At 36.9% G+C, this 72,089-nt stretch overlaps 1 non-coding gene across 1 annotated transcript; it reads left to right on the top strand.

Moving 5' to 3' along the window:
* Positions 1-46,960: 46,960 nt before the first annotated feature.
* LOC127089617 (small nucleolar RNA R71) lies at positions 46,961-47,067 on the top strand. Its single transcript, XR_007791189.1, has one exon. It is a non-coding gene; the product is annotated as a small nucleolar RNA R71 (small nucleolar RNA).
* Positions 47,068-72,089: the final 25,022 nt, after the last annotated feature.

Raw genomic sequence — 72,089 nt, 5'->3', positions numbered from 1 at the left:
AAACCCAACAGCCAGGCGGCTAGGGTTTATTTTTGATTCCTCCATCGTTTAATTAGTAGTCCAACAGACCATCTTATTTTAATCTTTTTTTTAATTTTGGTTTTAACTATTCTGGTTTACATATTCAAATTATTATTAAGATAACAAATGCCCATAAGTGGCCTAGTGGAGAGAGAGCAATTTCACTTGCTTTAGTGGGATGGATTCGATACTTGGGAGTAGCATATCTCCATATTTGTTTTTAGTGCTTACTATTTAATTTAATTTTTTCATATCTTTTTGCTATTTATTTTATCTTTATATTTTTATCAGTTTAATTTGATTGTTATTTAGTTGTTTGTATTTTTAAATGTTTACCTTTTAGATTTAATTAATGGTTGAATTTCCGATATTGTTTTTTTTATTCGATTAGTCGATTTTTGTGTGTTAATTAATTTAGTTAGATTATTAGTACCCATATCCATACTTTTACACATGTAAATAATCATCATTCAAATTCACTAAATTTTCGGTTTAATTTTCACTAACTTTCCATAGTTTCAACATTCAATTTCATTTCCTCATCACCTTCAAATACAATTTCAAGCCTTTCTTCCACACTTCAATATTCAAATCTTTTTCCAAATAAAACGTGAAGAAAAAGATTATCCTGGATCGAATATCCAGTTATAATCTCGAATATTAGGCTCAAGCTGTAAGAGCTTGCAAGCCGTAAATATTCGTCTTCTCTTTAACACTCTAATATTCAAATCTTTTTCTAAATAAAACGTGAAGAAAAAGATTATCCTGGATGAAATATCCAGTTATAATCCCGAATATTAGGCTCAAGCTGTAAGAGCTTGCAAGCCGTAAATATTTGTCTTCTCTTCCACACTTCAATATTCAAATCTTTTTCTAAGTAAAATGTGAAGAAAAAGATTATCCTGGATGGAATATCCAATCATAATCCCGAATATTAGGCTCAAGTTGTAAGAGCTTACAAGCCATAGATATTCGTCTTCCCTCCAAAACATCCGTAAATGTTCGAATCATTTTCTTAATAAAATGGGAAAGAAACAGACTGCCTGGGTGGAATGTCCAGACGTAGTCCCGAGTATTAGACCCAAGCTGTAAGAGCTTGCAAGTCACAAGTATTCGTCTTTCAAACTCTAAAATACTTAATTCCGATCTTAACCTCTTTCAATAAAGGTGGAAATGGAACATGGTGTATACCTTGCACTCCTGAGAATAAGATTCGAGGCGGATGCCTCGCCTATCTTAACTCTCGCCATCGTCTAAAATTGTCAATGCGGTTTCTTCAAACCCCTTTCTCAATCAAACCTAAAAATACTTAATCTCTATTAAACACTTTTGCCAATAAAGATGGAAATGGAACATGGTGTATATCGTGCACTCCTGAGACTAGGATTCGAGATGGATATCCCGCTCATCCAAGTTCTCGCCATCACTCAAAATACATCTAACCAATCAAACTCTTTCTCGTCGTCGTGCGACCAATCAAAAAACCTTTTTTCATAAATGGAAGACATATTGCCTTAAGGTGATGCAAAATAATGTTTCGGCCACGATTGTTGAGTCGAGATAAGTGACGCTTTTCCGAATGTAGATTTATAAATCCGTTCGATGTGTGGTATGCGTCTACTCCTCATCTGTTTTGGGTAAAACAATGTTTTTGTCGATTAATATAATATAGCTTTCACTAAAATCGACCAACAAACAAACATTTTAAAACCTAGAACTACGTAAGCCTTGATTTCTCTTTTGAGATACGTAGGAGCAGGATTTTTAAATCTTGTAAGGCACACTAATAAAAAAAACTTAGGTTTAGTCCTTCGTCAAAAATCCAAAAACATTCTCTTCTCATCCTTTCTTTCTTTCCCACCTAATAATTCGAAAAGCCTAATATTTCAACTAACACTAACGCACACAACTAACCTAATGGTTCCCGTTGAGTACAACGGACGTGAGGGGTGCTAATATCTTCCCCTTGCATAATCGACTCCCGAACCCTGATATTGGTTGCGATGACCATATCTTATCCTTTCTTTTAGGGTTTTTATAGATATTTTCCCTTTCCCATTTTTGGGAATAAATAAAGTTTGGTGGCGACTCTGTTCAGTCCATCATTGCGAGCGTGTGATCGCGCTTCGCTTTAAAGTCGTATCCCCATTTTTCGAGGTGCGACAGATGGCGACTCTGCTGGGGACATGATAGTTTCCCTAAGTGAGTAAAGCCTAGTTAGGTTGTTTGTGTGCCTTTGTTTGTTTACTTGTGTGGCTTTTCTTTATTGATTTTGTTATCTTTATTGTCATATTGATATAATCTGTTATATTGGTTCGCTATGCTTTGGTACTTGGAGATACTCTGATTGCGAACCTTATGGGAAAGACTTTTTACCCGAGTCTCGAGTAAAAACATAAGATACGACAAGGTTGAGTAGTGAGGGTCCACGAGATGTATTTCTCGTTGGTCGGTACGAGAACCTTACTTAGAGTAGATTCTTGAGAGGATGTTGTCGCTCGGCAAGTAAGTTGCCGTAAGCTTCGATATTTTCATAAGGATCCATGACTCTAAGGACCATTTGTAGAACCTTAATCATGTCTCCAATTAGGAAAGATGGTTGCGTAATGTGGGTCCGCGAGATGGATTTCTCGTTGGATCGATGCCAGAACCTCACTTAGAGTAGATTCTTTGGATGGAGTTGATGTCCGGCAAGTAAGTTGCCGCAGGTAGCAAACAGTCTAATGGATCCATGACTCTAGGAACCTTTGTAACCCTAGACCATACCCGGTGAGAACCTATTCTTGGAGAGCAATCTGATTCATCAGTACCTCAGACTTTTGAACCCGTGTATTGAGAAAAAAACAAATATGCATGGCTTGCATTGCATTCATTCACATTCCCTTGCATCTGCATCTCATCATAATGCATGACATTTTCCAGACAAAATACAAAAAAAAACTCATCCATCCTTTGTCCATGATAAGCAAAGTGATTCCTGACACGCGTTTAGAACAAAGAACCATGTCTCAAGAGATGATGGACGAGCTAAGGAAAAGTCAAGAAGCATTGAAGGAGGAACTCAAGATTTTGAAGAGCCAAATGGGATGGGTCGTGGAAACCCTGCAAGCCTTATTGAGGAAAGAGGGTTATCCTATACCCATTGCTACAACAGAGGGAACTACTACCCCACATCCATCTGGTGTTACCCCAAGTCAAGGGAAATTCTATATGGAAGCTCCTTATCTACCAGCATATGGCCCTCCCCCAAGACGTCATCATCAACATCCTTTGGCTATTCCTCCTCAAAATCACCGAAGTTAGGTTCAGAACAAAAATCAGAATCAGAATAAGAGGAACAAAAATCACAATGATCCAGTTCCGGTGCCATATAGCAAGCTCTACCCACAACTGATCCAGAATGCTTTGGTGACCCCTCGAGCTCTCATACCTGTGTCACCATACCTGCCATGGTATAATCCAAATGCAACATGTGAATTCCATAAAGAGGCAGTGGGACATGACCTAGATTCTTGCTTAGTGCTGAAAGCCTTGGTACGAGAGCTGATTAACAAAAAGAGCTTAGTCTTTGAAGAAGATCACCCGAAGATCAAGTGCCAATACCATACTAGAACAATGAGGCACTCCATCGAGGAATGCAAGAGTTTTAAGTTCAAGCTGCAAAGATTGATTGACATAAGGTCACCAACACTCAAGGAGGAAGGCTCAGGTACATATATCTTGATTTCTGGGCCAAGTAATGAGAAAGGGAAAGGACCCTTGAAACCCTCAAGGTTTTGTACCACAAGGAAGATGTCAGGGATGTGGCTAATGAGCTATCATTGTTTCCTGGTAAGAGCATTGAGATACCGCCTTGGATTTCCAATGTCACGACCCATACCAATGAAAGAAAAGGAGAAGTGAGTAGTGGATCCAAGAAGGTTGCGTTCAACGATGAGATTGAAGGAAAAGAATTTGAAGATCATCATGCCAATGTCAAAAAGCTTGTTGATCCCAACCTTCAAGTTTGAAGAAGTCAATTCCCTAAAGCTGGCAATCATTTGGCTGTCTCAGCATTTCTTTTGTAGTTTCCTTGCATGTTGATTGTTAATTGCTTTTAAGCATTGTTGTTTTATTTGAATTGGTAAGATTAATGAAATGTTTATGGATCTTTTGAATTAATCCATTCGTATTCACTCGTTTTTCATTTATGTTAAAAACAAAAATACTCCTCTCATTCACTTTTGTTTATTAAACCGTTGTGTTAACCAAGATTGGAAGGAGGATGATGAAAACGAAACACCTGAAATTGTTGTGGTATGCTTTTGAGTAAAACCTTGTCAATGATGTAAGGCATTGTTTCAAATCCCCAAACACTGAAGAAATAAGGAGTTAATCCCTAGTCAACCACTTTGAGCCTAGAAGTTGGTGTTTATTTCGGATCTAAAACCCTTAATCTTAACCTGGGGCAGGATAGTTATGTTCAGATAGTTTGATCATGCATTCGATCTTTCAAAAAAATCGTCCATATGTACACCCTCCAATTAGGATCAACCACAGGTTATCCTTCGCGCACATGTTGAAGTGTTGAGGAAGTTGAGAAAAGCTAAAATTAGTGTTGGTTGATCCTCATCCACCAATATTGTGGCAGTCAACACGTTTTAAAAAAAAAAACAAAAAAGGTTTGCTAAGTCAAATACCACAAAATGACTTAGGCGAAAGTCAGGGCATCCCTATGGACCGAAAGCTTCAAAGAAGCGGTCCAGGCAAAATTAGGGATAAAGGAAATCAATCAAAAGAGGTCATTAAATCCTCAACAAAAACAAAATAAGGTGACTGCCATTTCAAGAAAATTCGTCTTGAATCCTCATCACACCTTCGAACCCTCTTGGAAGTCGAATGCGTGTATCGAATTAACTGAACGTAGGATCTGGAGATCATCAAGAAGAAGGGGTGGGTAAAAAATAAATTTCGAGCCTTATATCCTTTTATTTCAAAAAACTGTGAACCAGACCACGTTACAACCCTCAAAAGACCTAATTGAGGCATGGTTTATTTTGAAAGCATACTATGACAAGGTTGTGTTAACTTGACTCCAAACGATTTTTGTTAATCATTTGATGGCACCAACTTGCATACTGTGAATGACTTGATCACCATTGTGTTCTTATCAACGACTCGTTCATTGTATTTCACCCATTCATATCAATAAACTTTGAGTTCAAATTTTTGCATAAACATTGCATTAAAATTACCATTTTTTGAATGCACAATCTTATTTGCGAGTCAACACTTAGCATCAAAGAAATTCCAAATACAGTTGAGGAACTTGATAAAGTGAAAGAAGTCTAGTCAGGGAAAAATCACTTTGAGCATCAGTTAATTCGAGCTAATCACCCTAAGGGTCATCTCGCCAAAAGTAATTTGTTTCAAGACTCAGACCGGGGCAAGCCACCTCAGAGCTCAATGAGTCCAACTATCCAAGGAAAGTCAATCAAGAGTCTACCATTCCAACATTTGGTTAGTCAAGTTCAGACCATTGCAAGTTTCAAACACTTGGGGCAAGCCATCTCGAGGTAGTCTCATGGCAAGTTGTTTTTAAACTCACTTTCAAGGTGAACATTTCCAAAGTCCCAACAGGCTGGGGCAAGATGAGCCACAAAGGGTCAGACCCTCTTCATGCTTACAAATTAATCAAACAAGTTCTGCCATATGTCAACAACTATTGGTTTTGAGACGAGTTCCCAAAAAAAAACTATGCTAGCATGATTCATTAATCTTCCAAAAGGATCCCATTGGCTAAGTTATAGTGTCAAGCTTGATAGAATTCTCCTTTGATAACATCTACCACAAAATATTTGGTTGAGTTCTCGGTGTTAAGGAATCATGAGCTTCCATAAAAAGGCTTTACAAACTCCCAACCTGCCAAGTGTCAGAATTCTCATCATCATGATCATTCATATATCATGCATTCAAATCATGCATAACCGAAATGTACTTCGTGCTCATTTTGCATTGACCCAGGTTTTGTTGTTGATCCTATACCCTTTGACCTCTAATTTCAGTTTGTATTTGGTGCCCTTGAACCAACATCCGGTTTTCGCAGTCATTTTCAAGTCCAGTTGTTGTTGGCAAAATCCGTTAAAAAGTTGGTTATAATCCATCACTTACGATTAAGAGTCCAATTGTTGTTGAACTTTATTGCATTATCAGGTCATATATGAACCTGTTGTTCAGTGCTATTCAGGTCATATATGAACCTGTTGTTGAACTTTATTCCATTGCCAGGTCATATATGAACCTGTTGTTCAGTGCTATTCAGGTCATATATGAACCTGTTGTTGAACTTTATTCCATTATCAGGTCATATATGAACCTTTTGTTCAGTGCTATTCAGGTCATATATGAACCTGTTGTTGAACTTTATTCCATTATCAGGTCATATATGAACCTGTTGTTCAGTTCTATTCAGGTCATATATGAACCTGTTGTTGAACTTTATTCCATTATCAGGTCATATATGAACCTGTTGTTCAGTGCTATTCAGGTCATATATGAACCTGTTGTTGAACTTTATTCCGTTATCAGGTCATATATGAACCTGTTGTTCAGTGCTATTCAGGTCATATATGAACCTGTTATTGAACTTTATTCCATTATCAGGTCATATATGAACCTGTTGTTCAGTGCTATTCAGGTCATATATGAACCTGTTGTTGAACTTTATTCCATTATCAGGTCATATATGAACCTGTTGTTCAGTGCTATTCAGGTCATATATGAACCTGTTGTTGAACTTTATTCCATTGTCAGGTCATATATGAACCTGTTGTTGAGCTTTATTCAGGTCATATATGAACCTGTTGTTGAGCTTTATTCCAGTGTCAGGTCAGATATGAACCTGTTCTGAAGAGTCTTTCTCTATGATTGTTTCCGTGTTGTCAGGTCATATATGAACCCGCTGTTGAGATTTCATTCCAGTATTACCAGGTCATATATGAACATGTTGAGACACTCTTCTTGAATTTTTCTGAGTTTGTTAGGTCATATCTAAACCTGCTGTCAGAACTTCTTGATATTCCCCAGCATTGTCAGGTCATATATGAACCTGTTGTTGTGTTTTATTCCAGTATTGCCAGGTCATATATGAACCTGTTGTAGCATTTTTTTCCTTATTCGGGTTTAGTAAGTCATATGTGAACTTACTACCGAAATCTCTTGTATTCTAAGTATCGTTTATCAAATTTCACTTTGAGTACTCCCCAGTGTGTGTCTGATTCTCCAGCAGGATTTGTTTTCCCCAGCAAGTTTGTTTTTACCATTTGTTTGTCTCCCTGTGGACCATCCGCATTCCCCACAGATTTAGTCTGCCTAGTAGCATCTCCTGTTAAGGGTTCACCATATCCCTAGCAGATAAAAATTTCAAAAAAAAAAAAGAAAATCTTACATCGGCGCATATCATATCATATCATGTCATAGGAATTCAGGATTAAAATCCCGGTCTTAGTATTTAACTATCTCCTACTAGGATCATATGAAGAGTGTCCTGCTTCATATTCTCTAGTTGAAGATACTTAAATAGGGGCAACTGTCATACCCCGATTTTAGATCCATCTGCATTCATCCACTATGCATCATGCGTTCATTTTAGTATAAACACTAATTCACGTCTGAGGTCAATCGTTGACTTTTTGGTCAATTGGTTGACCAAAGTCAACCGTCCATTCCCAAATCCATATTGTTTCGATTTTGATAAACATTGGTCATTATCTAGGTTTTTTGATCATGGTGCTTTTGATTATAAAATGGATTCTAATTATTTGACTTTTGATTTTAATTTCAAATTAAGTCTAATTCCAAATTTCAATTTAATCTTAATTGTGTTTTTACTAATGATTCAAACTCTAATTGATTTTAATTTTCAAATAAATGTTAGAATTGATATCAAAGTAATTTTAACAAATTATAGATTAATTTGATTTTAATTGGTTTTATTGGTTTTTTTTTTATTTTAAATTGACATTTAGATTAGTCTTGGATTATTTCTAAAAATCCATATCCATTTTTATAACCAAACATCGATTTCATAAACCAAGGTCTCGCCATTCTTATTACATTTTTACAAACACTCAACCAAGTTCAAATTACAATCACGAATTCATTATATTTCAAAATTACATACCATTTAACCAAATTCAAATCAAATCAAGTTTCAACCAAATTTTCATTCATTCATTAATACCATACATTCAAAATCATATTCAACCATACATTCATATCTAGGCCATTACATAACCATGAACTAAATTGCAACATACATATCTACATAAACCATACATTAAACCATTGCAACATAAGCAAAATTCCACATGTGACCTACAAGCTTCAATTCCAAGTCAGCACCAATATCCAATTCTATGAGCTCGAGGCAAACTCCAAGACAACCATTGAATTTGAATCCCACAAGCACTCGAGTCAAAGAATCCATCATACACTCTAACAAACCATATCCAAGCCAAGCAACCAATGGAAAGAACTTCAAGCATACCTGCAAATAATGAGCAATTCATAACCAATATGAGAACTTAGTTCAAAAACCTAACTAATTCCATTTCCGTACTCTAAATAACAGAACTTTCCAATTCCACTCAACTTCAATCTTCAATCCACCGCACCTCACTCTAACTCAATTCAACACTTCTAATTTCTAACCAAATTTTAAACTAATTAACTTCATGACAACTCACAACAATATCATAACAACTTTGGCTAACTTCCTAACTTCCAACACAATTTCGTAACAAATTTCTAACTACCATAACTTCCATCCCAAAACAGAACTAACTGACCTAACAAACTGATAATCATTCATCCGAGCCCCTTTCCCGGAGGCCTTTTATCTTCACCACAGTTAGCGCTTGTCGATTTGTCCTATAACAGGTTGCAAGGGCCTGTACCTGTAAATATTTCACACAGTTTAGTCAAGTTAAGTTCAGGTGGAAATTCCTTTGATAGGAGAAGTTCCTTCGAGTACCTGTATTGAAGCCGGACATAATTTGACATACATCAAGCTGGATAACAATCAGTTGACAGATTTGATTATCTCCGGGATCAGGTGCTGGAAAGAAATTGGCCTTGATGAATTTGGTTGAGAACCAATCGACTGGTGCGGTGCCAACAAAGTAGATCAAAACGAGAATTCTCAAAGGAAAGCCAATCATTACGCTCACACCTCGTAACGCATTTCCTGCAGCAAAACAACATCGAATCGTGAGAGAGAATTCCATTCTTGACGGAAGTGATTTGCACAGCCCAAAGTTACCCGGTCAAGGAAATCAAAGACCTTGTTTCAGTTCACTCAACCCAAAATCACGATTCAAAAAATCCATGTGATAACTGAAGTTGTAACTTCCTCCAAATTTCACTGCAGTAAAACCAAGTAATTAGCAAGGCAGTTAAAATTCAAAAAGATGCCCAAAAGAGAATTGAGACAAAGTAGAAGAAGAAAGTTAACTTTGCATTACCGTTCCAGGACAAGCATCAAACGGGGCAATCTAAACTGAGCACACCGAAAGGGTTTCGCAGAGATACCTGTTTCGATCTCCATAAGCCAACCTAAAACCCTAATTGCTGAATATAAAAGGGAAGGTGAGAAGGAAAAACGAAGGAGGACGAAAAAAAATCAGAGAGACCACGAAACCCTAATCCCAAAAAACGGCAGAAAAAACCTAGATTGAAGAGGCGAAGAGGGAAGATTCAAGCTTCGCCGCTGCCATCGTCACCGCCGAAGGTGAGCTTTTTACTTGAGTCTCTTTGGAAACCATGGATTTGTGCATTTGTGGGTGAGAGTAGTATCGTGAGGTTGAGGGCGAGCGAGTTTGGGAGATGATGAGAGTTGAGGGCGAAAGAGTTGAGGATGAGCGCGAGAGACGGAGAGATGGCGAGCGAGAAAGAGAGGTGAGCGATTGAGAGGAGAGATGACGAGATTGAAGAGTGAGGACGATGGGGGATTTCTTGTTCTGTTACTGTTCCTCTCATTTTTCTCGTTTTATTTATTTAAAAAAAAAACAAACAGTTAAACCATTTAAAAAACTTAACACTTTTAGTCTTCCTTTGTTTTTTTATTAAATAGTGTATATTAATGTATTATTTTTTGGTGTTCCTAATCCATAATCCTTTGGAAACCCAACAGCCAGGCGGCTAGGGTTTATTTTTGATTCCTCCATCGTTTAATTAGTAGTCCAACAGACCATCTTATTTTAATCTTTTTTTTTAATTTTGGTTTTAACCTATTCTGGTTTACATATTCAAATTATTATTAAGATAACAAACGATCCTAAGTGGCCTAGTGGAGAGAGAGCAGTTTCACTTGCTTTAGTGGGATGGGTTCGATATTTGGGAGTATCATATCTCCATATTTACTTTTAGTGCTTACTATTTAATTTAATTTTTTCATATCTTTTTGCTATTTATTTTATCTTTATATTTTTATCATTTTAATTTGATCGTTATTTAGTTGTTTGTATTTTTAAATGTTTACCTTTTAGATTTAATTAATGGTTGAATTTCCGATATTGTTTTTTTATTCGATTAGTCGATTTTTGTGTGTTAATTAATTTAGTTAGGTTATTAGTACCCATATCCATACTTTTACACATGTAAATAATAATCATTCAAATTAACTAAATTTTCGGTTTAATTTTCACTAACTTTCCATAGTTTCAACATTCAATTTCATTTCCTCATCACCTTCAAATACAATTTCAAGCCTTTCTTCCACACTTCAATATTCAAATCTTTTTCTAAATAAAACGTGAAGAAAAAGATTATCCTGGATCGAATATCCAGTTATAATCCCGAATATTAGGCTCAAGCTGTAAGCGCTTGCAAGCCGTAAATATTCGTCTTCTCTTTAACACTCTAATATTCAAATCTTTTTCTAAATAAAACGTGAAGAAAAAGATTATCCTGGATGGAATATCCAGTTATAATCCCGAATATTAGGCTCAAGCTGTAAGAGCTTGCAAGCCGTAAATATTTGTCTTCTCTTCCACACTTCAATATTCAAATCTTTTTCTAAGTAAAATGTGAAGAAAAAGATTATCCTGGATGGAATATCCAATCATAATCCCGAATATTAGGCTCAAGCTGTAAGAGCTTACAAGCCATAGCTATTCGTCTTCCCTCCAAAACATCCGTAAATGTTCGAATCATTTTCTTAATAAAATGGGAAAGAAACAGACTGCCTGGGTGGAATGTCCAGACGTAGTCCCGAGTATTAGACCCAAGCTGTAAGAGCTTGCAAGTCACAAGTATTCATCTTTCAAACTCCAAAATACTTAATTCTGATCTTAACCTCTTTCAATAAAGGTGGAAATGGAACATGGTGTATACCGTGCACTCCTGAGAATAAGATTCGAGGCGGATGCCTCGCCTATCTTAACTCTCGCCATCGTCTAAAATTGTCAATGCGGTTTCTTCAAACCCCTTTCTCAATCAAACCTAAAAATACTTAATCTCTATTAAACACTTTTGCCAATAAAGATGGAAATGGAACATGGTGTATACCGTGCACTCCTGAGACTAGGATTCGAGATGGATATCCCGCTCATCCAAGTTCTCGCCATCACTCAAAATACATCTAACCAATCAAACTCTTTCTCGCCGTCGTGCGACCAATCAAAAAACCTTTTTTCATAAATGGAAGACATATTGCCTTAAGGTGATGCAAAACAATGTTTCGGCCATGATTGTTGAGTCGAGATAAGTGACGCTTTTCCGAATGTAGATTTATAAATCCGTTCGATGTGTGGTATGCGTCTACTCCTCATCTGTTTTGGGTAAAACAATGTTTTTGTCGATTAATACAATATAGCTTTCACTAAAATCGATCAACAAACAAACATTTTTCAACCTAGAACTACGTAAGCCTTGATTTCTCTTTTGAGATACGTAGGAGCAGGATTTTTAAATCTTGTCAGGCACACTATTAAAAAAAACTTAGGTTTAGTCCTTCGTCAAAAATCCAAAAACATTCTCTTCTCATCCTTTCTTTCTTTCCCACCTAATAATTCGAAAAGCCTAATATTTCAACTAACACTAACGCACACAACTGACCTAATGGTTCCCGTTGAGTACAACGGACGTGAGGGGTGCTAATACCTCCCCCTTGCGTAATCGACTCCCGAACCCTGATATTGGTTGCGATGACCATATCTTATCCTTTCTTTTAGGGGTTTTATCGATATTTTCCCTTTCCCATTTTTGGGAATAAATAAAGTTCGGTGGCGACTCTGTTCAGTCCATCATTGCGAGCGTGCGATCGCGCTTCGCTTTAAAGTCGTATCCCCATTTTTCGAGGTGCGACACCTTTTCATTATTTTGGTGCCCAAAAATATTTGTTTCTCAACCAATCATACATGCATGCAAGTCTAAATTATGTCAGACCAACAATATAAATTAATCAGGGAATTCTTCTCAGAAGTCAAGTACTATGGCACAAATCTATACGTTGGACTCATGTCCTACTCCGGGGGACCTAGGGTGTTTAGGTACTACCTAAGTTTTCAAACTTTCACAATGTCCCTAGCCCTAGTCTTTCTCCCCTCAAACTCTATATACTTTCCCATTTTCTCCACAACGAGAGCTTGTCATAATTTTTTTTGCATGGTCTTAGTTTTGGGAAAAGCTACGAAAAAGGTGGTCTTATTGCAACAAACAAACTTGAAATAGCTAAAAACAAGAAATAAATATGAACATAAAAATGCAAGAAAAAAAAGTGCAAGAAAAATAAAGAAGTACCTCCCCAAACTTGAACCAAACATTGCCCTCAATGTTTTAGCTCAAGAAAGAGGGAGTAAACTCACAAGAGCCTCACTCGAGAGGTGGGAACCACAACATGAGTTATTTCATCATTGCTTGGATTTCATATGAGACCACTCCTTGCCTATTTTTTTCCACCTTCATCCCTTGGAACTCTGATTGTACCCATTCCCACCTATCTTGGTTTGCATTCAAAGCGTCCGCTTCATATTGGGTGGGAAATATGGGTGGAGGAACAACTTCCTCCTCCATGGAGGTACCTGCGAGATGGTTAGAATTATTCGGTTCACCCACATCCTCGGATGTGCTATCCGGAGAGGAGACACCTGCTTGATAAAGCTAATTATTTGGAACATCAATTCTCACCTTTCTTGGACAAGGCAAGTCATTTTATAGGTGTTTCCATCCACATAAATCATACCTTGATGGAAAATGGTTTCCATATCAATCTTACTATTTCCCTAAATAACATGTCCCTCAACCAAATTGAACTCAAAACCAAGGAACTCGGCGATTTGGGTAATTATACACCCCACCGAAATGTCTCTGGTGACTGTATGAGAAACCTTACCCAAATAATTTGCAGTAAAGGCGGCGACATTAAGAATACCATTAGTGGCCATGCAATGCAAGAAAAAGATCTACCTTAGGGTAGCCACTCCGGTGCTATCACCTTGTACAAACAAGGTGCGGGCAAATGCCTTTAACGCATACCAGAAGCATGGGTTTTGGATAGTGGATGCCTTAGACCCCGCAACGATGTAAAAGTGATCGCATCAGATACCTTACCCAAATGATTTGCAATAAAGGCGACGACATTAAGAATACCATTAGTGCCCATGAAATGCAAGAAAAAGAGCTACCTTAGGGTAGCCACTCCGGTTCTATCACCTTGTACGAACAAGGTGTAGGCAAGTGCCTTTAACGCATACCAGAAGCATGGGTTTTGGATAGTGGAAGCCTTAGACACCGCAACGATGTAAAAGTGATCGCCAAAATAGAACAAAAAAACTCTTAGCATAAAAATCTTTCGGGATGTCTCCGAGTCCATAGATGGGCAATTGGAGGATATGCCCAAATCCCCAATACCGTAGTAGTATTGTGTTCCACCGATATACGTCTTTTGAAACTTAAAGTCTAAGGTGCTAAGAAACTAAAGGGTAATGTGCTCAAAGGTAAGAGTTTTCCTTTGCATGAAATCAAGTAAACCAATCGAATGGAACATCCTATCTATTTCGGCTTTAAAACCAAAAGTAATAAGGGTGTTTTCGTAAATGTACCTTAATAGAATGATTTTTCTCTTGACGAGCGTGTAGTACCACTTAGCTTGTGAGTCATCTTCAAAGATGATGTTGTGAGGGTTTAATGAACGGAATCTTCCTTTCTTGTGAGGCCTTAATGACTTCATCACCTATTTTCCCTTGTCGGGCCTCTTAGGTCTCGTTGATGGATGAAGCTTTGACAAATTTAGGGTTTTAGGGTTGGGCCTGCTACAGCCTGTAGTCGATCGATGCTACGTGCGCCCATAGTAGGCCTCTATATTTTCTACGGGGGATTTTGTTTTCTTGGGTTTTTAGGGTTTTCTTTCGGACATGATTCCATGAGTAATTTTTCTCATCTTCTTCCAACAACTTGGTACGTATCTGACTTCATTCTTGCGAGCTTTTTATTAACTAAAAAAGGAACAATAAAAAAGAAACAAATTAGTGCAAAAATCATGGGTTTCCTCCCACAAAGCGCTTTTTTTAAGGTTTAGCTCGACCACCTACACCCTTAACTCAAGAGGGTGCTTCCTTCAAAATGGAATCATTAGCATGTCTGTTAGCCATAGTCAGGAACCAATTAACTCTAGACATCCATGCCATGCTATAACGGTAAATTCATGATCATCAAGCTATGGATAAACTTAACGTCAATAAAACCAGAGTCGCCACCACACTCATATTGTTTCCAAAGGAAAAGGGAAAAGTACGAACAAAACCCAAAGATAAGAAGTTTTCAAATCAAAACTAATAAAATGCCAGAGATTACAGGTAAGGAGGTTGGTTACACAAAGGGAGGGTGTTAGCACCCAAAGTGTCCTAGGTACTCCTAGGGAGCCCTTTTTTATGTGTGTATGTGTTTTGGTATAAAAGATGTTTGAGAAAACTAGAGTGTGGGGATGAGAAAAGAATTCATTGATTATATTTTTCTGTGTGACAAGACCTTCGGACTTGTGCCTACGTACCAACATAAAATGAGGGATCAAAACCTCGTAGTTCGTGGTATCAATTTCAAAATGAATGGATTGATTTTAATCAAAAGTTAAGTTAAAAGAGGCACAAAGGGCCCAAAAGTTTGAATGAGTGTTAGTTCTTTTTGTCTTTTAAAATTTTAAGTCAATATGGTTAGATTTATTTACAAATTTGATTTAAGAAAAGAGTTTAAAAATGCAATGGCATAAGGCCAAAGTTTATAATTTGAAATAAGGTCTAAGTTTTAAAATTCACAAGGAAAAAAGGTTTTTTAAAAGGGGGGGGGGGGAGATTTTGAAATTTAAGTGGGAGGAGATGAAGAGACTAATCCTAAGCATAAAATTAAAATTTAAGAGTTGAAAAGATCTGACCAATGGGATGCAATCCAATAGACAAGAATGTCATATAGGAAACCCATTTTCCCTTTGGACTTTGAATCAAGCAATTATCAACAAGCAATTAGCAATATCAGACATCATGAAGGTCAAAACATCAAATAAAGATGGTCACATACAAGCAAGCAAATCCCATAGCTAGTGGTCTTCTTTGTCTTCTCATGTATCAGATGAAATATTCCTTGATTAACTCAGAATAAGGCATTAGACAACATATCAAAATAACAGTTGCATCAAGACCATGTAGCAGAGGAATTCAAGTGGATCCCCATACTTGCATCAGATGAAAACTCAAATTACAATAACTTGGTCTCAGAAATGTTGGCATTGGCCAAGTCCTTTTGCATATGGAATGTTGCTTAATTCTAAGTCCAAAAGTTCAGATCAAGGTCAACAGTCCACACAAACATTTTTTAGGGTTTTTTGTTGTTTATTAAGTATTTTAAGGTCCTAAGACCACAAACACAAACAAAATACACAAACAAATATATACAATCACAATTATGGCTCAAATGAGCAATGTGAAAATAGCATAAACATAAACAACTTAAATGATATGTAAATGACAATGAATGGTAAATGACTAAAATTAAATTGCATAAAGTAAATGACTTGAAAGTAAAGCAATATTAATAAGAGTTAGTCAAATGTTATTCAAAGTTAATTAGATGTTAGTAGAGTTTTACTTTTCAATTAATTAAGTCATTCTTTGGAGAACACTCAAACATCTATTCACAAGCATGAATCCTTGAACCAAGACATCTTCCAAAGGAAGGAAAAAAGGCCAAGTTTTCATACAGTACCATGAAAGATGGGAGGCTTTCAATCTCACTTACTAGAATTATATGCCTTTATGGTCAAATTTAGCTCTATGTTAAGCAATCGTAATTGGACTTATGTAGAAGTCACAACTATCTGAGGTCGGGCAATAAAAATTTAGGTGTTAATGCATGTTAGAGATTTGGTATAATGAACCAAATTCCTAAAACATACCACACACTAAAAGAAAAGATCAAAAGGATTGACTTATCTCATCAATACTGGTATTGGTTCATCTAACACGAGATTATTGATGAACCAATTAGCCTTAGGATGTTTAGATTTCATTGGTCAATGAAAGGGATGGGAAAATATGGGATTGAAGATGAAGAGGGAGGGGAGATGAGAGAAACACAAATTGGTCATGGGAGGAATTTTATCAAATTAAAATCATACGTTCATTTTGGGAGATGAAATGTACATTTTATCAATCCCCTAAATCCAATGATTTTAATTTAACAAAAGTCAAATCAACTTTGACCAAGGCCCAAATAAATAGTCAAACGTCACAACATAATAAAAATGGCTCAACATAATTTTTACACAATTAACCAATTAAAAATTGCATTTAAATTCAATTTAATTTGGTAAAAACCTAAAATCTCTTCAAAACACCAAATAAATGACCAAGAGATTTATCCTAGGTCAAACAAGATCAAAGGACATCAGACAAAAAACTTCATGATTTTTGAAAAGTCATAAGTATTTTGAAACAATTAAAAATATGCATAAAAATAATTAATTCATGAAAAATATCAAATTTAATCCAAAAAATAATTTTAATTCAGAAAATGAAAGAGAAAAATATTTAAAGTTTTATGGTGAAAGTCCTGTATTTTTTGGATTAAAAATGAATTAAATATGAATTAAACAAATAAGCTAATTAAAATATAAAATTAGAAATTAAATAAAATGAGAAAAAACAAGGGCCATCAGATCTCCCTCATTAATTGAGGTGGTAGATCTAATGGCCACGCATTTATCATTCATGGTGCACCCTAGTCAACGTGTTGCAACAATGGTAATTAAAACCGTGGCCATGATTAAAAACGTTTCAACATCATCAGATGGCTGGAAGGGCGCTAACGCACCACCGGAGCCCTAACTCCGGTCTTCTTCTCCGGTGGACCTCACCGGATTGGTCCACCACCAACCACCATGAAAATAAAAAACAAGGACATGGATTCAAAGAAAAATGCGCAGGAGCTCGAATCTGGCCTCAATTTTCTCGAATTCCAAGTATATAAAAAGATACAAGGATTTGAATTTTGAGGATCATGAACTGAGTTGCTTCGATTTGACCTCAAAGCAACTCAATCTTATTGCCTACATTGATAGGACTTCAGCCAACCCAAAATCACAAAGAATGGTGAAGAATTGAGAGAGAATCGAAGATATGAAGTTTCTGAAAAATCACCTTCGGGTTGCTTCAAATTCACTTGATCTTGATCTGGATTTACTTGCTTTCTCTTCCTCTTGCTTGTAGTGATCAATTGAAATGAAAAGGGCAATGAATTCTTGGAGTTTGAATTTCCAAAACAGAAGATGAAATTCAACTCGATTGCAAATGAAATCTTCAAGAATTCTATGAAATTGAGGGTTTGGATTGTTTTGGAAAAGCTTGGGCAAGATGTTGATGAAGTTCTGAGCTCACTGCACTTATAGTTATAGAGTTATCACATGCTTCCCACACACTTCCAATTGAAATACAAATTTAGCAACTTCCTTCATGAGCTAGCATGGGCGTGTACAAAGCCGAAAGAATCATTTGAAAAGGTCCAAATTCATGCATAGGTCAAGCTGAAAGCAATGCATTAAGTCATGCAATGTTGAAATGAGTTTGATCATGAAATCCTTCCAAGTGGTACCATGCATTGCACCTATGCGCAAGTTGTAACAACCCAATTTTTTTAAGTATTTATTTCTTATATTATTATTATATTTTATTTTATTTATTTGGAGTGTTAATTAATTAATTGGTTGTTAGGTAGTATAATAATTGATTATATTAATTAACTTAGTGTGTATATTGTGTTGGTTTAATTTATTTGAACTAAATAGAGATATTATAATACTATGTCTTATTGGGCCTATTAATTAAATTAGAGGTATAATTTCTTAAGCCCAAATATAATACTAAGATAGTAAGAGGTGAGGAGAGTGAAGGGTAGCACTCATTTTGGTCATTTTCAAGGCAATAGAGAAAGAAAGAGGAAAAGTAAGGAGAAGAGGAGAAGAACAAGGGAGAAGCTAGGGTTTCCAGAAAATTGAAGAGGTAAGGGGGAGAATCCTTATTATTATGGGTTAGTATAATTGGGTCAATGGGTAGAAATATGTTTAGGTTGAAACCCCTAATTTTTATGGTTTTGGAATTGTTAGGTTTTGATGAGTAATCTTTGATTTGTGACGATTAATTGCGTTTGGAATGGATATATGGGTGAAATTGAGGGATAGATTGAGAAGCCACTTAGTTTATTAAATTTCATTACAGTAATGGTAACGTTAAGAAAAATTCCAGTTTTAAACTGAGTAACGGGTTACCCCAAATGCGTTAACGGGTTACTTAGTTAAAAATCTGCCCAGGAATTGAATTCTGTTTTCGTGTTAACGGGTTACCCAAAATGCGTTAATCGGTTACTTAGTTAAAAATCTGCCCAGGAATTGAATTCTATTTTCGTGTTAACGGGTTACCCAAAATGCGTTAACCGGTTACTTAGTTAAAAATCTGCCCAGGAATTGAATTCTATTTTTGTGCTAACGGGTTACCCAAAATGCGTTAACCGGTTACTTAGTTAAAAATCTGCCCAAGAATTGAATTCTGTTTTCGTGTTAACGGGTTACCCAAAATGCGTTAACCGGTTACTTGCTGTTGAAAAAGGGAAAATTGAGGATTTTAAATGCTGTAATCATTTGAAATGAAATCTAAGTGTGCGTATTTGATAATTTGCTTATATATGTGAATAGTATATTTGTTATGAATGTGTATATGTACCATTGGTGGATAATTCATAGAGTTGAATTATGGTGATATGTGGAATGTTAAGATGGTAGAGATGATCTTAATTGCATACGTTATTGGTATTTGTACATTCATTCATGGCATGGTCGGCTTTATGGTGGAAGCGGTGAAACTGTGGGTTCACATGGTAATAGACGTTGATCCTTGAATGGAAATAGGCGTAGCAGACGTTGATCCTTAATCGGAAATAGACGTAGTGGCTTTGATCTTGTCCGGATCGGAAGCGTGGCTTGGATTCTAGATATAGAATCGGCGGCGAAACTGTGGGTTCACATGGTAATAGACGTTGATCCTTGAATGGAAATAGGCGTAGCAGACGTTGATCCTTAATTGGAAATATACGTAGTGGCTTTGATCTTGTCCGGATCGGAAGCGTGGCTTGGATTCTAGATATTGAATCGGAAAGCGGTGAAACATTGGGTTCATATTGCGGTACCACATGCATAGAGTCACATGTCTTGCATTGAGTCACATTAGAGTTATGTGATAATTGAATATATGCATTGATGTGATTGTTATGCGTGTATGAGATATGATAATTGAATTTGGTGATGTTTGGATACATAACTTGGTAAGATGCGTGGTTATGTGATAATTGAATATATGCATTGATGTGATTGTTATGTGTGTATGAGATATGGTAATTGAATTTGGTGATGTTTGGATACATAACTTGGTAAAATGTGTGATTATGTGATAATTATAGTTAATGTGTATATTTGGGAATATAGCATTGGATTTTAATATTATACTCCTTGAGTTTTGATGTGTGCTTGAAACATGTGAAATAAATATTGGTTAGTATTATTTACATGGCTATACAAGGTGCGATGAATTCCTTTAATTGTTGATTTAATCATTGTGCTTTATTATACTTCTTCATAATGATTAGAATTCTCACCCTTCTGTTTGAATGTTGCCTTTACATGGGCATCGTGCAGATACTCAAGAGTAGTGTTGCTGAAGTAAGTGGAAGGTAGCTTACTCGAGATTTAGCTAGAGAGTTTCCGTGGTTTAGCTTAGAGACTAGGTAGTGAGTCAATGCTCTGGTCATGTAACACTGGGTAGATTAGTAGTATTGAACTCATGTCTTATTTGGATATGTATTATGTTATTACTTGTGAACATGTTTATTTACAAGTTGCTGTTTGAGAGGCCATAGTGCCAAATATTCTGGATATGGTTTTATTTTATCTTGAGAAGATTTTGAGAGATGATCATGGTATGGGACATGAATCATTTTATGAAATGCATGAGTATTCATTATTTTCCGCTGCGAACGCATATTCTTGAATATTCATGATATTTGAAATGTGTTATTTTAAGTGACCAGGTGTATTGTATATTGATGATGAATGATGTTGGTTTTTGAAAGCTTTTAGTTTTTGAAAACGTCGATGTGACACCCTTTTGTTTATATACGTGTTTATTCACTCTGATTATATGTTAAGTTTGTTTGGGGTATAAAAAGGGGTGTTACATTAGTGGTATCAGAGCAGGTCGGTCCGTCCGGCCAGGTTGTTTAATTATATTTGTTCCCTAGTATGCAACAGGTGTGTGAGAACACTGTCGATGCTTGTTTTATTTTACATTGCATGTTAGAAATGAAATAAGTGGGGGAGAAGCATCTACTTCTCTTGGATGCTCCAATTGTATTGAGCTTGGACATTATGTTGTTGCCTGCAAGAGTGCAGTGTTGGCTAGTTAACCTGTTTCGAGAATGTTGTGCTTTTCCTGAACCCGGAGAGAGGTCGGATTCGAGGATGGTGTTGGTTAGAATTTAATCGGGTGTATATCAACTGTTTTGAGAAGACGGTTATTTTTCCTGAGGTTGGTGCTAAGGAAGATTGGTTTGTGTTTGCTAAGCAAGTTGATGAATCAGTGCAAGATGGTGCCGAGTTGTTTATGTTGTTGGCAACTTTGGACATTCGTGAGAGGAGGACGATTGAAGAATTGCCAATAGTTTGTGAGTTTGCGGAGGTATTTCCTGAAGATATAAGTGATTTACCGCCGGAACGTGAGGTTGAGTTTTCGATTGATTTAGTTCCTAGAACTAGTCCTGTATCGATGGCTCCCTATAGAATGTCTGCTTCTGAGTTGAAAGAGTTGAAGAGTCAACTTGAAGACTTGCTTGAGAAGAGGTTTATTCGTCCTAGTGTGTCGCCGTGGGGTGCACCTGTTCTGTCGGTCAAGAAGAAAGAAGGTTCTATGAGATTATGTGTTGATTATAGACAACTGAACAAAGTGATTATTAAGAACAAGTATCCACTTCCGATGATTGACGATCTGATGGATCAGTTGGTTGGAGCTTGTGTGTTTAGCAAGATTGATTTGAGGTCTGGGTATCATCAGATTCGTGTAAAGGATGAGGATATTCAAAAGACTGCTTTTCGAACAAGGTATGGTCACTACGAGTACTCCGTGTTGCCTTTTGGTGTGACTAATGCCCCTGGTGTATTTATGGAGTATATGAATAGAATTTTTCATGATTATCTGGATAAGTTTGTTGTTGTGTTCATCGATGATATATTGATTTATTCTAAGAGTGAAGAGGATCATGCTGAGCATTTGAAGGTTGTGTTATCGGTGTTGAAAGAGAAGAAGTTGTTTGCTAAACTCTCTAAATGTGAGTTTTGGTTGAGTGAAGTAAGTTCCTTGGGCATGTGATTTCGAGTGGTGGTATTTCTGTGGATCTTACGAAGATTGAAGTTGTATCTCAATGGGAAGATCCTAAGTCTGTTGCTGAGATTAGAAGTTTCCTTGGTTTGGCTGGTTATTATAGGAAGTTCATTGAAGAATTTTCTAAGTTGACGTTACCGTTGACGCAGTTGACTAGGAAAGGTCAAACTTTCATTTGGATTTCGCAGTGTGAAGTGAATTTTCAAGAGCTTAAGAGAAGATTGACTACGGCTCTTATTTTGATTTTACTGGATCCGTTAGAACCTTTCATTGTGTATTGTGATGCTTCTTTGTTGGGTTTGGGAGGCGTTTTGATGCAAAAGGGCAAGTGGTAGCTTATGCTTCAAGGCAACTTAAAGTTCATGAGAGGAATTATCCGACGCATGATTTAGAGTGGGCCGCCGTTGTGTTTGTGTTGAAGCTTTGGAGACATTATTTGTTTGGATCGAGATTTGATGTGTTTAGTGATCACAAGAGTTTGAAGTACTTGTTCGATCAGAAAGAATTGAATATGAGGCAAAGGAGATGGTTGGAATTCTTGAAAGATTATGATTTTGGTTTGAATTGCCATCCTGGAAAGGCGAATGTTGTAGCCGATGCATTGAGTAGGAAGTCATTGCACATGTCTATGTTGATGATTCGAGAGTTTGAATTGTTGGAGCAATTTAGAGGTTTGAGTTTGGTTTGTGAAGCGACGCCTTCGTGTGTTAAGCTTGGTATGTTGAAGCTTATGCGTGGCATTCTTGACGAGATTAGAGAAGGTCAGAAGTCAGATTTGAAATTAGTCGATGTTATGACATTGATTAATCAAGGCAAAGGTGGTGACTTTCGGATTGATGAGAATGGTATCATGAGGTGTCGTGATCGAGTTTGTGTTCCGGATGTTGCGGATTTGAGAAAGAGAATTCTTGAGGAAGGGCATAGAAGTGGTCTGAGTATTCATCCTGGTGCTACTAAAATGTATCAAGACTTGAGGAAGATGTTTTGGTGGCAAGGTATGAAGAAGGATGTAGCGGAATGTATTCATGTTTGACTTGTTAAAAGTCAAAGATTGAACATCAAAAGCCATCTGGTTTGACGCAACCATTATCTATTCCCAAGTGGAAGTGGGATAGTATCTCTATGGATTTTGTTTCGGGTTTGCCGAGAACATCGAGTAATTGTGAGGCGATTTGGGTCGTTGTGGACAGGTTGACGAAATATGCTCATTTTATTCCGATGAGGATGGATTATTCGATGGAGAGACTGGATAAGTTGTACATCGAGAGGATTGTGTGTTTGCATGGTATTCCGTCGAGTATTGTTTCAGATAGAGATCCGAGGTTCACTTCGAGATTTTGGGAAGGTTTGCAAAGTGCTTTGGGTGCGAAGTTGCGTTTGAGTTCGGCATATCATCCGCAAACTGATGATCAAACGGAGAGGACTATTCAGTCACTTGAAGATCTTTTGAGGTCTTGTGTTTTGGAACAAGGAGGAAATTGGGATAGTTTCTTGCCTTTGATCGAGTTTACGTATAACAACAGTTTCCATTCGAGTATTGGAATGGCACCTTTTGAGGCTCTTTATGGTAGAAGGTGTAGAACTCCTTTGTGTTGGTACGAATCGGGAGAGAGTGTTGTGGTTGGACCCAAGTTGATTCAAGAGACTATAGATAAGATTAAGATGATTCAAGAGAAGATAAAGGCTTCTCAGAGTCGTCAAAAGAGTTATCATGATAAGAGGAGGAAAGCTCTTGAGTTTGAGAAAGATGAGCATGTGTTTCTTCGAGTTACGCCAATAACGAGTGTTGGTAGAGCGTTGAAGTCGCGTAAGTTGACGCCGCGTTTCACTGGTCCTTATCAGATTTCCGAGAGGGTAGGTGAAGTGGCATATCGGATTGCATTGCCACCGTCACTTTCTAATCTTCATGATGTGTTCCATGTGTCTCAATTGAGGAGGTACATTGCAGATCCATCGCATGTTGTTCCATTAGATGATGTTCAAGTGAGGGATAATTTGACGGTTGATACATCACCTATGCGAATTGAAGATCGAGAAGTGAAGAAGCTTCGTGGTAAGGAGATTGCTTTGGTGAAAGTGATATGGGGCGGAGCCGCCAATGGCAATATCACTTGGGAACTCGAGGATAAGATGAAGGAATCGTATCCGGAGTTGTTCGTTTGAGGTAAATTTTCGAGGCCGAAAATCTTTTAAGTGGGGGAGAGTTGTAACAACCCAATTTTTTTTAGTATTTATTTCTTATATTATTATTATATTTTATTTTATTTATTTGGAGTGTTAATTAATTAATTGGTTGTTAGGTAGTATAATAATTGATTATGTTAATTAACTTGGTGTGTATATTGTGTTGGTTTAATTTATTTGAATTAAATAGAGATATTATAATACTATGTCTTATGGGACCTATTAATTAAATTAGAGGTATAATTTCTTAAGCCCAAATATAATACTAAGATAGTAAGAGGTGAGGAGAGTGAGAAGTAGCACTCATTTTGGTCATTTTCAAGGCAACAGAGAAAGAAAGAGGAAAAGTAAGGAGAAGAGGAGAAGAACAAGGGAGAAGCTAGGGTTTCTAGAAAATTGAAGAGGTAAGGGGGAGAATCCTTATTATTATTGGTTAGTATAATTGGGTCAATGGGTAGAAATATGTTTAGGTTGAAATCCCTAATTTTTATGGTTTTGGAATTGTTAGGTTTTGATGAGTAATCTTTGATTTGTGACGATTAATTGCGTTTGGAATGGATATATGGGTGAAATTGAGGGATAGATTGAGAAGCCACTTAGTTTATTAAATTTCATTACAGTAATGGTAACGTTAAGAAAAATTCCAGTTTTAAACTGAGTAATGGGTTACCCCAAATGCGTTAACGGGTTACTTAGTTAAAAATCTGCCCAGGAATTGAATTTTGTTTTCGTGTTAACGGGTTACCCAAAATGCGTTAACCGGTTACTTAGTTAAAAATCTGCCAAGGAATTGAATTATGTTTTCGTGTTAACGGGTTACCCAAAATGCGTTAACCGGTTACTTAGTTAAAAATCTGCCCAGGAATTGAATTCTGTTTTTGTGTTAACGGGTTACCCAAAATGCGTTAACCGGTTACTTAGTTAAAAATCTGCCCAAGAATTGAATTTTGTTTTCGTGTTAACGAGTTACCCAAAATGCGTTAACCGGTTACTTGCTGTTGAAAAAGGGAAAATTGAGGATTTTAAATGCTGTAATCATTTTGAGATGAAATCTAAGTGTGCGTATTTGATAATTAGCTTATATATGTGAATAGTATATTTGTTATGAATGTGTATATGTACCATTGGTGGATAATTCATAGAGTTGAATTATGGTGATATGCGGAATGTTAAGATGGTAGAGATGATCTTAATTGCATATGTTGTTGGTATTTGTACATTCATTTATGGCATGGTCGGCTTTATGGTGGAAGCGGTGAAACTGTGGGTTCATATGGTAATAGACGTTGATCCTTGAATGGAAATAGGCGTAGCAGACGTCGATCCTTAATTGGAAATAGACGTAGTGGCTTTGATCTTGTCCGGATCAGAAGCGTGACTTGGATTCTAGATATAGAATCGGCGGTGAAACTGTGGGTTCACATGGTAATAGACGTTGATCCTTGAATGGAAATAGGCGTAGCAGACGTTGATCCTTAATTGGAAATATACGTAGTGGCTTTGATCTTGTCCGGATCGGAAGCGTGGCTTGGATTCTAGATATTGAATCGGAAAACGGTGAAACATTGGGTTCACATTGCGGTACCACATGCATAGAGTCACATGTCTTGCATTGAGTCACATTAGAGTTATGTGATAATGGAATATATGCATTGATGTGATTGTTATGTGTGTATGAGATATGGTAATTGAATTTGGTGATGTTTGGATACATAGCTTGGTAAGATGTGTGGTTATGTGATAATTGAATATATGCATTGATGTGATTGTTATGTGTGTATGAGATATGGTAATTGAATTTGGTGATGTTTGGATACATAACTTGGTAAAATGTGTGATTATGTGATAGTTATAGTTATGTGTATATTTGGGAATATAGCATTGGATTTTAATATTATACTCCTTGAGTTTTGATGTGTGCTTGAAACATGTGAAATAAATATTGGTTAGTATTATTTACATGGCTATACAAGGTGTGATGAATTCCTTTAATTGTTGATTTAATCATTGTGCTTTATTATACTTCTTCATAATGATTAGAATTCTCACCCTTCTGTTTGAATGTTGCCTTTACATGGGCATCGTGCAGATACTCAAGAGTAGTGTTGCTGAAGTAAGTGGAAGGTAGCTTACTCGAGTTTTAGCTAGAGAGTTTCTGTGGTTTAGCTTAGAGACTAGGTAGTGAGACAATGCTCTGGTCATGTAACACTGGGTAGATTAGTAGTATTGAACTCATGTCTTATTTGGATATGTATTATGTTATTACTTGTGAACATGTTTATTTACAAGTTGCTGTTTGAGAGGCCATAGTGCCAAATATTCTGGATATGGTTTTATTTTATCTTGAGAAGATTTTGAGAGATTATCATGGTATGGGACATGAATCATTTTATGAAATACATGAGTATTCATTATTTTTCGCTGTGAACGCGTATTCTTGAATATTCATGATATTTGAAATGTGTTATTTTAAGTGACCAGGTGTATTGTATATTGATGATGAATGATGTTGGTTTTTGAAAGCTTTTAGTTTTTGAAAACGTCGATGTGACGCCCTTTTGTTTATATGCGTGTTTATTCACTCTGATTATATGTTAAGTATTTTGGGGTATAAAAAGGGGTGTTACACAAGTCCTTCAATATTGATCCAAATGAGATGATTTTGGAATTTTTGGAAATGTGAGATCAAGGGGATTAACTTTCATGCTGAACACTTTTCCATTTGAAGCTCGGATCATGATGAACTTTGAGGTGAAAGTTTGGGAAATCAAACATAAATAAAAAAATTCTAAGTACCAAGTCAAATGTTCACTTCTTCCACCTTGAATAACTTTTGCTATGGACTTTAATGGAAAAAGTTCCTTCATAAAAGTTATATCTCTTTCAAACCTCTTCAATTTTGTCACAAATTTGACCTCGTTTGGATTTGGCATGAAGGAGTTATGCATTTTAGAAGTTGAGGAAAATCACTTGTTCAATGGTAATGGCCCAAAATGACCTATAATGTTTCCTCTTGGCACATGCATTTTCAAGTTGAATTTGAACTTCTTTCAAACATCAAGGTTGAAGTAGAAATCTTTAATTTGATCATGGAATTTGAATGGTTTTCATATCATAAAAAATGAGCAAGTTATGGTCTTGGGAAGTTGACCTCCTAACTAGGGTTCAGACAAAATGACCTATAATCTTTCACCATAAATAATGACTTTCCAAGCAAAACTAGATCCTGACTTCAACATGAAAGTTGTTTGGAGTGTCATTTTCAGTAACATTTCTCTTTTAATCATTTTCATATGACAAAAATTGTAGGAGATAAGGTCTAGGGAACCCCAGTTTTGACCAGTTGACTTTCTCTGGTCAACCACCATGAACCATCTTGCTAGCTTGACATTATCTTGATTTTTGGGACTCATGGAGGATCATATATGCATAAAATGATGTAGTATGAAGTATCCATTGAAATATTTGATCAATTGATGAAGAAACTTGCTGAAGAAGTCACACAAGATACCTAGATGAATTAGGGTTTCCAAGGCTAACAAACCTCAAACTCTTGATAAATTCTTGATTAAAATGATATGTGAAGACCATGGGGATCCATATATGATGCTTAGAATCAAGGTGAACCATTTATTGATTGATCTCCTTGCATTGAGGGTCTTAAATCCTAGATATGAGCTTGATGGAGCATAGGTGAGCATACACATTACCTACAAAAGAAACAAAGTTATACATAGACATATTTTTGGAATTTTGGTTAGTAAATAATAAAAACAAAGTATGATACAATCAAAATTTGCTTGGTGATCTCTCCCAATGTAAACCCAATGAATGAGGGGTAAGGAGGATGCCAAGGTGTGACCCCAATGTTAATGCATATGATGAGATAGCATGAGGGATCTTAGGGTCAAAATTAGGGTCTTACAGTTTCCCCTATTTAAGGACATTCTAACTGAGGATGTGAAGGTTAAAATCTTCGTATCGACTCAGTAGGATGAACTTAAATAACCATACATAGAAACAAATTTCGGTCCCTAAGAGACCTCATGATGCATATGATATGAAAATGCTAAAAATAATCTTTGTGGGGAAAATATTGCCACAAAGGAAAAGAATCCGGAGAGACTGAAAGTCCACAGAAGCATAATGCATTCCATAAGGAAAACTCACTGGGGAGACAGAGACTCTGGGGATAAAAAGTCGTGCGTAGGCCAGGCTACGACTAAAAAAAACTGCTGGAGATATGAGGGAATTCCATGAAAATAAATAAATGGAAGGACTCGGTTGGGGATAAAGGAAAATATGCAGGGGAAATGGGTAAATCAGAACAAAGCTGAAATAGCTGAACCAAACAGGGGATTGGCGACTTCACTGGGGAAATATGCACTCAAACTCAACTGGGGAAGAATAAACTTCAACGCAGGAGTACCAGAAATATATTATCTATTACCGGTTACTAGGTAGGAAGATAATGTACTCTAACAGAGGGACATCCGTTAACGATTAGGGTAAACATATCAAGGATGACTCGCTAAGAAACAGGATATGTATTCGTTACCCGTTACTGGGTAAGAACAACTTGTTGGAAAAAAATAGGTTAAATAGGATTTACATCTACCAGTTACTGGGTAGAAGACCAAAGAGAGAGAATATTTGTCACTGGTTAAAGTGAACATATCAAGGATATTTCCAGAGGAAGGACATCTGTCATCGATTAAGATGAACATATCAAGGATAAACCACCTAAGTAAATGGGAAGAATATCCGTTACTGGTTAGGGTAAACATATCAAGGATAAGCTGCCTGAAAAAGTAGGAATTATATCTATCAGCTACTGGATAGAAGACCAAAGAGAGAGAATATTTGTCACTGATTAAAGTGAACATACCAAGGATAGACTTAACAGGGGAAACATGATTTATAATTACCCGTTACTGGGTAGAAGACCGCAAAGGGGAGAAAATCTGTCATCAGTCAAGATGAACATATCAAGGATTAACTCTGAGGGGAGAAATAGGATTTATATCTACCGATTACCGAATAGAATACCAAAGAGAGAGAATATCCGTCATCGGTTAGGATGAACATATCAAGGATTAACTCTCTGGGGAATGAAATAGGGATTACAACTACCTTTTTACTGGATAGAAAACCAGAAAGGGAGAATATCTGTCACCTGTTAGGATGAACATATCAAGGATAGACTGCCTGGGGAAACGTAAAACGAATCCGCTGGGGAAAATAAAGGAGGTAAGTTACTCCTACCGGGTATTGGGTAAAAGTAAAGTACTTGTAAATCGAAAAGAATATTACCAGTTACTGAGTAATAGACTCTCGGGGGACCAAAAATATCTATCTAGGTAAGAGATAGAAAGAAACGGTCAAACAAAGACTCAACCCGATGAGGATGTAACTCAAGGGGAGTGGTTCCATCCAAATAAATAACTAGGGAGGAAACTGAAATGATAGTCATCCACAAGTAAATAACTCAGTGGGAAATGAGAAATGTTAAATTCTTTCTACTTAAGGGACTGGCATTCTACCATTGAAAGAGGATAGACGCACCAGATCTGCAATAGGTAAACAATATCACCGTAGCAGAGGATAAAAAATACGGAATCAAATGCAATAAAAGTGCATAACGAAATGTCTGATGTATGAATGTGTATGTATATGATTGAAGACTATGCTAACAAAACAATCATAAAGGATACAAATGTCACTGATTTGAATCATCGCTACAACACTCGGCTAATCTCTACAAGATGGAAACACCAATTGGAGAAACATGTTGGGGATGGAGAGAAAATTTTGGCGAGGATCTGAACTGTCAACTCTACGGGGAATTTTAGGTCAACACCATATCAAATGGGGGACAACCTCGCAAGGGACCAAATCGAAATACTGCTCAAGAACCAACACTGTCGGGAATCAGAAATGAACTCCGCTGGGGACTTGCAGGAGATAAAACTCTGTGTTGGGTCCATGCAAACTGTTTGAGGATGTGAGCCTCCAACTCAACTAGGGAGGTGATTACGTACTCAGCTGGAGGAACTGGTTTGTTGTTGGGGAGGAAAAGGTTACCAAACCAACCCCTTGGCGAAAACTAACAATGCTTTGCACTTTAGGACTTACCTGTTCTCAGATTGTTGTTGATATTCCTTACTGTAACTGATTTCTTTTTAAAGTAATTGCTTTCATTACTATTTAAGAAAAATGATTTTACTTATTAATTCAATTTCAAAATTATAATCATAAGATTCAATTCTATTTAGCTGAAAAATAAATAAGAGTAGAAACAATTGGGTAAAAAGCGCAACTTAATTAAATAGAATGGTAGTCTGTAAATGACAAGACTCCACCGGGATGAATTTTCTGTTTTATGTCTCTAATTTTTGCCTGGATCGCCCTTTCGGGTTTTCAACCCACCGAGACACTCATTTTTGCCTAAGCTGCCCTTTGGGGTTTTCAACTTAGCGAGCTGTTCTTTTCTTTTTAGGAGAAGTATTTCTTGACTGCATTGGCATTCATAGGACGCGTGAACTCTTCACCATCCATAGTTGTAAGAATCAAAGCACCTCCTGAAAAGGCTCTCTTAACAACATATGGGCCTTCATAATTAGGAGTCCATTTTCCCCTAGCGTCTGGTTTGAAAGATAGAATCTTCTTGAGCATAAGGTCACCTTCTCGAAACACACGAGGCTTGACCTTCTTATCAAAAGCTTTCTTCATTCTTTGCTGATACAACTGACAATGGCACATGGCAATTAATCTATTCTCTTCAATCAAATTCAGCTGGTCATATCTGGTCTAGCACCATTCAGCTTCGGTCAATTTAGCTTCCATCAGCACACGCAGTGATGGGATCTCAACCTCTGTGGGGAGTACAACTTCCATACCATAAACAAGTGAGAAAGGGGTTGCCCCTATTGACGTGCGGATGGATGTATGGAACCTATGCAAAGAAAATGGGAGCATCTCGTGCCAATCTTTGTACGTCACAACCATTTTCTAGATAATCTTCTTGATGTTCTTGTTTGCAGCTTCAACAACCCCATTCATCTTTGGTATGTAGGGAGAAGAATTATGATGTGCAATCGTGAAGTCTTTGCAGAGAGCTTCCATTATGTTGTTGTTCAAGTTCGATCCATTATCAGTGATGATCTTACTTGGCACACCATAACGACATATAATCTGATTCTTGATAAACCTCACAACAACTTGCTTGGTTACATTTGCATACGATGTCGCTTCAACCCACTTTGTGAAGTAGTCAATAACCACCAAAATGAAACGATGTGCGTTCGAGGCTTTAGGCTCAACCATGCCAATCATATCAATTCCCCACATGGAGAAGGGCCAAGAGGAAATGACATTCAACAGCGTCGGAGGAACATGAATTTTATCTACATAAATTTGACATTTGTGGCATTTCTTCACAAACTTGCAATAGTCAGATTCCATTGTCAGCCAATAGTAACTTGCTCTCAACATACTCTTAGCCATAGCATGTCCATTGGAATGAGTACCGAAGGAACCTTCATGGACTTCAATCATCAATAAGTCTGCTTCGTGTCTATCCACACATCTGAGCAAAACCATATCAAATTTTCTCTTGTAAAGCACATCACCATTCAGGTAGAAGTTTCCAGCTAATCTTCTCAAAGTCTTCTTATCTTTCAAAGATGCCTTAGGCGGGTAAATTTGACTTTGGAGGAAACATTTGATATCAAAATACCATGACTTTTCATCTTTGACCTCTTCAACAACAAACACATGAGTTGGCCTATCAAGATGCATCACAGTCAAATTGGGAACTTCATTCCAAAATTTCACCGTAATCATTGAAGCCAACGTTGCAAGAGCATCTACCATCCGATTTTCATCTCGGGGATGTGATGAAACTCAATCTTTGTAAAAAAAGTTGAAATCCTCCTCGTATAATCTCTATATGGTATCAAACCAGGTTGATTCGTCTCCCATTCCCCTTTGATCTAATTCACAACCAAAGTTGAATCTCCATAGACGTTAAGATATTTGATTCTGAGATCAATGGCCTCTTCAAACCCCATAATGCAAGCTTCATACTCATCCATATTGTTCGTACATTTGAAAGTTAATCTAGCTATGAACGGAAAATGAGGGCCTTAAGGAGTAATAATCACTGCCCCAATGCCATTACCATACTGATTAACGGCTCCGTCAAATACCATGCCCTAATGGGAACCAGGTTCTGGCCATTCTTCAAGCAACGGTTTATCAGAATCTTTCATTTTCAAGTACAAAATCTCTTCATCAGGAAAATCATACTGCACTGACTGGTTATCTTCAATAGGTTGGTGAGCCAAGTGGTCAGCCAAGACACTACCTTTAATTGGTTTTTAAGACCGGTATTCAATATCATACTCGGATAACAACATCTTCCAACGGGCAATCCTCCCAGTTAAAGCAGGCTTCTCAAAAATATACTTGATTGGATCCATTTTAGATATCAACCAAGTAGTATGGTTTAACATATACTGGCGCAGACACTTAGCAGCCCAAGCTAATGCGCAACAAGTTTTTTCTAGCATATAATATCGAGTCTCGCAGTCGGTGAATTTCTTACTGAGGTGATAAATTGCACATTCTTGCTTTCTAGATTCGTCTTGCTGACCAAGAACACAACATATACTCTCATCAAGCACAGTCAAATACATGATCAACGGTCTTCCTTCAACAGGCGAAGACAGAATCAGAGGCTCAAGCAAATACTCTTTGATACTTTCAAAAGCTTTCTGGCAATCTTCGATCCAATCACAAGATTGATCTTTCCAAAAAAGATTGAATATAGGCGCACACGTGGCAATTATATGTGATATAAATCTTGGGATGTAATTCAAAAGGCCGAGAAAACCTTTGACTTGCTTTTTAGTTTTGGGTGCAGGCATCTCTTGTATTGCTTTGACCTTGGTGGGATAAACTTCAATACCCTTCTCGCTAACAATGGAGCCTAACAACTTACCAGAACGAACACCAAAAGTACACTTATTGGGATTCAAGCGGAGTTTATACTTCCTCAAATGCTGGAATAACTTCAACAAATGCTCAACATGTTCTTCGTCATCACTTGATTTGGCAATCATATCATCAACATAAACTTCGATCTCTTTATGCATCATATCATGAAAAAGAGTGGTCATAGCTCTCTGGTATGTTGCACCAGCATTCTTTAAACCGAAAGGCATCACTCTATAACATAATGTTCCCCAGGGTGTAATGAATGTGGTATTCTCCATATCTTCGGCTGCCATCTTGATCTGATTATAACAGGAAAATCCGTCCATAAACGAAAAGACTTTGAACTTAGTTGTATTGTATACCAACATATCAATGTATGGCAGATGGAAATCATCTTTCAGACTAGCCTTGTTCAAATCTCTATAATCAACACACATACAGAATTTTCCATCCTTCTTAGGAACAAGAACAATATTGGCCACCCACTACGGATATTCGAAGGTTACAAGAAAACCAACAACAATCTACTTTTGCACTTCTTCTTTGATCTTCACTGCCATATCAGGATGAGTTCTCCTCAACTTTTTCTTGACCGGCGGGAATTCTGGCTTTAACGGCAATCTATGTTCCACAATCTCAGAATCCAAACCAGACATGTCTTGATAGGACCAAGCAAACACATCTGAATACTCTCGAAGAAGATCAATCAACCCCTTCTTAGCCTCTGGACACAGTTGAGACCCAATCTTGACTTCCTTCACATCATCTTCGAAATCCAAGTTGACTAGTTCAATATGCTCTTCAAACGGCTGAATGGCTTTTTCCTCATGCTCAAGTAGACGAGATAATTCATCAGATACTTCTTCATCATCAGTTTCGTCCTCAGCCTCAAACACAGGAAAAACAAAGTTTGGAGAGGGAGTAGGATCATTGTATTCAATGGGTTTGCGAACCAACCTGCATAATGATTTGATATTTTGATTTTAGAGAAGTGAATTGTGACCAAATATTATGCAGATGGACATTTATTATTTATTTATGTTTTTTGTGATTACCATTTTCAGAAAAAGCAAAAAGTAAAAATAAAACATCATAGATGTGGATGAATAAAATTGCATTTTATTGATGATAATTGAAATGCCTAACAATGTCCACTTCTCCCTTAGGCATAGTAGAAGGATTTTTCTTTTAAAATGAAAACAAATTACTTAGAGCGTTGAACAACAATAGAAATATCAACAGCAACCCAATTGTTGCAAGTCTAGCCACGAATCATAAAGTTGGCGCAATCTTCGTCTTCATCATCCTCGACCACAACAGCTGAGTGTTGATCATTACCATGAATGAACCCCCCACTCTGGAAACTCGATTGCACATCTTCAGCTTTGACATTGAACTGCCCTAGTTAAAATCCCAACTCGGCCATATTCTTGTTCTCAGCAATTTCTACCACATGACCCCACTAATCAGTGTTGCCAGTCTCAATAGCTTTCTGAGCATCCTTCAAAGAAGACACGGGTGCCCCAGTTTTCTTCACTTCAGCAATAGACAAGGCTTGGAACGGAGTTCCAACCTCCTCCTCTGCTTCAACATAAGAAAAGGATGATATATGACTCACTAAGAGCGTCTTCTCTCCACCAACAATGACAAGCTTATCGTTCTTGACAAATTTAAGCTTCTGGTGTAGATTAGATGTCACAGCCCCAGCCTCATGAATCCATGGCCTTCCCAATAAATAGCTATAGGTCGGGTGGATATCAATTACGTGAAAAGTAATTTGGAAGTCACTCGGACCTATCTTAACTGGAAGGTCCACTTCACCAATGACAGTCTTTCGAGAACCGTCGAACGCCTTGACAATCACGCCACTATACCTCATTGGGGCACCTTGATAGGAGAGTCTTGACAGAGTTGACTTTGGAAGCACGTTCAAAGAAGAACCAGTATCGACCAGCACATTGGACAGTGCATCCTCCTTACAGTTCATCGAAATATGGAGTGCTAGGTTGTGATTTCTGCCTTCCTCGGGAAGCTCTTCATCACAAAAGCTGAGATTATTGCAAGAAGTGATGTTAGCAACAATGTGGTCAAACTGATCCACAGTAACATCGTGCTCAACATAGGCTTGATCTAGTACTTTCTGCAATGCTTCTCTGTATGCTTCGAAGTTTATTAACAGGGACAACACTGAAATCTTTGACGGGGTTTGGAGCAACTGCTCCACCATATTGAACTCACTTCTTTTGATCAACCTAAAAACTTCATCATCATCATTAGGCTTCAGCTTGCTGGATTCACCAGACTGACATACTATAGCACTAACCGGATTCACCACAGGCACATTCACCTTCTTACTGATTGAAACATCCTCTACCTCCCTCGGAAAGACCGGACTGAAGACACGACGACTATGGGTCACCTTTTCTTATCAGCTATATTCACCACAGAATCTGCTACATGTAACGGAACCTCTTGGCCATTCTCCACCATTGTGACATTATACTGATAAGGCATAGCTTTACCGGATGCATATGGAACAGGGCCCGTTAACTGTATTACTAGCGGTGATGCTGATCTATTAACGATATTGCTTCTGCTACTATCAAACTGAATTACTACCCGCTCAGGGATCTTAAACACAGGAACAATCACATTAACATCATCTCCCAAGTGACGGGACTGAAAAATTTGGATAAGACCTTCATCCATCAGCCTTTGAATATCCCTTTTAGCAATGACACATCCTCGAGGGTTCACACTACAGATTGCATAACCGTCATGGTCATGCTCACATTCACTAACAATACAAATATCCTTATGCATTGCCACTAAGGATCTTCTGAATCTTGAACTCCCCAGGACAACCATCTACCATGTTGACTGAAGCATTACTATAAGCAGGCAACATATTAGCTTTTACATTAGGCGCACGGTCTTCAAAGGACATCATCCCACTCTTCACAAGATTTTGTACTTCGTACTTTGATGGGTAGCAGTTCTCAATGTCATGTCCAGGAGCTCCCTGGTGAAAGGCGCAACAGAGTTCAGGTTTGAACCACCATGAAAGTGGTTCGGGAATTTGAGATGGATTTCGGGGTTGAAGTAGGTTCTGGAGAACCAAGGATGGATATAATTCGGCGTATGAGATAGGAATAAGGTCAAAAGAGACCTTTTTCCTCTCAAAGTTTTGTTGTTGATTATTGTTGTTGTTGTTGTTGGTTCTTTGTTGCGGTTTTTGTTGACGTTGTTGTTGTTGAATCGGAACAGATTGATTATTGGAATTGCGGTTGAGAACTCCTTCTGACATGACACCTTCTCTGCCTCCCCACAAATACTGAATTAGTTTCCCATTCCTTTCTCATGGAGAAACCACTCCCATACTTCTTACTGGACGACACTTCTTCCTTGGACACACGTCCTTCACGGACTCCCTCTTCTAACCTTATCCCCATGTTTACCATTTCGGTAAAGTCACTGGGGGCACTGGCAATCATACGTTCGTGATAAAACGAACTCAAGGTCTTCATGAAAATCTTCGTCATCTCCTTCTCTTCTAATGGAGGATTAATCTGACCAGCAAGTTCCTTCCACCTCTGAGCATACTCTTTAAATGTCTCCTTCTCTTTCTGATACATAGACCTCAGCTGGTCTCTATCAGGCGCCATATCTATATTATACTTATACTGCTTAACAAAAGCTTCACCCAAATCGTTGAAAGTACGAACACTTGGACTATCCAACCCCATATACCATCTTAGAGCAGCACCAGTCAAACTGTCTTGAAATTAGTGAATCAGCACCTGATCATTATCAGTTTGAGTTGACATCTTCCTGGCGTACATAAAAAGGTGGCTAAACGGACAAGTATTTCCCTTATACTTTTTAAAGTCGGGGACTTTGAACTTCATCAGGATCTTCACGTTCGGTACCAAGCAGAGTTCAGCAACATTTTTACCAAACAAGTCCTTTCCCCTTAATGTTTTCAACTCCTTTCGCAGTTCAAGGAACTGATCCTTCATTTTATTCATCTTCTCATATACGTCTGGGCCCTCAGATGTCTCAGAATGGTATATGGTGTCCTCAACATGAGGCAAAGTATGAACAACTGGAGGAGGCACAGACATGACCGAGCTAGATGTCGGCATAGAAACAAAGGTATGTGCAAACCCTTCGGCCATAAAGTTTGGTGGCATTCCCCAAGGGAATCTAGCAGGTATGGAGGGACCGGATTGGCTAGAAGTAATAGGAATAGTCGAGGTAGCAACCTCATAAATGATAGTCCTCTGGGAAGGAGTTGCGGGAGTTGGTGAAAACTGATTCTACGCAGCAAGAACAGACTCCATCATGGCAATCAACCGTGCAATCTCATCCTTCAGCTCTCTATTTTCTTGCTCCAAATGTTCCATGATCTTGGGTTGATTGGCGTGAGTGTTGTATCGGTGGGTCAGCTTGGCTGAAGCACAGAAGAATAACCGATAAGACATCTGGAAGAAGAAAACTTGTTATGCAAATGATGCATGAAATGCAATGTTTTTGTTTATTTTTAATTTCAAGGAACATATGAAGTTCTATTTGCAAGTATAATAGTAAATTGATTGACCATAAAAATCTCTTTTATTCATAAAATTTGGAAGGATTACACTGAGTACAATTTCAGAAACCAAAGTACAAATACAAGAGAAAAGGAAACTAATCATACTAAGGATCCCCTAGCAACAATGTCGGATGATCTAGCTGTAGGCGCGTACTTCCTTCGGATACGTCGAATCTCAGTCTCAAAAGATGTCTTCATCTGAGCCTTCTCAAGGACAAGAGGATCAACAATCTTCTTCCAAGCACCGAAAGATTGAGGCATACTATAGGAAGATGGACCCTCTGACTCTCTCTATCTCTTCACTGCTCGGTCTTCAAGAAGTTCAATAAGCGTATCTTTGTCCTTTGACTCAAGCTGCAACTTCTCATGCTTTCGGCTCAAAGCATGGAACCGCTTTTCCCACATATCGCTCTCTTGCTTCATCTTGGCGAGTGCGTCTTCTAACTCCTTTACATCTTGGTTAGGGAGAGTTAATGGCTCAGCCACAACCAAAGACATAGGTCTTTCACAAGCATACGACATCTTCAACTCCAAAGCTCTTTTCTTCACCCAAATAGCGTAAGCTTCCAAAGTTACACAATTGCATGGTCCAAACTCGGATCTTCCATTCCTATGTACATTATGCCAAGCATGTATCATCTCCTGCTTCAAATGTTGGGGATCTTTACCCTCTTTATAGAAAAGACCTTCTAACTGAGTGTTATTAGGTTTGTCACTCAAGGGGAACCCAAGTTGACGATAAGCCAAAGAAGGGTTGTAGTTGATTCCTCCTTATGTACCAAAGAGAGACACATTATGGAATTCACCACAACTATCAATAATATCCAAGCTACCCAATCCAAAATCATACCAAACAATATCATCATTAGTGAGAGACATAAGTCTCTGGTACCACCATAAACATTGTTTGTTCTCCATAAAAGCATGCGTCTGAGGCAAGTGCGAAGTAAACCACTTGTACAGAAGAGGAACACATCACACAATAGTCCTACCACCTTTAGAATTCCTCAAATGAAAAGAGAAGTACATATCACCCAACAACGTAGGTACAGGATTCCTAATCAAGAAGATTCTAATGACGTTAACATTAACAAAACCGTCAATGTTAGGGAACAAAGCAAAACCATAAATGAGCAACACAAAAATGGCTTCAAAAGCATCCACACTACCAGCTTACGAAAAAACAGTAGCTTTCCCTATGAGGAACTCAGAAGTCAACCCAAATATTCCTCCTTTCTTTACCCAATGAGCCTCAATCTCAGACTTCTTCAGATGAATAGCTTCAGCTATAACATGAGATTTAGGAATCTCTGTCAATCCACTAAAAGGCATCTTGTCGGAAACAGGTATCCCCAAGAGATGGGCATACTCCTCTAACATAGGCATAAGTTGATAATCAGGAAAAGTGAAGCAATGGTAAAGAGGGTCATAGAACTGAACCAAAACACTCAAGAGTCCTTCTACCACATCAGCAGATAACACAAATAAAAGCTTCCCATGACGTTGCTTGAAGTCCAAGGGATCTAATACAAAGGATGACAATTTCCTTAGCTCTTTCAAATCAGGACATCTGAAACTGTACTTCTTGGTGTTCCTTCGTCCATAATCTATGGTCTGAAAATATTTACAAATAAGACCTCAGTTCCTTGAAATTTATTTATTTTGGGATGAATGTTATGATGCTCATGTATGCATGGATGCAACAATCACAAACAAGGGATCACACACAAGGAAAACACAAATAAAGGTCAAGGGATGGATCAAGTCATCATCAAGATCAATCATCTATTTTGGTGGATTATGGTTTTCACCTTATCAACACCCAAATTCCATTTATATTGACAAGACTTGATCGGATCAACCAAGAATCAAAGGGTTTATTGTGAGTCACGAGCACGGAGTCAGGTTAAGAACCATCCCAAAGGAGTGTACTAAGGATAAAACATGTAGATCATGTTCTAAAAAGTTCCCAGAGTCTTAATTCCATCTATCAGATATTACTGGTTAAGATGAATGACTCATCAACCCATAATATTATCAAGAGAAACTCGTCTGAGTGTAGTATCGTGTAACAACTATTATCAGGTTTACACCTGAACAGTCTTCGCACTACGTCCTAAATAGGCCAAGTTGGGTTAAATGTTCTATGGTCCTCAGCTTCTCGGACCCCAAATTAGAGAAAGTAATGCCTAACCACAAATAACTTGTGTGACATTAGTAACTCCAAAAGGGTCTCTCCTGAGTAGATGGGTCTCAAGCCAACTTGTTAAGGACTACTCCACACAAGTTGAACATGACTATACCATCCTCTTGCCTTAATTGCACTCAAGTTAGGGTTATAACTTATCTCACCACTCAGAGATCACCAAGCACAACAAGCATAGTATATCACACAAACAAATATACAAACATCAAATATACAATTATATACACATAAAAAATTAGACTAAACCCACTGAGGACTACTCCCCAGCAGAGTCGCCACTTATTTTCTGTAGCGATAAATTCATGACCATCAAGCTATGGATAAACTTAACGTTAATAAAACCAGAGTCGCCACCACACTCTTATTGTTTCCAAAGGAAAAGGGAAAAGTACGAACAAAACCCAAAGATAAGAAGTTTTCAAATCAAAACTAATAAAATTTCAGAGATTACAGGTAAGGGGGTTGGTTACACAAAGGGAAGGTGTTAGCACCCAAAGTGTCCTAGGTACTCCTAGGGAGCCCTTTTTTATGTGTATGTGTTTTGGTATAAAAGATGTTTGAGAAAAATAGAGTGTGGGGATGAGAAAATAATTCATTGATTAAATTTTAGTGTTTGACAAGATCTTCGGGCTTATGCCTACGTACCAACATAAAATGAGGGATCAAAACCCCGTAGTCCGTGGTATCAATTTCAAAATGAGTGGATTGATTTTAATCAAAAGTTAAGTTAAAAGAGGCACAAAGGGCCCAAAAGTTTGAATGAGTGTTAGTTATTTTTGTCTTTTGAAATTTTAAGTCAATATGGTTAGATTTATTTACAAATTTGATTTAAGAAAAGAGTTTAAAAATGCAATGGCAAAAGGCTAAAGTTTCTAATTTGAAATAAGGTCTAAGTTTTGAAATTTACAAGCAAAGAAGGTTTTTGAAAAGGGGGAGAGATTTTGAAATTTAAGAAGTGGGGGGAGATGAAGAGACTAATTCTAAACATAAAATTAAAAGTTAAGAGTTGAAAAGATCTGACCAATGGGATGCAATCCAACAGACAAGAATGTCATATAGAAAACCCATTTTCCCTTTGGATTTTGAATCAAGCAATTAGCAATATCAGACATCATGAAGATCAAGACATCAAATAAAAATGGTCACATCCAAGCAAGCAAATCCCATAGCTAGCAGTCTTCTTTGTCTTCTCATGTATCAGATGAAATACTCTTTGATTAACTCAGAATAAAGCATTAGACACCAGATCAAAATAACAATTGCATCAAGACCATGTAGCAGATGAATTCAAGTGGATCCCCATACTTGCATCAGATGAAAGCTCAAATTACAATAACTTGGTCTCAGAAATGCAGGTGTTCGCCAAGTCCTTTTGGATATGGAATGTTGCCTAATTCTAAGTCCAAAAGTTCAAATCAAGCTCAACAGTCTACACAAGCATTTTTTAGGGTTTTTTGTTGTTTAGTAAGTATTTTAAGGTCCTAAGACCACAAACACAAACAAAATACACAAACAAATATATACAATCACAACATATGGCTCAAATGAGCAAAGTGAAAATAGCATAAACATAAACAACTTAAATGATATGTAAATGACAATGAATGGTAAATGACTAAAATTAAATTGCATAAAGTAAATGACTTGAAATTAAAACAATATTAATAAGAGTTAGTCAAATGTTAGTCAAAGTTAATTAGATGTTAGTAGAGTTTTACTTTTCAATTGATTAATTCATTCTTTGGAGAATACTCAACCATCTATCACAAGCATGAATCCTTGAACCAAGACATCTTCCAAAGGAAGGAAAGAATTCCAAGTCTTCACACAATACCATGAAAGATGGGAGACTTACAATCTCACTTATTAGAATGTTATGCCTTTAGGGTCAAATTTAGCTCTATGTTAAGCAATCATAATTGAACTTATGTAGAAGTCACAACTATCTGAGGTCGGGCAATAAAAATTTAGGTGTTAATGCATGTTAGAGATTTGGTATAATAAACCAAACTCCTAAAATACACCACACACTAAAAGAAAAGATCAAAAGGATGGACCTATCTCATCCATACTTGTATTGGTTCATTTAACACAAGGTTATTGATGAATCAATTAGCCTTTGGATGTTGAGATTTCATTGGTCAATAAAAGAGATGGGAAAGAATGAGATTGAAGATGAAGAGGGAGGGGAGATGAGAGAAACACAAATTGGTCATGGGAGGAAATTTATCAAATTAAAATCATTCATTCATTTTGGGAGATGAAATGTACATTTCATCAATCCCCTAAATCCAATGATTTTAATTCAACAAAAGTCAAATCAACCTTGATCAAGGCCCAAACAAATAATCAAACATCACAAGACAATAAAAATGGCTCAACATATTTTTTACACAATTAACCAATTAAAAATTTCATTAAAATTCAATTTAATTTGGTCAAAACCTAAAATCTCTTCAAAACACCAAATAAATGGCCAAAAGATTTATCCTAGGTCAAACAAGGTCAAAGGACCTTAGACAAAAAATTTCATGATTTTTGAAAAGTCAGAAGTACTTTTAAACAATTTAAAATATGCATAAAAATAATTAATTCATGAAAAATATCAAAATTAATCCAAAAAATGATTTTAAATCAGCAAATGAAAGAGAAAAATATTTAAAGATTTTTGGTGAAAGTCCCATATTTTTTGGATTAAAAATGAATTTAATATGAATTAAACAAAATAATCTAATTAAAATAAAAAATAAAAAATTAAATAAAATGAGAAAAAACAAGGGCCATCAGATCTCCTCATTAATTGAGGTGGTAGATCTGATGGTCACGTGCGTCTCATCCATGGTGCACCCCAGTCAACGCGTTGCAACAATGGTAATTAAAACCAATGGCCATGATTAAAATGTTTCAACATCATCAGATGGCTGGAAGGGCGCCAACGCACCACCGGAGTCCTAGCTCTGGTCTTCTTCTCCGGTGGACCTCACCGAACTGGTCCACCACCAACCACCATGAAAATAAAAAAAAAAAGGACATGGATTCAAAGAAAAAATACTGAGGAGCTCGAATCTGGCCTCAATTTTCTCCAATTCCAAGTATATAAAAAGATATAAGGATTTGAATTTTGAGGATCATACACTGAGTTTCTTCGATTTGACCTCAAAGCAACTCAATCTTATTGCCTATATTGGTAGGACTTTAACCAACCAAAAATCACAAAGAATGATGAAGATTTGAGAGAGAATCGAAGAGATGAAGTTTCTGAAAAATCACCTTCGAGTTGCTTCAAATTCACTTGATCTTGATCTGGATTTTCTTGCTTTCTCTTCCTCTTGCTTGCAGTGATCAATTGAAATGAAAAGGGCAATGAATTCTTGGAGTTTGAATTTCCAAAACAGAAGATGAAATTCAACTCGATTTCAAATGAAATCTTCAAGAATTCTATGAAATGGAGGGTTTAGATTGTTCTGGCAAAGCTTGGGCAAGGCGTTGATGAAGTTCTGAGCTCATTGGACTTGTATTTATAGAGTTATCACATGCTTTCCACGCACTTCCAATTGAAATCCAAATTTAGAAACTTCCTTCATGAGCTAGCATGGGCGTGTACAAAGCCCAAAGAATCACTTGAAAAGGTCCAAAATCGTGCATAGGTCATGCTGAGAGCAATGCATTAAGCCATGCAATGTTGAAATGAGTTTGATCATGAAATCCTTCCAAATGGTACCATGCATTGCACCCATGCGCAAGTCCTTCAATATTGATCCAAATGAGATATTTTGGACTTTTTGGAAAAGTGAGATCAAGGGGAACAACTTTAATGTTGAACATGTTTCCATTTGAAGCTTGTATCATGATGGATTTTGAGGTGGAAGTTTGGGAAATCAAACATAAATGAAAGTTTGCTAAGTACCAAGTCAAATGTTCACTTTTTCCACCTTGAATAACTTTTGCTATGGACTTAAAATGGAAAGAGTTCCTTCATGAAAGTTGTATCTCTTTCAAACCTATTCAATTTAGTCACAAATTTTACCTCATTTAGATTTGGCATGAAGGAGTTATGCATTTTAGAAGTTGAGGAAAATCACTTGTTCAATGGTAATGGCCCAAAATGACCTATAATGTTTCCTCTTGGCACATGCATTTTCAAGTTGAATTTTAACTTCTTCCAAACATAAAAGTTGAATTAGAAATCTTGAATTTGATCATGGAATTTTAATGGTTTTCATCTCATAAAAAATAAGCAAGTTACGGTCTTGGGAAGTTGACCTCCTAACTAGGGTTCAGAGAAAATGACATATAATCTTTCACCATAAATAATGACTTTCTAAGCAAAACTATCTCTTGAATTCAACATGAAAGTTGTTTGGAATATAATTTTGAGTAAAGTTTCTCTTGGAATAATTTTCATATGACAAAAATTATAGGATATAAGGTCTAGGGAACCCCAGTTTTGACTAGCTGACTTTCTCTAGTCAACCACCATGAACCATCTTGCTAACTTGATATTATCTTGATTTTTGGGACTCGTGGAGGATAATATATGCATAAAATGATGTATTATGAAGTATACCTTTAAATATTTGATCAATTGATGAAGAAACTTGCTGAAGAAGTCACACAAGATACCCAAATGAATTATGGTTTCCAAGGAAAACAAACCTCAAACTCTTGATAAATTCTTGATCAAAATGATACGCGAAGACCATGGGGATCCATATATGATGCTTAGAATCAATATGAACCATTTATTGATTAATATCCTTGCATTGAGGGTCTTAAACCTTAGATATGAGCTTGATGGAGCATAGGTGAGCATACACACTACCTACAAAAGAAATAAAGTTATACATAGACATATTTTTGGTATTTTGGTTAGTAAATAATAAAAACAAAGTATGATACAATCAAAATGTGCTTGGTGCTCTCTACTAATGCAAACCCAATGAATGAGGGGTAAGGAGGATGCCAAGGTGTGACCCCAATGCTAATGCATATGATGAGATATTATGAGGGATCTTAGGGTCAAAATTGGGGTCTTACACATACAACCTTCCTCCTTTATCTTCTTCCTATGTGGAGGCCCATACTTTTGGTCTAGTTTTTCACAGACATCCTATTTCACTCTCTTCTTATCCTTAGGCTGTTTTGTTTTGTCCTAGATGAGCCTTATGGTTCTTGAAATTATTACCTTTCATAATAGACGCATCGAGGCCTTGGTTAGTGGGGGATAGGATTTCCTCTCGGGGCCTCTTCATAACCCTTAGCCTTGGTGTCAATATTCTCAACCTTTGTGCTACTAAGCAAACTCTCTTCCAACTTAGCGGTTGGAGGAGGTTTCGGTTTGTTCTCTTGAATACAATCACTTAGCAAGTCAACTAAACAACATGAATCCCTTAAAAAGAGTTTTTCTAAAATGAGTTCAATTTTCTCTTCTCCTACCTCAAAGGTCAATTTCTTTCTCTTGACTTTTATGATGGCCCCCACCATAGCTAACAAAGGCCTTCCTAAAATTATCGGGATTTAATAATCTTCATCGATGTCCATTATCACAAAGTCAACCGGCACCTAATACTCTCCAACTCTCACCGGAACATCCTCTAACACACTTATAGTATACTTAATCGATTTATTGGCAATTTTCAAAGACACATTGGTAGGTTTCATGTTTCCCATATCCAACTTCTTACACACGGACAAAGGCATTAAGATAACACTAGCTCCTAAATCACATAGTTCTCTCTCAAAGTCCATGGTACCTATATGAAAAGGGATAGAGAAACTTCCCGGATCTTTGATCTTAGGGATTACCATGTTTTGAATCAAGAAACTACTATTAAAGGTCATGGCCATAATTTCATGGTTCTCTAGCTTTGTTTTATTATAAAGGACTTCTTTTAAGAACTTGGCATATGAGGGAATTTGAGTTAGTACCTCGGTGAAAGGAACATTGATGTGGATCTTCTTGATAAGTTCCAGGAGCTTTTTAAATTGGGTCTTCACTTTGGCTTTCACGAGCCTTTATGGGAAAGGAAAAATAGGTTTATAGGGAGGAGTAGCAATGTATGGTGCCTCCTTCTCAACCTTTCTAACAATATCCTTTTTAGGTGGTGTTGGCACATTCACTTCAACCTCTATCTCTTTCCCACTAGAACTACCCACTTGTATACCACTAAGGGTTGTCACAACATTCAAATGTCCCTTAGGATTTTGTTTGGGTTGCCTTAGAAATGATCTGAGAGGGACAAAATAAGCGGCTTGTTGTTGTTCTACTTGGGAGATTTAAGTCTCCAACATTTTGGTATGAGTGACAAGATTATCAACCTCAGTGTTCAATTGCCTAAGTACCTCATTGGTGAGGAGGTGTTGATTTCTAAACTCATCATTTTAACAGGTTTGTGTTAAAAATAAATTTTCCATAAAAAGTTCAAGATTATATTTCTTAGGCTCAGGTTGTGTAAATTTTTGGAAACCCGGAGGTCCCATAGCTTATTGGGGGTTGTTGTTCCTATAAGAGAAGTTAGGGTGATCACACCACCTTAGGTTATGAGTATTGGAATACGGGTTATTCCTTTGGTTATTGTTCACAAAGCTAGCATTTTATTGGGTAGATCCTCCCGTGAGGATCATTTAACAATCTCTATAGGTATTCCCATTAACTCTGCATATCTCACAATAGAGAGTGGCAGGGGAAACAGAAGCAACAATGGCTGGAATAGTAGGTATGGAAGGTGTGATACTTATGTTATCTATCTTTTAGTAAAGAGCATCCAACTTATAATTCATATGATCAAACACATTAACCTCATAGATACCACTAGTCTTAGGGGTAGACTTAGCGGAAACTTATCACACGCTTCCCCATGAGTGGTGGTTTTTAGCCATCTCTTTTACCAAATTATAGGCTACATCTTAAGGAATGTTCATTAAGACTCTGCTGGAAGCCACGTCTAAGGTCATCCTTGTAGAGTAAAGGAGACTATTGTAAAAGGTATGGATAATCATCCACTTCTCAAGCCCATGGAAAAGGCATAGTCTTAACAAGTCTTTATAATGCTCCCACGTGTCAAACAAGGATTCCTTATCTTCTTGCCTAAAATTGTTGATCTCATTCCTAACTTGGGTCGTTTTACTTGGCAGAAAGTACTGCACAAGAAAGGTTTCTTTCAATTGGGTCCATTAATTAATAGAATTGGAGGGCAAAGATTGGAGCCAAGCCCGTGCACAGTCTCTTAAAGAAAAGGGAAATAGACAGGCGTGTATGGCATTTTGGTCAACCCCATTGGCCTTGACAATGCCACAATTATCAACAAAAATAGAAAGATGAAGATTCGGATTTTCCAAAGGTAAATCGGAAAATTGGTTTTGTTGCACCAGTTATTAGCCGCAATCGGCGGATGTACAATACTAAAAATTGGTTCCTCTTCGGTGGGAATAGCGTAATCGTTAAGGGACTTAGTATCAAACGAATCAACCATAGCTTGTAATATAAGATTTCAACGTCTCTCGAGTAAGAAACACTTGATATTTCGTCTATGAGCTCAAACAAACAAACATAATAAAGTAAACAGAAAAGTAAGTTCTAGTCTATATGAGATCAAACATAGATTCAATATCAAACACAATTGATCCCTGGCAACGACGCCAAAAACTTGATGCAACCGCAAGTGCACGACAATGCAAAGTAATAAAATAAATATCGAACCACAGAGACCGATGATTTAAATACCAAATTCTTGTCCTATCGGTGCATATGTAAAGAAGTCGAAAATAGGGATTTTGGTAAACAACTTAATAGAAAAAGAAATTAAATGAAAACAGCTTAATAGAAAAATCACTTAAATCTCAAATGGGGCAAACAAGACTTGGGATTACGGTTCATACTCTAACACAACTGCACAATCTTGTTACTTCTATTATGATAATTTTGCATAATTTATAGAAAATAGATAAAATTGGGCACTACCTGCTTTCTCCAACGCATTGCCCCTATCAACAACGAATAATTCGTCGGCTTTCGCACACCCGGATTATTCTTCGACGAGTAGTTACTTTTGCCTAGCTATATGTTTTCTCAAATTCTTCCAAGCACTTTCACTGTTTTGGACTAGGTTCTTTAAAATATGCGCTATGATATCTACACATATTCTTTCAGACTATGGTCGATACCACAAAACCACTTACTTTTGTAATGATGTTAGAATACATGAACTCAAATTATAAAATAAGTTTAATTAAAATTCTCGCAATCGATAGTAACGAATCACACAATAGGTTACGAAATAATCCCCATAACCCCTAGTCCCTAGAGGACTACTCACTCATGGTGAGGGCAAACATAATTACAATGGTGTTCATTATGAAATTCATATCTAACAATCACATCGATGAACAATAGAGAAAGAATGAATAATAACATCTGAATTATGATTAAACCTTGATCCATAATTTATCCCTTGGAGACATGAGTAACAGAGATAAATAGAACAAATAATACGTAGAAACTTGGAATGAAAATGGTGATAAAAGTTGGATCCTCAAACTCATAACAGGCTATGAGTTTTATAGAAAAATAGTAAAAGTTTATAAAATCCTTGGCTTAATAAGAATTATTCAGATTTGAGATCAATCAAGTATTGCCTAAGAGCCACAATTTTAAGAGAGGATCAATTTAATTATGGAAACATTGAAACACTTGACACTTTCTCTCGCCTCCCTACTACGGGTGGCCGTAGCAGGGCTCTATCCTTTATACTGGGAGAGGCCCATGGGGGCGCCTAGGGTTCTTAGCTACTATGGGTGCTCGTAGCAGCCCCCTAGTTTTTGTATGGGATAAATTTCCTTTTTTCCCTTTTACCTCATTTTGCTTGCCTTTGATCCCTCTTTGTATAAGATGCTCATAAGACCCTGAATTTAGCAAGAAAGCGCAAACCAAAGCATAAAAGATGATAATTGAAAGTAAATCGAATGAAATGCGATAAAATACTAAGATAGAATTACTAGAAATAATGATGAAAAAACCACTTATCTGGCGCCCAGGTGAATAAATCTACATTCCTCCTCAATAGGGAGACCGACTCTTCCTCTCCGACTTCAGACAAAGAGGTGCCTAGTTTGGTGACTTGGAACTCTAAGGTCCCAATTTGTACCTCTTTTATATCCTTTTTGGGATGGAGCCTTTAATTTTCCTCCCCCATTTTGGGATCTGAATTTGCAACGTCCCTTTCTTGCGTGTCTGCATGTGGAATGGAGAGTGTGGTCATCTCCTCCCTTCTCATTTCCTAGATGATTTAGTAAAATTTCTAGGAAATGTTTTGGTCTCCTTGGAATATCTTAACTTGATTTTTGGGTAGTGGGTTATTCATGCTAAAACATAGAGTTTATAGGACAACTCCTAACACGTTAAGGGAGGGGCTCCCTCCGATGGTGTTGTATGGAGAAAAAGCGTCTACTACGAGGTACTTGATCTTGACAATATTTGTGCTCGCCTCTAACCCAAACGCCATCTTAACTTTTATGTAGCCTTTCACCTTTAAATGTTTGATTGTAATTTAGGTCAAGCCAAAGTCTCTCAAATGAGTTTAAGAATATGACGTTCGCTAAGGTTTCAGGGTCAATTAGCATTTACTTTATGTCCCAATTGTCATAATGCACCGTGATGACCATGAGACTGTTGCTATAAGGGAAGATTATTATGGAATCTTGGCTGGAAAAGGTGATATTAGACTCTGGCTCATTCTTCAAACCTATTTTAGGATCGGCAAGTATGATGCTCGTTGTCAAACCTGTTTGACATACTTTTGGCGGGAAGAACTAGATTTTTCACCATCGGAAAATCCTCCTGAAATGGTGTTGATAGTGGTACTCACACCTTGTTTCTCCATCCTTCTAGATAAGGTGATGGAATTGGTTGGTGACTAGTAATGAGTGTGGCATATTTTAGTTTTACATGGCCCATCGACGAGCGACAATTGAACTTGCTAAAAACATACAATAAAGGTAACTTTGTGTTTGGAGGGTTGTATATGATGATTTAGGTTATTGATGGTGTTTAGAGCTAGCTCACATGAGTGGTGAGAAGCTTTGTATTTGTGAGTTTTTGGTGAATAATGATCTCTCTCATTAACCTTAGAGATGTGGTATTTATAGAGATCTATTGGGCATGGATCTTTAGACTTAGGGAACGGTTATTATGCTTCTCTCTCAGGAGTATTTTACATAGAAACATTATTCCCCCTATTATTTTGGAGAACATGGTCTCCCTATTCTACTGAGATTTTCATACCGTTAGTGCATAAGAACATGTCACTCCCCAAATTTTATAACTAGGTGAGGTACAATCTGACCCAATCCCAATAATGATGAGTGATACGACCAGTGGGCGACTATAAATCCATCCTTGGGCAGGATATGGTGCTAACTTTGTACACACTTTGTGCTAGTGTGTCTTATTTATCTCGATTCCCTTTGGATTACCTTCTCTTAGGCACAATGAAATAATCCCAATACATTCTTCTTCAATATGTCCTAACATTAAGAATTCTTTTTCCTTTCTGGAGGAACATAGTAAATGATAGATTGATAATGGAAATGACATAGAAATATGGACTAACAATTGGTTGGAATACAAAATTAAATATTTACACATAGTATTGCTAATTATTATTCAATTTACGCAAATTGCTAAGGTCAGTTCAGTTATCCAAGATATCAATTGAAAAATTCCTCATGTTTAATTCATTTTGGCTCCTCAAATTGTTGAAAACATTTAGAAGAATAACTTTTCATTTGATGATACTACTGTTTATGAACTCATTTGGACAGAATCTGCAAATAGTTATCTATCTTTTAAAGATGTCTACTATTATATCAAGAGATATCACATAAAGCCTTATTTGGCATCCTTGCATACACCCTGCTAAGTAATTAGTGACTTGGAATATAATGCATAATATTATTGCAACAGAATACAACGTGATTAGAAGGAGAATGCATATGGTTGTGAGGCGCCCTCTTTACAATCATGATGTGGAAACTAAATACCATTTATTTCTTATATGCGTGCACATCTTACTTTTCTGGCATTTGATAAGTGATTGTTTGGCTTGGAGATTGATAGAACTAGTTATGAAAGCTTATTCGAACTTGCTGGTAGAACTTGAAGCTCTCAAATTTAGAATTTGATCATGACTCTAATCATAGTAAATCTTTGGAAAACTTGACAACAAAAAATGATATTATGTTTCAAAATGGTAAATTGACTTTGATATAGGTATTCTTCATGTTAAACAATTGTTCTATATGGAATCTACTTCTTTCTAGGGGAGTATGTACTCTTAATTTCACGAATTTACAATTATTAAAAGTTTTGACATCAAATGTCGATTTTCTCTCGCATCTAAAATCATACAAGTTAATTTATATTTTCTTAATCATAATTGGATACAACGCAACATGAATAGAGCTTAAAGAGGGAATCATGTAATATCAACTTATGGAGAAATATTTAAGGATACTTTATGAATATTTTCGGGAGTTTTCTCAGTTTAAGATTTAAGCCCGCGTCCCCTTTTAAGTTGAATTGCATGGAATCATGTTTGTTATTGAAAATGCTAATCAGAGGAATTTAAGAAATCTTTGTCTTGAAATTGACTCAATGTTGGCCATTCATGCATTTTTAAGTGAATATTATTCTTTAGCATCTTTTAATTAAATAAAATAATATTTTACACATTGTTCCTTTAGATCCATAATATCTCACATTTTTATAAATAAAAAATGTATGTGCAGATAGGTTCGCCAATGCATGCTATTTTGTTGATTAAAACATTTAGTGAGATTCATTTTCTATTTTTACTTTTTGAAGAAAAAAATTAGTGATGGGTTGATCATGTCCAACTATCTTTTTGTTAGTTATTTGACAAATTAAGTTTTATATCTTCGTACTTTTTTTTTAATTTAATAATTTGTCCTTATTATAAAAATAATATTACTTAGATGATGATGATGATGATAATAATAATAATAATAATAATAATAATAATAATAATAATAATAATAATAATAATAATAATAATAATAATAGACTAATCATATTAATATTTTAAAAACTGAATCGAATCGGTCAGTTTAACCGATTGGACCGGGAACCGGAGATGAATCTGATTGGATCAACTTTTCAAAACCGCTAGTGGGTTAAAATCGGAGTAAAACCGAAAAAATTGGATTGAATCGTCCAAAACCATTCGAACCAAAGAATCAGATCCGGTTTTGTGAAACCGTCTGGTTCAAAAAATGCATCAAATTAGTCATTTTTTAATTTTTTAAAATTTTAATATGTCAATATCAAAACTTAACATTCATTTCTCAATAAAAAAAATATTTCATGTTTTTTTTCAACCATACAAACTTCTAAATTTTGTCAGTCCATTATATTTTTCTTTTAACCACACTTCATCATCGTCACGCCGTCTCTTTTAAAAATAGTGATATCCAACATAATATTGTTGATGTTCAAGTCAATATTGCTTGTTGTTGTCAATTAAGACGTGTTTGTCGTAGTTCAACTCAATTTTTTTTTGTTTAATAAAATATAATATATTATTTATTTTTAGTATTCTATCTTATTTAATTTAGGTATTCTAAATTATTTTAATTTATTTTAATTATTATATTATATTATTTTAATATTGGTTTGGATTAGTTTAATTTATTTTATTGTAATTTTTGAATTAGATCAAATTATTCTTAAATGAAGTTTGAAATAAAGTGTAAAATTATGTTATGCTATGTATTATTAATATTGTTGTTAACTTTGAGAATAAATATTTGAAATGCTTATTTTATTAAGTTGTGAACGATTATTTGTGATATATCTATGAAATTTAATTTTATATTATTAATTTATTTAATAAACAATTCGATAGTAGGTTTAATCGGATGAATCAATTAAACCATAAATCATAAGTTTCATCGGTTCGATATCCAGTCCGATTTTTAAAACATTGAATCATATATTTAAAATTAAAATTAAACCAAAATTTTAAAGAAGTACCTGACAATAATTCTCATTCATGTCATTCATAACGTTTTTTATTACTTTCTCTATTTCAAAATTGAATCATATATTTAAAATTAAAATTAAACCAAAATTTTAAAGAATTACCTGACAATAATTCTCATTCATGTCATTCATAACGTTTTTGATTACTTTCTCTATTTCAAAAACAAGTCATGAATATTTAATCATGTGGTTGGAAATTTCATACTAATGGATAGCCATTTCGTTCGGTATCACATGATAAAGATAACCGAGTTTTCTCAATGTCATGTCAAAGGTTAATTGGATGAAAATTTGACTCCGCGTTTATTAATTCAGTCATTATTAAGTATTTTGTTTTTCCTTTTTTGTACAGGGGTAAGTATGTTGTTGTTGTATTAAAAATTGGTAGGAACTCTCGTGATATTATTTTAACACATGAGAACCATGTGCTTAGATGGTCTATTCAAGGTTACAATAAAAAAATTGAATTTTTTATCCAAATATTCTTAATTTTTAAAAGAAAATCCAAAATATCTCTGATTTAAAAAAATAAATAAATCAAACTACCACACTTTTAGGAGGAGACGTCAATCCAATTTGCGATTCCTCTTAAAATTAGAGTGAAGGCGTCAATTGGATTGGCTAGGGCACATGGTGTAGCCAATTCAATTGGCGTTCATGTGTATGTTTTGAAAGGAGGCTCCAATTGGATTGACACCTCAGTGTATTTTGCAATTTTTTTGTTATAAATAGAGGTGTTGTGTGAATCATTTTTCCACATCTCATTTCATTATTTTGCAATCATGTTTGGTGTTCGTCGCCGTTATGGAAATGTGATTTATGCGAGAGACAAACCTCAGATGTTAATGGAACATCACTATTTTCGATCAACTGAGGGAGCCGGTTCGTTGGTTAGATGGGAAAATACCAGAAGGGGAAACAATTAGAAGTATTGAGAGACTCGACAGTATATTTGGTTGGGTGTGAATGAAAACTGATAAGGATGTTATGGAAATGATGTTCAGACGAGATGACATCACTTTGATTGTTGTAATCAATTAGAAATATTTTGTTTTCAGTTTGCTTATGTTATAGTGATGTTTGTTGTGAACCTCGTTGTAACAAAAACTTAATGATATATAAAAATTGAAGGTTACAAAAATCCAATGTTACAAAAGGATTATGACTCAGATGATGCTCCTCGATTGGGACAGTTGTTCTTATTGTGTCCTGACTGACGGTAGATACTACATAGTCTTATCATTTTATCTGTCGTATCCATTTCTGTCCTGATACGTGTGCTGTTTGGCCGTCCTTTTTTCTTTCTACGCATCTCATCGTTGTGCCAAACTATGTCACCTTCATATGGAGGTCAGTATTCCTCCATTGGTAGCACCAAGAAGCCTTTGTTATAGACATTCATGACAATGATGGCCTTGTGAACATCAGATAGATGGTTGTAAGCGTCCTAGCGAGTATGTGTGCATGCTGCAATGACATGAGAGCAAGGAATGCAGAAGGCCGGAAATTTTCCACAGTCGCACCAACTTCTGTTTAGTTTGACAGCATAGGCTAAATTTGGTCTCCCTTTATTATGGTCCATTGTTTCCTGCACGCTAAAATTTTGTCTATGACGGTCAAAGACTGTTACCGCGTGTGTGCTAGCTTTGATGCTCCCCTCTTTCATGACTTTCATGCAACACTCACTGAATATTTGCCCAGACATTAACACCGCACTCCATCTTTCACCCCTGGTTGCGAAGGTAGAAGCCAACCTATAATAGGTTGATCTAACCAAGGCGGTTATTGGCAGATTTCTAATGCCTTTGAATACGTCGTTCATGCATTCCATAAGGTTTGTTGTCATGTGACCCCATAGACAACCTTCGTCAAATGCCCTTGTTCACTGCTATACTAGTATGTTATTCAACCATCTTCCTATATCTTCATTAGATAGTCTAATTTCATCACGGTAATATTGAAATGACAACTGAGTTAGAGCATACCCAACATTCACCACTTTCTTGTGAAGGTTCTTATCTTTTATTACACGTATGAAGTTTTGTGCAATATGTCTAATGCAATAGACATGGGTAGAAGGAGGGTCATGCCATTCGTTGTCATGGTTATTGTAAGCACTCTCAATGACAGCATGTCTATCAGAAATCAAACAGAGATTAGCTTGTGGAGCCACATGTATTCTGAGATGTCGAAGAAATAAACCCCAACCACCATTAGTTTCACCTTCAACTAGAGTAAAGGCAATGGGAAAGACATTGTTGTTTCCGTCTTGTGCAACCGCCATAAGCAAAGTACCCTTGTATTTGTCGTATAACCATGTTCCATCAATTTGAATAATAGGTTTGCAGAATGCAAAATCTTTGATGCATGGGTCAAACGCCCAAAAGAGACGGTGAAAGATTCTATTACCAGTAACACAGGGTCCGTCCAGCGTCATTGCTGACAATGTCTCCATAATTGCAATAGTTCATGGCACATATGTTTTTAGTGCCCATAAAAACCGTGGTGATTCTTTGTATGAATCCTCCCAGTTGTCAAATACATGTTCAACAACCTTTGTCCTCGCAATCCATGCTTTCTTGTGATATGGGGTATAATTATATCTTGTTCTGATATGAGATATAATTATACTTACCTTCACTGATGGGTCTTTGTTAACAAGTGGCAAAATATCTTGACATATCAATGCGACGCTTAATTTACGGTGATTTTCTTCAACGTTAGTTGCAATGCAACTGTGAGGTAGGTCTATTGAAGCTATCTCCCAAGAGTCGCTTTTGTTTTTGTAAGACGCAACCAACCAAAACTTACAAAGGATGTTACGACATTCGATGACATACCTTCTCGAATCAGTGTGTTTCACTGTGAAATCAACAGAGTTGTTCATGTGGAATTTTTTGATAGCTCGCACACATTCTTCTTTAGTGCGGAACATGTATCCCACCTTTAACTCGCCTTCTGGTCATGGATACGGGTTATAAAAAACATTGTTGGATGTTTCATCGACATGTAGATCCAAGTTTGTCATATGTTGAGGCGGATTGTAGACATGACTAGGAGGTAATGACGCTGTTTGATCATCATCTTCAATGTCGTTGTTCAACCTCTTTCATCTATAACAACCTCTTTCATCTACAACCAACCTCTTTCAATGTCCTCTATAACATCAAATCTTTCATCTGCAACAACCTCTTTCATCTACACCAACCTCTTTCATCTCCGACAAGATGTTTATCCTCACAATGGGAGAATCGCACAGAGGAACAATTGCAAACATAGCAACTTATGTAAGTGTTTAATTCTTTTGTTATTTGTCTAGAGTACCTTTTAATAACATATCAACTTAGTAAAGTATTTTGTTGTTTCTTTTATAGGATGTTTCAAGGTTCCGTACTCAGGTCCACGGATATGCCCACATGGACCCGATGATTCAACCGTATGGACTGCATGCACACCGATCATAAGATTCACAATTGTGGAGATGCACAACAATGATCGTGTGAAGTTACAGTTCGATATGCTTTAACACATCCCGGATCCCCCAGCAAACCTAGGAGAATGGCATATGCACAAAGTTAACGACAAATGGAACTTCAATCCATGGAAAAGCTTCGTTAGATCTGAGTGTCGCAAATGGAAGCACCGCCATGACCATGTCTTAATTGACGCAGTGATGTCAAATGAAGAAAAACCAAGTCGTACTTATATGGCTTGATACAGATCGGTTGGTTTTGAGTTTATCGCCAAGGATATGTACCTATACGACCCACGCCAACAAACTTACACACCAAACACCTCAACATCTAACCCCCAACAACATTGTCAGACCGGTTACACACAACCTCTTATCCGTCAAACTTTTTGTTCCACAAACACACAAACATACAACCCTAACATGCCATACACCCAACCACAATACCAAGAGCATACCCCGTACCACCACCAACAAATAGATCATCAACCAGAGACCCAACATCGCTTCACACCCAACACATCACCCTACCAAAGCCGCCTTAGCCAGAACACTAAACGATCATTTAACACCAACCGTCCCTCCTCCTACCATAGCCAAGAAGCCCAAACCTCACAAAACTGAAACCTTCAACAACTCTATCTCTACCAAACACCACAACAATCTTTCCAACCTTTCCTCGACGCATTCACACCAATGTCTCCCTTCAACCGTCTTGGTCGCCCACCAACAAGCCAGACACAACCAACTGCTCTAGCATGGGTCACGAACTCAGCTATGACGGTACACCTTCGATGCATACTCAAGACTATGATTTGTCTGACTATCTCAACAGGCCATCTTCTGCAGTTGGTAGTGATGTATTTGGGCCCTCGGATGGTCAAACACCAGTGGTGAATCATCAACGTGGGTTAAGGTCACGGGTTCGTGTAGCTAGGGGATGTGGGACCAGAGGTCGGTTAGGTGATCCCGGTCATCAACATTAGTCTTTTTTATGTAAACAGGAATTTATATTAATATGAATTGGTCCTATTTCGAAATTATGTATCACGTAAACTGTTTTTGATTTTTTTTGTGCAAAATACACTGAGGTGCCAATCCAATTGACATCTCCTTTCAAACCATACACATGGGCGCCAATTGAATTGGCTGCACCATGTGCCCTATCCAATCCAATTGGCGTCTCCTCTCTAATTTTAAGAGGAGGCGCCAATTGGATTGGCGCCTCCTCCTAAAAATGGGGTAGTTTGGGATTTTTTTTGAAATCAAGGTTCTTTTGAATTTTTTTTGAAAAACTGAGTTATTTTAGTAAAAAATTCAAAAAAAACTATTGCCATAGAAATATTATTTTTTCAATTATACATAAACTAGAATATATATACCTGACTTAGAGAAAATAGAAAATCAAAAGAGTCTTGAAAACCAAAAGAGTTTGAAGGGAAATTAAATAAGTCGAGAGATAGTCTATCTTTATCATATACAATCAATTCCAATCTACAAAATATGTCAAGCAACTCTATAATTTGATAATTTCAATTTATTTTTAAGAAACTCTTCTTTAATGAAATAAGGAATTAAAATTTAGGAAAACTGAAATATAATTAAGGTGACAATCTATTTGGATATATTTAAATAGTAATTGAAAAATAAATAAACAAACAATTTATTATTAATAATTTATTCAAAACAATTTAAATATTTAATCATGAATTATTAATTAAACATAAAATCATTCTATCTATCAATTATTATATTTTTAATAAATCTGATATCCATTTAATATTATTTAATATAATATGGACCATTATTTAATAATGTAAACTCATTTTGATATACCCGTGTAGTGTTGTATGGTAAAGGTTCTATGTAGGGTGATAACGATAAGTCGTCTTTAGGCAAGGCAACGTTCATATGAACCCTCAAAAAGGTCCCGCCTCGTCCTCAGACATTTTTCTATCGCTCAATTATGGAAATATGGGATGAGACATTTCTAGGAAAAAGAAAACTCAAAGTCAGTATCTACCCACGTTCTATTGGAATAATCCACCATTAACTAGATGGGTAATGACAAAATCCTTGACCCAAGACACCTCTATAAATACTTCTCCCCCAAAGGGAGAAAGGGGATCTTAACTCATACAGATCATAACTTAGACCTAAATAGATACAAACCCCACGCTGATACAAAATCTCTCACCTCACCTGAGCATATTATGCAAGTTAGATTCGATCAAGTGAAAACTTTGAAGAAAAGTGGTTTCTTGCAAAGGAGTAGCGTGGTATGATGGATTATCTTGGTAAATCTTCGGTTACAATAATTTGCAATTTGAATTCGATTGAGAGAAAGCTTTGAAGAGCGAAGGGTTTTTACAAAAGAGTAGCATGAGACGGTGGATTTGTTACACCCCGATTTTGACCCTGATTCACCTATTCAACATGTTCATTATAGCTATGGCATCTCTACATAGCATAACATGCATTTCATACCGCATAATGCCTAGAATATTAGTCAAAATAATTTTTTGGATCTACAGGCAAACCGGTTGAATTAATTGTCAAATGTGCGTCAAATCAACGGGCAATTTTTTTTTTAAATCAAGCTTGCAGATATCAGTTTTATTAATCTATGTTTCGTGTAGTTTAATCTGGTATGCTCGATTTATTTTTTAGCTAATTTTCCAGGCACTTTTTAATCCGTCTGAGTGTTTTAACCGGGCGTTTTTCATTTCAAAATTTGACAAAAACATGTATGTTTCCGAGTAATTTATTTTGCACTGATCATTATGGCGCAGTCATTTTAATTTTTCGGTCATTTTTATGCCCGATTTTTTTATTCATTTTATCCTTGTTGTTAGTCAAAATGTCGGCATATTTAGTTAAGCTTTTGTTTGTTTAGTTTAGTTTTACTTTGCTTAGTTTGCTTTAATTTATTTATTCCAAGACTCACTTTTATAATAAAAAAAACAAAACAGAAAAACATTTGAGGCATTGGATCCTCATCCAGATACCCACTCATCAATGACTCATAAATAATGTTTTCCATTCGTAGTAGGACACACGTTTTCCCTGTTGTGCGAATCCACTCACATTTTCTTGCGGTTATTAGAAGAGAGGACTCAATTCTTTTTATTTTTAGATGAAACAGGTTACTCAAGGCCATCTGGAATGCACTAAGCGGTTGTTTTTTTTCTTCCAAATTTGAGAAGGAAAAAAAGACCAATTAGAAAAGGACACATGTCTGATTTTGAAAAAAAAAGGAAAAGGAAAGTGCGATCACCAATATATGAGGCAGAAAGAGTGGGCCACGCGATTCTACCTTGAAAATAACAATGTCCTCTCTCAGATAAAAGGAAGGGATTCTTATTCACTAAGGGAGATTTTTATTTTATTTTATAATCTTCTGCACTTTAGCTTCCTCCTTCCTCCTTCCACCATTCATCATTTAACCTTCATAAGGCCACTGAGTCACGCACCTCCCTAACCTCCCTTCACCAAACGTCAACCACCAAATACACACCCCACTGTCACTGAGCTCAACGAAAAGCTCATCACCTCTAAATTGTGTATCAAGTTCACGCCTTTACTAACGAAACTCCTTCAAGTTTCGAAAATCACCGCCACTAGATCTCCTTTTTCCGAAGAAATTCATTCTCTCCGGCCATTTTTCGTTTCTCGTACGAAGTTCATCAACAACTCCATTACATTTCTGCAACTCAGCAAGGTTTAGAAATCACATGGCACTAGATTCGATTGGGTTTCGCGTATTCCCGACGAGAGCTCTCTCATTTCAGCTACACCACGACGACACAAACTCAGCAACAATAATATGACTCCTTTTCGCTGTTAGATTCCTCATTTCATATGATTCGACAACAACTACAACAAATACAATAGTAACTTGCAGCAGTGTAAATCCGCAATTAGGTAACGATTGTGAGTATCTACTATTTTCCATTTCGATTTTATTTTGTTTCATTCGACTTTTGGTTTATATTATATTCATTTATTATGTTGTTTCTGTTTGGATTTAATCATGCGGTTGTCGTGTGCGTTTCTTTGTCGAGTCGTTGAGAACTCCGTTTCTGTACATGCCTCACTTTTGTTACCGGAAAGTTTGTTCGGTGTATCTACTGTGCATTTTCAGTTGGTGTTTCACTACTGTTTTCGCTTAAATGGCTTGCTTTTAAAAATGCATACCGAGTTTATGTTGATTATTTGTTTTGATTCCGCACTTGTGTTTTCGTTTGGGTTTATTCATTTTCTCTTACGGTTATGTCGGCTTGTCTATGTTGTTATCTGATTTATAGTGATTCGAGCATATTACGATTATATTTTTTATTGTGTCATCGTGATACGGAAGTCATTGTGTTTTCTTTCATGCATGACTGTCTGGTATAACGTTGCAGACAATGAATAATAACATGTTGCTACTGTTCCATTGAGGGTGGTTATGTTTTCTTTGTTTTTCATGTTGTTTCATGTTACATATGTTGTTTGTTGCATGATAGTTGTTGATTCTAAGTGTTGGCAGCAATTTTGGTAAAACAAAGAGTGTTCACAAGATGTTATGTGTGATGTCTTAACATGAGATATCCTATGTACCTGCTGGAGTTCAAGAACATGTTCATGCAGGATTGTTTCAGAATGTCATACACAAGGTCATGGCATCTGATATATGTGTACCTGCTGAAGCTTAAATGAAAGACATGTTCATGCAGGATTGTTTCAAGATGTCATACACAAGGTCATGGCATCTGATATGGTTGTACCTGCTGGAAGTTATAAAAGGAATTATGGAATCATGCAGGATTTTTCCAGGATGTCAGACCCGATGTCATGACATCCTGTACACAAAACATTCAGTGTGAATGTCTGGTGTTTTGTGATTGCACAATTAATGGCAATCTATGTATGATTGAAGATCTGATTTGCAGGCGCATTCAATCATGGATTACAACCTGATTTACTTATTTTCCAAAGAGATCTAACCAGCTGTCATAAGAAGATTTGATTGGAAAATAGATTTAGGGTTTTTTAAGATGTCCAAGCCCAGCTGAAAGCTTCTATAAAAAGGGACTTGGAAAACCTGTTTTACAACACAACCAATACTGAGCGAAATATATAGAGAGAGAGCTAGGGTTTGTGTCTGTTTAGTCGTGAGACTTGTAAGCCACTCAAGTCATCTTTTGATGATTAAATTGGACTAATTTGTGGTTGTAATTTGTCACTCTAAAGCTGTTAAGCAAGAGTGTGTGTCTACTTGATCAAAGCTGTGAAGCAAGATCAAGTGTGTGTCTTCTTGATCAAAGCTGTGAAGCAATATCAAGAGTGTGTCTTCTTGATTGAAACTGTGTAGTAAAATCAAGAGTGTGTTATTGAAAAGTGTTTTCTTTTCTCAAGGGATTGTTGTTTAAGATCACATGTGTGATTGTAGGGAAGTGAGTGGGTTATCATATCTAAGAGTGCTTAGGTAGAAATTGCACGGGTAGAGATTAGGTGAGAAAGACTGTAACTTGTTGAAGTGTACGGAGAGTCTTTGAACTGATTCTATTTTAGTGAATTTCCTTCCTGGCTTGGCAGCCCCCAGACGTAGGTGAGTTGCACCGAACTGGGTTAACAATTGCTTGTGTCATTTGCTTTACCATTTTGTATCTCTATCTTGTTTGTGTTAACAGATATTAGTGTCGTGACATTACATTCTACATCTTATATCTGATACCAGAATTTCAATTGGTATCAGAGCAGGCATCCTGCTCTGGTTCTGGGTGAGATCTAGGGACAATACTTTCTGGTACAATGGAGAGAGATGGAGGATCTGTTCACAGACCACCAATTTTGGATGGTTCTAACTATGACTATTGGAAACCTTGAATGGTAGCCTTTCTAAAATCTCTTGATAACAAGGCTTGGAAGGCAGTGTTAACAGGCTGGGTGCATCCTGTAATTACTAAAGAAGGAGAAGCCACTATTGAGAAGAAGTCTGAAGAACAATGGTCCAAGGAGGAGGATGATCTAGCCCTTGGAAATTCTAAAGCATTAAATGCAATATTCAATGGGGTAGACAAGAATATTTTCAGGTTGGTAAACAACTGTGAAGTGGCCAAAGATGTTTGGGACATTCTCAAGACCACTCATGAAGGCACCTCGATGTCTAGACTTTAGTTGCTCACCTCCAAGTTTGAAAATTTAAGGATGAAAGAAGATGAGAATATCCATGAATTTCATATGAGTATCCTTTAATTAGCTAATGCCTCAAGAGCCCTGGGAGAAAAGATGTCAGATGAAAAATTGGTAAGAAAAATACTCAGGTCACTACCTAAGAGATTTACTATGAAAGTAACTGCCATAGAAGAATCTCAAGACATCTCCAACATGAGAGTTGATGAGCTGGTTGGTTCTCTCCAAACATTTGAGATGGGATTAAATGATGGCTCTGAAAAGAAAACAAAAAACATTGCCTTCATATCAAGCACAAAAGAAGAAAATAGTCAGGATGTTGATGAAGATTTGGCCAATGAAGTTGCAATGCTGGGGAGACAGTTCAACAGATTGTTAAAAAAAATGGATGTAAGATCCCAGGCAAATGTCAAGAACATCTCATCTGACATCAACAATGGAAGAAGAGCAAGGTCAGATGAAAAACCCAAAGAAGGAAAAGAAGTAAAGTGTTATGAATGTGATGGGTATGGACACATTAGAACTGAATGTGGAACCTACCTCAAGAAGCAAAAGATGAGTCTTACTGCCACCTGGTCTGATGAAAGTGATACTGAGGAGGCTGCAAATCTGGTGACTGCATTGACAGGAAAATGGGGCTCTGATGAAGACTCAAGTGATGAAGAAGTGACCTTTGAAGAGTTGGCCTCTACCTACAGAAAGTTGTATCACAAAAGTATGGAGTTGTGTAAACAGGTTGAAAGCCAGAAGAAGGGGATAACTCAACTTGAGAATGAGAAGGTAGAACAATTGAAAACCATCTCCAAATTAAAAACAGAAGCAGTGGCCCTAAAGGTCAAGCTAGATGAAAGTCAACAAGTTGAAAGCCAGAAGATAGTGCAGCTGGAGAATGAAAAGGCAGAACATGTGGAAACCATCTCCAAGTTAAAAACTGAAGCTATGCTCTTAAACTCAAAACTAGAAGAGATGACAAAGTATGTAAGGATGTTAAACAATGGATCTGACTCCTTAGACAAGATTCTCCAAACTGGACTAATCACAGGAGACAAATCTGGAATAGGGTACTATAATAGTAAGAGCAGTCCTGAGATGTCACAACATCACAGGAGAAGACAGTAGAAAGGGAAACACCAAAGATGGAGATGCCATTACTGTGGGAAATTTGGTCACCTAAAACCCTTCTGCTATAAGCTGTATGGTTACCCTACCTCTGTCCATAAACACTCACTATCAACAACACATGCCTATCAACAAGAAGCAATGGGTTCCTAAGACTAATGTTACAAGTCTATTAGCTCACATTCCCATCAGAATCTCAGCCAAAGAAGAATGGTATTTTGATAGTGGATGTTCCAGACACATGACTGGAAACCAAGACCTGCTAACTGACTTGCATCATCATACCATAAGCCATGTATCCTTTGGAGATGGAGCAAAAGGTGAAATCAAAGGAACATGTAAGCTTGATTGTCTTGGAGTTCCTAAACTTGACAAGGTTCTACTTGTTAAGGGCTTGACTGCAAATCTAATAAGCATCAGTCAACTATGTGATCAAGGTCTAAATGTTAACTTCACCAAAACTGAATGTCTAATTTTTAACAAAGATAGTGAAGTGATTATGAAAGGAATCAGGACCAAAGACAATTGTTACATGTGGAGCTCTCAAATGGGTTTTTCCTCATAGTGTTCCTATGACAAAGAGGAAGAGATGAAAATAGCTGCTAGAAGAACCCTCAAGAGTAATGAGAGACAAGTCTGTGGGAAATGTCAGACAAGGATGTCACACCAGAAGCTCAGACTTAAACTCACTTTCAAAGGAGAAAAGGTCATGATGGCCCAAATAGCTGAGAAGTTATATCAAATGGGTGGACATGTGACTAAGCATATGCAGTCTGGAATTGGAAAGAGCTTTGTTGGAACTGGACCACAAGGGACTATGTGTCTATCTCAAAGCAAAAGTACCAAGAACAATGTGGAGAAGATTGAGATGAAGAGTGAAAGGACTCCTGCTCCTACACATTTGAAAGAAAAAAATGATGTTGATGATGAAAGTATATCAGATGAAAGCAGTTGTTCTCAACTAGGTTGGATGAAACTACTGATAATTACATATAATGTCACACACGATGTCATGACATTGTATTATGACAACCTGTATGTTGCAACTATGTCCAAAAATCATATTCAGCACAGTTGGACCAAGTACATTATTTGCTGTCATCACCCAATTAGAAAATATGTGGAAAACAAATTCTTAGTTCTAAAGCATGAAATGCAACTAGCTGACAAGGCTGCAGGGGATTTGGATGATATTCACCTTAAATATGTAAGAGGGAAATTAGGGATTTGGATTCTTGAGAAATTATGGCAATTAATATGGAGTGGAAAAGGTAATAAAAATAGTGTCTGCCCAATTAAAAGAAAGAGCCACATTAATGATGAATCATTACCTTATATTGGAAATAGTATCTATGTCATATGCACACGCTACCTGAACAGAACTCTTTCCATCTTCATCAAAACTCTCAGAGGACCTCTGCTAGGGCAAAGAACTTTCTCTCAAAAGTTCAACAACATGTCTCAACATCCTTCATCATCTGGGTCAAAACCCTCTCATCATGCAAAGACTCCCTCCATGGAGTTTCTAGATGAAGATGTGTTGGATGTCACTCCTCTGTGTGTGATACCCGGTGATGCCCCAGGTCCCTCTTCCACTGCTGGAAGTAAACAAGGTAATATCCCTGATAAATCTCCTCTTCTAAAGGACATGCATTATGCTGATCGTGCCATTAGGAACCTAGTTACTAGGATACTAAGTGAAGGGAATTCAGTCAAGGGTGTTTCTACCCCTCTGTCCAGAAGGGACCCCTCTCCTGAGGAGGAACCCCAAGCTGAGAAAGATGATGACTCATCTAGGTCAGAAAAGGAAGTGGCTGCTGAGGGGCTATGTTCTCTAGGAAAAACCCTACCTAGCAAGAAACCAGCAAATATGTCTCAGGAGAATACTATTAACCTAGAGGTAGAAAGCTTTGAAGAAGAGGATGACACTTTGGTCCATCTTATAAAACCAAGTGTAGCTGAGAAACTGAGGACTAGAAAAGGAAAAAGTTTGGCTAAAATGAGAACAGCAAGAAGAGTGAAAAAGGCTGTTGGTGTAGGACCCTCCAAATCTTGGAGTAAAGTTGAGGTTAGGAAAAGGAAAGAAAGAGACAGTTCTGACTCTGATAAGGATGTCGAAGACGATATCCCAGACATCTCCCCTGCAAAAAGGCAGGCTGTTAAGAAGTCTCCTGACAAAGCTGCTGTTGTGCACCTAAACAATATCTCCTTCCATTTAGAAGATGGTGCTGCAAAATGGAAATTTGTCATTCAGAGGAGGGTAGCTGTTGAAAGAGAGCTTGGAAAAGAGGTTGTAGAGGTAAAGGAAGTAACTGATTTGATCAAAAATGCTGGACTAATGAAGACTATGGTTGCTCTACCCCAATGTTATGAGGGGTTAGTAAAAGAGTTTATTGTGAATATTCCTGAGGATATTTATGAAAGGAGCAGTAGGGAGTTCTGCAAGGTGTTTGTAAGGGGTAAATGTGTGAAATTCTCACCAAGAATTATCAACAAGTTCCTAGGAAGAGGAACTGATGGAGGAGTGGAACTAGAGACTACAGACAATGAGGTCTGTAGGATTTTTACAGCTGGCCAAGTTAAGGAATGGCCTAGTAGGAATCACTTATCAGTTGGCAAGCTCACTGTCAAATATGCCATCTTACACAAGATTGGTTCAGCCAACTGGGTGCCTACTAATCATATCTCTACCATCTCCATTGGTCTTGGCAGAATCATTCATGCAATTGGAACCATGATAAACTATGACTTTGGAAGGTTTGTATTTGATCAAACTATCAGACATGCCTCCACAAATGCTGTGAAGCTGCCCATTGCCTTCCCATCCATTATTTGTGGTATTATCTTGAGTCAACAACCAGACATACTCAATACAAATGGCATTCCAAGCAGAAGAAAGCCCCCACTATCCATTCATTATAAGCTGTTTGAGGGAAGTCATGTCAATGATGTTGTCATGACATCTACCAGAAGGGAGCCTGCATCTCAAGGAAGCTTAATTGATCAACTAAAAGATACCTGCAAGAAACTGGATAATGGTATAAGGGTAGCCAAGGCAAGAAAAGAATCTCTGGAAGTTCTTATTAGGAGCCTAGAAAAGGAAGAAATAGAGAAGGCTGGTGAAGATTCAGATGCCAATACCTCAAGAGAGAGGTCAAAAGCTCAATCCAGTGGCAGCTCTGAAAGCTCTGAAGGCTTTGAAGGTGAAGGTGATACTTCTTCCTCTGATTAATGGTTCCCCTTTTGTGTTGAAGACTGAAGATTGGTTGAGGTGTGCTGTGAAGATTGATGTTTTGGAAGCTGTTATGATACTGATGTTTGGAAGACTGAAGTTTTATTGTTTTTTTTTGAAAAATGTGTAATTTGTGACAGTCTTCATTGATGCCTGTTTGTAATATTTTGGGCTCTTAATGAGTTCCTTGGATTTGTTCATTATCTCAGCTATCACAGCTGTGTATGATGATGGTTTGTATCTCCTGAACAATTATGTTTTAACATATTATATGTTATGACATCTGTGCAAACATTCTCTGCTAGGCTAATTGACATTTATTTTGTCTAATTGGTCACCTTTGGTCAATTTTGACTAAAAAGGGGGAGAAGTGTTGATGTGGAGCTGGAGCTGTGAGGAGATGTATGTGGTTGGACAGCTATTATTGAAGGAAGTGCACAAGTATTAAAACAAAATGTGGGATGACTAATGTGGTGCACAGGTGTTGATGTTGAAGCATATGTCAGCATGACATTCTGATTGTTACAGGTGCTATGGTTACAGGTGCTGTTATTTTCATGGAGATTGATGCACAGATTTAGGGGGAGAAGTAGTACCCTTGTGTTTGTGTGTCTTACTAGTTGCATCCATAACTAGTTATTCTGTTTTTGTTGCACAGATTTAGGGGGGGGGGGGAGAAGTACCCTTGTGCATGTGTGTATTACTAGTAACTATAGCTAGTAATTATGTTGCTTCTGCTGCTGTTTAAACTGTTGTTTAACTGCTGATAGTTTTCTTGTGATAAAAAAGGACAGATATATGTTTTAGCCAAAATTTGCCAAAGGGGGAGTTTGTTGATTCTAAGTGTTGGCAGCAATTTTGGTAAAACAAAGAGTGTTCACAAGATGTTATGTGTGATGTCTTAACATGAGATATCCTATGTACCTGCTGGAGTTCAAGAACATGTTCATGCAGGATTGTTTTAGAATGTCATACACAAGGTCATGACATCTGATATATGTGTACCTGCTGGAGCTTAAATGAAAGACATGTTCATGCAGGATTGTTTCAAGATGTCATACACAAGGTCATGGCATCTGATATGGTTGTACCTGCTGGAAGTTATAAAAGGAATTATGGAATTATGCAGGATTTTTCCAGGATGTCAGACCCGATGTCATGATATCCTGTACACAGAACATTCAGTGTGAATGTCTGGTGTTTTGTGATTGCACAATTAATGGCAATCTATGTATGATTGAAGATCTGATTTGCAGGCGCATTCAATCATGGATTACAACCTAATTTACTTATTTTCCAAAGAGATCTAACCAGCTATCATAAGAAGATTTGATTGGAAAATAGATTTAGGGTTTTTCAAGATGTCCAAGCCCATCTGAAAGCTTCTATAAAAAGGGACTTGGAAAACCTGTTTTACAACACAACCAATACTGAGCGAAATATAGAGAGAGAGCTAGGGTTTGTGTCTGTTTAGTCGTGAGACTTGTAATCCACTCAAGTCATCTTTTGATGATTGAATTGGACTGATTTGTGGTTGTAATTTGTCACTCTAAAGCTATTAAGCAAGAGTGTGTGTCTACTTGATCAAAGCTGTGAAGCAAGATCAAGTGTGTGTCTTCTTGATCAAAGCTGTGAAGCAAGATTAAGAGTGTGTCTTCTTGATTGAAACTGTGAAGTAAAATCAAGAGTGTGTTATTGAAAAGTGTTTTCTTTTCTCAAGGGATTGTTGTTTAAGATCACAGGTGTGATTGTAGGGAAGTGAATGGGTTCTCATATCTAAGAGTGCTTAGGTAGAAATTGCACTGGTAGAGATTAGGTGAGAAAGACTGTAATTTATTGAAGTGTACGGAGAGTCTTTGAACTGATTCTATTTTAGTGAATTTCCTTCCTGGCTTGGTAGCCCCCAGACGTAGGTGAGTTGCACCGAACTGGGTTAACAATTGCTTGTGTCATTTGCTTTACCATTATGTATCTCTATCTTGTTTGTGTTAACAAATATTAGTGTCGTGACATTACATTCGACATCTTATATCTGATACCAGAATTTCAATAGTATCAAGGAAATGACCCTGGTCGAGTGGTAAGGCTTAGGCTTGCATTCCCAGGGTCCTAAGTTTGATACCCTGTAACCCCTTTTTCAGATTTTTCTTTATTATACTTTATTTTATTTTTTCATTTTTTAAGCCTTCAAGTGTTACATATTCATGGCTGCAATTACCTCATGACTTGTCACTCATGACCTAGTGGTAGAGGCATTTGGTGCTTCCTAATAGGTCGTGTGTTTGACCCTTGTGCAACTCACTTTCTATTTCTTTCTCTATTTTTTTACCATTTTTTTCTTTTAATCTTTTTATGTCTTATTCCCATTTTTCAGACACTTTTTGATTTTAATGATTGTCCTTGATTTATTTCCATTAATTAAACATCGAGTTTTAATCTATGGATTCAACATTTCCCATGTTGTTTATCCATGATTATTTTTATCGATATATCGATAGTATTTTGCCGCGTTTTGATTAATCGCATGTGACATTTCAATTATTTTCAATATGCACAAATCGGCTTTGAGCACATTACCTAGTTGTTGTTTGCTCCTCAATCTCCATTTGCCTTGCACGTCTTTACGTTATGTGACTTTGATTCGCATCCTCACATCCCAATTTTAATATGTGTACATCCCAATTTTATTTATTTTTATTTAATTTTTTAGTGTGTTGCAAATATAATTTATGTTTTCTTTAATATATATTATTTTTTTCCCACATGGCTTACTCTTGGGCCTTCTTACAATGAGACAGTTCCCTTGCACCTACACTCATGCATTATTTATTCGTTGATTGAGCCCGATTTGATTGTTTCATTATTCTGAATCCCCATTCGACAAAATTTACCCCCATTCCCATGGCATGTAATGATTTTATCGCTTTCTATTTCTTTATTGCTTGATTTTTTAGTTATTTACTAACACAAGAATAAAATCAACCTTTTTCAAAAATATCAAAAATAATGACTCGATCCAGCGCCGAGTATTTTCTCAACAAATGAATCTATCCATCTCCATCCATCCGTTTCTTTCAAACCATGTCATTCAAATCTTTCTCAATCGTTTATCAAATGTTTGATCCAACGTCAAGCCATTTTCACAATAAAACTAAAAAATACTTAATTCCTATTTAACATTTTTTCAATAAATATGGAAATGAAACATGGTGGATACCACGAGTTCCTGAGACTAAGATTCGAGATGGATATCTTGCCCATCTTAGCTCTTGCCATCATTCAAAACTGTCAAAGCGGTTTCTTCAAACCCTTTCTCAATCAAATTCAAAAAACACTTAATTCTTATTAAATACTTTTGCAAATAAGATGGAAATGGAACGCGGTGGATACCACGCACTCCTGAGACTAGGATTTGAGATGGATATCTCGTCCATCCAAGTTCTCGTCATTACTCAAAACACATTCAAACCAATCAAATTCTTTTCTTGCCGCCGTGCGATTGACCCTTAAACCCTTTCTCAAACGAAAGATATTTTGTTTCAAGATGATGCAAAGCAATGTTTCATCCACTTGAACGTGTGATTAAGCTTGAGACTTTACCCACGAATGTTGATTTACAAATCCATTCGGCTGTGATGCGAACGTCCCCTTCTTCACTTGTTTTGGGTAGTCCAACAATGTTTTCGTTGATTGACACAAAGTAGCTTTCTCTAAAATCGACCAACAAACAAATATTTTCTACCCAGAACTATGTAAGCCTTGAGTTTTCCGTTGCATCCAGAGATACGTAGAAGAAGTATTTGTAAATCTTGTCAGGCCCATTAATAAAATTTAGGTTTTCGTTGAAAAAATCCAAAAACATTTTTCACTCTTCTATTCTTTCTTTCCCACCTAATAACTTGAGAAGCCTAACATTTCAAACTAACATTAACGCGCACAACTAACCTAACGGTTCCTATTGAGTACAACAGACGTGAGGGGTGCTAATACCTTCCCCTTGTATAATCGACTCCTGAACCCTGATATTGGTTGCAATGACCATAATCATTGTCATTCTTTCTTGGGTTTTATCGATATTTCCCCTTTCCTTTTAGGAATAAATAAAGTTCGGTGGAAACTCTATTCAATCCATCATTGCAAGCGTGCCATTACGTTTCGCTAGGTCGTGCTCTCATTTTTTTGAGGTGTGACAGATGGCGACTCTGCTTGGGATGGAACCCCTGGTTTCCCTAAGTGAGTCAAGCCTAGTTAGGGTGTTTGTGTGACTTTGTTTATTTACTTGTGTGGCTTTTCTTTATCCATTACTTATGTTATCTTTATTGTCATATTGATATATCTGTTGTATATGGGTTCCATTATGCTGTGGTATTTGGATATTCTTATTGTAAACCATGTGGAAAAGACTTTATACTCGAGTCTAGAGTGAAAAAAACATAAGATATGATGATGGTTGAGTAGTACAGACTCCCAAGATGAATACTTCGTGAGAGTCGGTATGAGAACCTCACTTAGAGTATATCCTTTTGTAAATATTATCGCCCGAGGTGAATACTTCGTAAGCTTCAATGTTTCAAAGGGATCCATGACTCTAAGGACTTTTTAGAACATTGAACCTTTGGCCAACTAGGAATGATGTTGCATAGTATGGATTCCCGAGGTGAATACTTCGTAAAAATCGATACAAAAACCTCGCTCATAATAGATTCTCTGGATGGAGTTGACGCCCGACAAACATTTTCCGTAAGCGGAAAACAGTATTTTGAATCCATGACTCTGAGTACCCTGTTTAGAACCGAAGTCAATGGTTGCGTAGTACAGACTCCCGAGGTGAATACCTCGTAAGGGTCGGTATGAGAACCTCACCCAAAATAGATTCCCTTTATGGAGTTGATAATCAGAAAGCATTTTCCGTAAGCGTTAAACATTCTCGTGAATCAGTGACTCTGGGGGTCCTTTGTAACAAAAACCCTAGATCATACCCGGTGAGAACCCCGTTTTGCAAAGCAATCAAATTCATTTGTACCTCGGGCCTTTCAACCTGTACTAAAAGAACATTGCACTAATCCATTCATTGCATATA

This window comes from Lathyrus oleraceus, chromosome 5, assembly GCF_024323335.1.
Source record: "Lathyrus oleraceus cultivar Zhongwan6 chromosome 5, CAAS_Psat_ZW6_1.0, whole genome shotgun sequence".
NCBI classification, from domain to species: domain Eukaryota; kingdom Viridiplantae; phylum Streptophyta; class Magnoliopsida; order Fabales; family Fabaceae; genus Lathyrus; species Lathyrus oleraceus.
Note: the sequence above shows the minus strand (reverse complement) of the source record. Positions and strands in the feature narration are given on the sequence as shown.